Here is a 70,904-nt window from a genome sequence, read left to right on the forward strand (position 1 = left end):
ATAGAGTGACTTAAAAATACCTCAGTTCAGTCTTTAGCTGACAACCAGTCCTCTGGTCCTTGTCACGCTGAGTGTGGTAATGTAAGAATGTTTTCTTTCTTCAGGACGTGATGACTAAATAGTTCTGTCCACCTGCAGGACATGGTGGGTGTTAAAAAATGGACTCAGGGGACTTCCCTGGTGGTCCAGCAGTTAAGACTCTGCTCCCAATGAAGGGGCCCGGGTTCGATCCCTGGTCAGGGAACTAGATCCTGAATGCCAAAACTAAGAGCTCACGTGCCGCAGCTAAAGGTTCCACACACTGCAATGAAGATCTCGCACGCGGCAATGCAGCAACGAAGATCCCGTGTGCCGCAACTAAGACCCAGCGCAGTCAAAATAAATAAAGTCACATACTTATAAAAAAAAAATGGACTCAAGATTGGCGGGTCGGGATTTCCCTGGTGGTGAAGTGGTTAAGAATCCACCTGCCAATGCAGGGGACGTGGGTGTGATCTCTGGTCCGGGAAGATCCCACATGCTGCAGAGCAACTAAGCCCATGCGCCACAACTACTGAGCCTGTGAGCCACAACTACTGAGCTTGTGTGCTACAACTACTGAAGCCCTCGCGCCTACAGCCGGTGCTCCACAACAAGAGAAGCCACTGTAATGTGAAGCCTGCACACCGCAACAAAAAGTGGCCCCCACTCACCACAACTAGAGAAAGCCTGCATGCAGCAACGAAGACTCAACACAGCCAAAGGAAAAAAAAAAGATTGGCTGGGTCCCCTTTATTTAGAGATGAGGGAACTGGGGCTCAGAGAGCAGAAGAGACTCATCCAAGGACACACAGCATTAGATAGGTTTTGACTACAAGGTGTCGCTTGGGGACGTTTGGGTTTAAAACATAAAAACAAAACAAGCCATCAGACAGTTTGCATCGGTCTCGTCTCTCTTTTTCTTCCGAGCCGAGTTCTGGGAGAGGTCTGGATTCCCCTGCGGAAGGCCAGGTCTACAGGCTGGTAACTGCACAAACCTTGTCTGCAGAGCATCTTCTTCTTCTCTGCTCTTCTGCAGAGAAGAGCCACCCGATCCGAGAACACCGTCATCATGAAGCAGTGAGGGTGCCGGACTGTGAGCCCTGCTGTTCAGCTGATACCACCTCGTGCTGCTCTCCCCACCTTCATCATTGCCCTCCCTGCCTCCCAGGGTCCATGTGGGAACATGAAAATATGCATGCCTGCTCTCAGCGCTCTTACTGAACCTAGACGTCTGGTCACTGCAAAGCGAGGATGTAATGAAAAACCAGATCAGAAAGGAATAAATAAAATGGTCCCTCTTTGCAGATGACATGATTTCCCACATAGAAAATCCCGAGGAATCTACCAAAAAATTCCAAGAACTAATAAGTTCTAGGTCATAGAATGCAAGACAAACATACAAAATCAATGATATTTTTATATACTAGTAATGAACACATGGACATCAAAATTAAAGTGTAATACCTAAAAATTTATAGTCACTAAAAAAAAGGAAAAGAAAAGAAAGAAATGTTTAGGTGAGCATTTAACAAACATGTCCAGGCCTTGTATGCTGTAAACTACACAACACTGATTAAAAAAAAAAAAAAAATCGAAAAAGATCTAAATAAATGGAGGAACATATTTTCTTCAGTATGTCTCTGAACATACTGGATTGGAAGACTCAACATAGTAAAGATGTAATTTCTCCCCAGTTTGATACAGAATAATGTTTAACCAGCTATCTGGGCATCCTGTGGCCCAGTCAACTTGACAGATAAAATTAACCACCATGGTAGCTAAGTCAGAATGGCATTACTGCAGAAACAGAGGAACAATCAGTGGACTAGAATAGACAACCCATCAACAGGCCCACACCTAGATTGAAACTTGACAAATTTGGTGCTGCTAATCAACACCAAACAAAAAGGGCTGGACTGGTCAATAAAAGGGATGGGATAATGGATTATTAATATGGAAAAGATGAAATTTCTTCCTTAGCCCGTATCAAAAAAATAATCAGTAAGAAAAGGGCTGAAATGTGAAAAAATAAAACAAAAATTAAAAACTACAGGAGACTATCTCCATGGTCTCCAGTTGAGAAAGGATTTCTTCAACAAGGGCTAAGTGTATAGTTAAATACTAACGAACTTTGACTCAATTAAAATGAGCGTCTGCTCTGGCGTCTCTTCTTAAAAGGGCAGTAATCCCCTTACCAGAGCTCCACCCTCATGACCTAGTGACCTAATTACTTCTCCAAGGTCCCACCTCCAAATACTGTCAGGCTGGTTTCAACATATGAATTTTGAGGGGACACAAACATTGTCAGTAAGGCACTGGTCCCATTTGCTGAGGTCAGTGCTGCCACCACAGTGGGGTTCGGGGACGCCTGCTCGCTGCATGGCCTTCTCCCCGTCAGCTGTGCGGGCTGCTGGGCGAGCAGCGGCAGCGAGGTTTCGAGCACAGGCAGCAGTAGGGACATACATGGATCTGTCCTTTATGGCTGCACAGGTAACGCACAACCCAGTCCCTACCAGTGAGCCCTTCAAGATGGACAAAGCTCCCACCTGCTCTCCTGTGGGCCAGTCACCAGGTCTGGGGTGTCACACACACACATGCACACATGGGAATAGGCTCCTTCCGGCATCTCTGCCATTGTCCTCATTTTAGCTATTGCAGCCGCACGTTTGGGATACTTGTTGGAGGTAGGGAAAGATTAAAACAGGGCCGTAAGGTACCAGTTGTGCAAGTTGTGCACTGTGCAATTCTAGAAGGCACCATTCACAGTTTAGTCTCTGTTATGTTATTAGCCATGTTAGAGCTCTCACTTATTGAAGACACTGTGTACCAGATTCATGATCTCATTAAATTCTCTGGTTCTGTCTTCTTCATTTTACAGATGACAAAACCCAGGCTCAGAGAGCCACTACCTTGCCCAAGCCGCAAGAGCAGAGCTAGGATTTAAACCTTCTTCTGCCCAGTTCGAGAGCCCCGAGGACACCGGACTCTGGGCGCAGTGTCGGTACAAAAAGCCTGTTAACCCTGACCCTGGCAAGCCAGCCCCACGAAAGCACCGCTGGCCCCCTAGGGAACTGGGCTCAACAGCACGGGGCAGGACGCCAACAGCACTGGACTTGGGTTCTGGGCTGCTTCTTGCACCGACTAGATAAGCGACCTCGTGCTTCTGCTCCTCCCTCCAGCACGCGGAGGGAAGCGACTGTGAGCCGTCAGGGGTTCCACCGAGCCCCGCCCTCGGGGGTGGGGCAGGGAGTGGTCACGTGAAGGGGCGCCTTGCCCCCTCCCTACCCCCGAGCCCCGCCCCGCCCCGCCCCGCCCCCAGGCTCCAAGCCCTCCACCCAGTGAGCGCAGAGGGAGCTGAAGGCGCCGCGCGGGCTCGGGACCTGCCGCCCCCACCCGGTTGCCGAGGTCGGCGTCGCCGCCGTGGGGTTTCGGGGAGGCCTGCGCGCTGCGTGGCCTTCTCCCGGCCAGCTGTGCGGGCGGCTGGACCAGCAGCAGCAGCAGCAGGGAGAACTCGAGCGCCGGCGGCAGCAGCGACACCATGGATCTGTCTTTTATGGCCGCACAGGTAATGGGGCTCCTTCCACGCGCGCCCCGGGCCGCCAAGTTTGGGCAGGTTCGGGGCCACGGTCTCGCCCTCCCCGCCGGGGCTGAGCGCACCGGGAGGGTTCAGGCCGGGCGGTGGCGCCCGCCGGCGATCCGAGCGCGGGTCCTTTGTCCGGAGCTGGCATCCCCACTGGGTGCGCGCGTCTGGGGCCGCGAGCATGACTCCCGGGGGCGGGGCAGGCTGTGCGCCCAGTGTTCCCCGGATCGACCTGTGCGAGGGGCCTCGGCAGGGGTCCCCTCCCTGCCCATCCCCCACCTGCTGTCCTCCCTCCGTTGCCTCGCAGCTCTCCAAGGCGGGGCAGCCCAGATCCGTGCGTACCCGGGTGGGCAGGCAACCTCGCTCTTCCCCATTCTGTATCTTCTCGAGGCGCCGGGTAATCTGTCACTTGCTGCTGACCTCGGACGCCTCCCACCTCAATTTTCTCCCGTTTGGTGGAGACCACAGACTCTGTAGCCCGAGGAAGGCGGCGAGACCGGCTCTGTGACCAGCCAAGCGCCAGAGCACAGCATTCGTTTTCTCCTTTTTCTGCTTTGTGCTGAGTCTGTAGCCATCAGTGCCCGGCGCGACCATAACTCTTCTCTCGACACAAAACAGTTTCCCAGTGGCAGACAAAACAGATGACCTCTCATCGCTGGGATTTTTTTCTCCAGGGGAATCCCCGGAAGCTCTGAGCGTGGAGCGATCTTTATGTTTGGTGCCTTAACTCTGGAGCCAGAACAAAGGCAAACAAACGCCTGCTTTCCGGAGCTGGAGCTGTCTGTGGCCTTTTGGAGTTACAGTCTGGCTCCAGGGAAGGGCCACCGCATTTGGGCTAGGAGAGTAAATCCCCAAGTACCAAATTCAGACCTTGCACCTTCTATCGAGTTGGTTATGTTGGGAGCCCAGGGGTAGGAAGGCCCCCCAGGTTCCCTCTGTCCCTTGGGCATGTGGCAGGGGCTCCACTGGTTGCTGTTTACTTTTCCAGGGAATGGAGTTTCAGGGCACACTTTCCTTTTCCCCCAAACTTCACCATGGTGGAAATCTGTTTAAAAAGTAACAGCAAAATCTAGGCAGTAGGGACAGCGAGCTCCCAACGCAAGCACGAATGGGTGCAGAATCCCCAGGTTGGCTCAAGGGAACCCAGATTCCAGCTCTTGGCAGTCTCTTAACAGGTTTTCCATCATGCTAATTGCTCCCATGAGCCATGCTGGTCTTTTTTTTTGCCTAATTTTCTGTCTCCTGTTCCTAAACCCATGTTTATAAATATTGTCATATGGACATCATTTTAGATAGTGCTGACTGTTAACTGCGTGGACGGAGGAGGCTTCACCGGATTTATTTCTAGAGGGGAGAAGAGCTCACACGATATCTACCTCTGCCTCCCAGCTCTGGATCCCACCAAACAGCTGACATTTCCATGGTTACAAGATAAATTGATAACTGCTAATCCTGGGGCTGGCTGGAGCATCAGGAGTTGCTATGGTAACTTGACAAAATAAACATAGGGCTTTTCAGCATATCTATATAGGCAGAGCCTGCGCAGAGGTGGAGTTCTGGTTTTTTTTTTTTTTTTTTTTTTTACAATTCAAGTTTAATGTGGTCAGTTTATTACTGTGGACAGATGTTTGGGCATTGATTACACACTCAGTCCTGGGTTAGCTGCAGGGACAGAAACGTGAAGCATCACCAAACGGGGAGAGATGCTGACGTTTTGCTGAGCATCTGCTATGTGCCAGACGCGGGCTCTTACACACCTGATTACAGTAAATCCTTACACGTCTGTGACATTGGCACTGTTATCCCCATATTACAGATCAGGATACCAAACTTCAGCGAAATGAAACGATTTGCCCAGGACACACCATTAGCAAGGAGGAAAATGGGTTTCAAATCTGGGTCTGAGGATCTGCAAAGCTGCTGGGTTTCCACCTTATCGCTTCCCCCTGAGAAAGACACAAAATAAGGGACAGGAAGGACATATTTAAAGATGACTCATCTCTCCTCCTCCCCCCAGGAAGTGCTCTCCTCGTGGTGCGTTGTGATTGAATGGATTTCATTCTGGTGTTTCTCTGTCCCTCTTATCCCCACGAGGGTGGGAACTCTTACTTCGTCTGTAGCACTTAGCAGTGCTTGGCACGGTGAGTGCGCAGGATATGCTGTGGGTGTACAGTGACTGCTGCACGTGACCAAGTCAATATCCCCACACGTCAGCAGAGGGCAGTTTGATAGAGACATGTGAAGGCCTCCGTCCACTTGCTCAGCTAACGTTGAGTGCCTGCCTTGTGCCAAGCTCTGTGTCAGGCACTGGGACAGGGATGCTGGGGGACAAAGTTGAATGGGATGTAGATTTTCTTTCTGGATGCTTGGAGAGTAGTGGAGAAATGATGGACCAGGCCATTCCTTGAAAGGGCGACCAAAATGCCTGGTATAAAATAGGCCCTCCACAAGCATCTGTTCGATGATTGGATGAGGGTAAGACAAGATGTATGTGCAGGAAAAGCCATTAACTGGAAAAGATAGTGAGTTTGAGGTGTCACATGCCCCTGCGCCAAACACCTGTTCATCGGTACTCGAGGCTGGGAGTTCTGATGGATGGGAACTAGAGGCAGATTTCCCCTGGCGGGCCTGGGAATAAGGGCATTCTAAGCAGAGAGGTATGGAACTTCCCTGGCGGTCCAGTGGTTGGGACTTGGCGCTTTCACTGCCATGGCCCCGGGTTCAATTCCCGGTTGGAGAGCTAAGATCCCGAAAGCCACGCGGACTGGCCAAAAAAATAAAAAATAATCAGAGAGGCATGGAGGTAGGAAAGCCCAGAATATATTCACAGAATCCTTCAGGAAACTGGAGGGTAGGGAGCACAGTAGAACTGGGAGACAGAGGCCAGGGCCAGGTTGTAGAAGGTGCTGACTGCCCAGGATGAGAAGTTCACATTTAATCAGTAGACAGTGGGAGCCACTGTAGGTGACTGAGCAGGAAGAGCTTATCATTGAAGCAGTGCCCTGGGAAAACCCCAGCCGCCCGTAGAGGCCACAGCTGCAGGGATGGATGGAGTCGGAAGTGCACACCTGTTTGCTTCACTGATGGAGTAAAAGAAACCATATTCTTGTGGCTCCAAACTCCAAGCTGTGAAATATGACCTCCTCACGGCTTAGAGACCTGGAGGGCATTTGCCATCTTAGAGGGATTTCCCGCTCAAAAACTAAGCCTCAGAAAGACACTCTTGGGCTCCCCTGGTGGCGCAGTGGTTGAGAGTCCGCCTGCCGATGCAGGGGACGCGGGTTCGTGCCCCGGTCCGGGAAGACCCCACATGCCGCGGAGCGGCTGGGCCCGTGAGCCATGGCCGCTGAGCCTGCGCGTCCGGAGCCTGTGCTCCGCAACGGGAGAGGCCACAACAGTGAGAGGCCCGCGTACCGCAAAAAAAAAAAAAAAAAAAAAAAAGACACTCTTCTTGGATGTACAGAGTGGACATCAGTTATCCAACAAATCCTCTTATGCAGATGTGCCCTCCCTGGTGCGGGTACACCGGGCTGTGGGTTTGGGCTTAGAAGAGGCTGTGGTCGCTGAGGATGTAAAGACTCAGCTCGACCCTGAGCCCTGGAGGCACTCAGCCTCTCTTTCCCCCACCCTGGAAAGACCCCAGCCCCACTCTACACAGTCCCTGAGTCCCTGGGGATTCTGGAGGGTTGAATAGTAAACAGGGGCATGCATTTCCCTATGGCCAGAGATGGCCAGGAGGGCAAGGCTACCCAGACCCCCTAGGAGCTGGAGGGGAGGGGAGAATCGCAGATGTTGAAGACTGATCCTCAGATCCCTTTGTTGTCGGTGGGGTAGCCTGTCTCCAAAGACGGCCCCGTCTGTTCCTTCCCTACCTCCTGGAGGTACATGTTGGCCCCCCGTGAGGGAGTTTAAGATCTGATTCCCCTCCCCTTAATGTGAGCTGGCCTTAGTGATTTTTCTGACCGAGACAATGCAGTGTGAGTGACATTGTGAGATTGGTTTGTAAGAAGCCTGCGGCTTCCACCTGGGACCCTTGGAGCTCTTGCTCGGGCGGAAACCCAGCATCATGTGTGAAATTCAGAGACCCTGAGACCTCGGGAAGGGAATGAACATTTAAGAGACCTACTGTGTGCTGGGCCAGCGCATGGAATGAACTAGAGGGACAAGGAGCCCCGTTTCCATGTTTCTAGGTTGTACCTCCCTGTAGAACAAGCATGCCTATGACATAAGAGCTCGCTCTTATTTTTGTCTTGCATTGTCCTTACAGTGACTAGTTTAAACCCAGTAGTTCCCAAATGTTGCTGCCACTACAATCACCTGGGAGCTTTTAAGGGTCTTGCTGCCCAGGTCCTGCCCCAGACACTCCCATCTGAGTCTGGAGCTGGGAGCCAGCATCAGTGTTTTCTTTTCATCCCGTAATTGATTCCAGTGTGCGATCAAGGTTGAGGCCCGGACCCCAAACCCGCACTGTGGGACTGTTCCCCTCCCCCATCTTTAGATGGAGCAAGTCCTTGGTCCCTTTTAGGTCATAAAAAGTCATGTCGTCCCTGGAAGTCACTCCATTATCAATTCAGCAAATTGAAATATTCAGGCCCAAAATAATGTAACCTGGGAGCTTGCTCCAAAATTGAGGTTCTTGTCTGGGATTAGCAGATGCAAACTATAATATATAATATGGAATGGCTAAACAATGAGGTCCTACTACATAACGCAGGGAACTATATTCAATATATTGTGATAAACCATAATGGAAAAGAATGTGACAAAATATGTGTGTGTGTGCGTGTGTGTGCGTGTGTGTGTGTGCGTGTGTGTGTGTGTGTGTGTGTGTGTGTGTGTGTGTGTGTATAACTGAATCACTTTGCTGTACACCAGAAACTATGCAACATTGTAAATCAACTATACACATCGATAAAATAAATTTAAAAAAAAAGAAAGAAGATTGAGGTTCTCCCTTCCTCCAGACCACACCTGGCACAGGTGGGAAACCTAGAGTTGGAATGGGTGCCTATATTACTGTCATGGTACAGACAGGGAGAGAATGGAGAGCCCAGGTGGTTCGGCTCACAGGCTGGGAGCCATGAGTGGGGCTGACACAGGAGCATCCTTCCCATCATCGTACCACCTCCCAGAGCAGTCCAGGTGCTGGGGGACGGTGGGAGGCCCCGGGATCCTTCCATGGACCAGCTTCAGGGAATCGTTGAGCCCCCGAGGTACGCAAAGTAGCATGTTTATGTGCATTTTGAAACAAGTTTTTAAAGAAATCTCTCTTCATTTCCTACGGCTGCTGTAACAAATTACCAAAAACTGGGTGACTTAAAACAGCAGAAATGTAATCTCTCCCAGTTCTGGAGGCTCCAAGTCCAAAGTCGACAGGGCTGTGGTCTCTCTGAAGGCTCTGGGGAGGATAAGCCTGCGACTCTCTCAGCCTCATGGGTGTGGGCTGCAATCATTGGTGTTCCGTAGCTTGTCTGTTCTTCTCTTCCTATCAGGACACCAGTCATATCGGATTAGGGCCCACCCTACTGACCTCATCTTCTTTTGATGACATCTGCAGAGATCTTATTTTCAAATAAGGACACATTCACAGGTACTGGGGATTAGGACTTCAGTATATCTTTTGGGGAGACAACAGCTCAACCTTTATTAGGTCTGAAGATCCCTGAAGAATAAGGATCTTGGTTCTTGTGTTGGTGGCCACTGGTCTTTGAGAGGCAGTGGAGAGATCACTTCTCTAAGCCTCAGTTTCATCATCTGTGAAATGGGGACAAATGGCCTACCTCGTGGAACTGTTCATCTAGTCATTCAACAATCATTTCCTGTGTGCTAGGCCCTCCCTACGTGGAGTGCTGGGGGGCAGAGGGTCACAGGCCCTGCCGTGTGATATGTGACAGGGTGGAGGTAAACAAAGGCGCCCTGGTACGGCAGAAGAGGCACCTCACCCAGCTCTGGAGACCGGGGGAAGGCTTCCGGAGGAGGTTTGAATTGAGCTGAGTTTGAAGGATGCATAGCTGTTATGTAGATGAAGGAGGACACTCCAGGTGGGGGGAATGACATGAAATGGCTTGAAATGGAAGGGGCTTGAATAGTGTCTCTTACTGGGAATGAAGATTGCAAGTGACCATCTGGTTGGGCCGAGGGGCATGTGGGAGGGAGCAGAGATGAAGCCGGAGGGACCAGGGCCAGGCAGGTGGCCTCATGGAGTGGAGCAGGGTGGGGTGGGGGGCTGCGGTGACCCGGAGAGCAGGGCTGTGGCCTGGAGGGGGCACAGACAGCGGCACTGAGCTCCAGCGACTTGCCCATGCTGTACAAACTCACAGGCCCAGGGCTGCGGGTGCTTGTGGGTTTTTAAGAAAACTGAAATCTCCGATGCTTATAAGCAGTCTGGATTTTCAAATGTTGACAACTAATTAAAAATTTTTAACTAACTGACCAACCACGATGTGGGCTGTTTTAATAATTACTTATTGCTTACCATTTCAGTTACACCGTGGTAGCAATCATTTCTTTTGTGGGATGAGAATTTAGGAAGAAGTGGGCTAGGCAGTTTGTTTCTGCCCTGATGGCATCAGCTGGGGCCTCGGGGCTGGAGTCTCACAGCTTCACACACGTGTCTGACACCTCTGTGCAGCCTGACCCTTCTCTCCACTTGGTCTTTCATCCTGCAAGTGTTTCTTTAGGCAAGTGGGGCCTCCTTCCAGCATGGTGGTATCAGGGTCATCGAACTTCTTGTGTAGCACTGCCTCCCCTCTCGAATCAGCGTTCCTAGGTGGACACTGCGAAGCTTCTTATGAACCAGACTGGGAAGTCCCAGAATGTCACTAACTCCACATTTGTTTGGTCAAGGAAATCTGAAGGCCAGCCCAGATCTAAGGACAAGGGAACCAGATTCTACCTCTTGATGCAGGAAACAGCATGCATGTCCAAGGGGGAGGGAAGGGTGAATGGCAAACATCTTTGGAGACAGGCTGCGCCTGGTCCAAACAGAATAGGTATGTGGACTGGATTCATCCTGGAACTGCCATTGCGATAAGTATCTCTAGACTAGACAGATGTGTGTGGAGCTTGACAAAACCTTGTAAAAAATTTCCAGGCCCAGGAGAGAAGTAAATTATTACTAAGGAGCTACACCGTAACTACTAGACTGAACCATATGAAGTTGCTGATGCTTGACCATTTTGACCTACAAAATGACAATTTCATATAGTTCAGCCTAGTAGGTACTAACTAGAAAGACAGTAGGTTCCTTGAGTTATGGAGGGAAGAAGAGCTGTGGGACACGGGATGGAGTGAGGAGACGTGGGAAGGGGGATCACTACCTGCTGGGGGGAGATCTGAGGAGGCTTCGTGGTTTGAGGAGCAGGGCCCTCCCCTGACTTTCCCCCCTCAGCCCAGCTCTTAGAACCTTGGCCTTGCTGCTGGGAGGACACAGTCACACCTGGAACATTATGTCTCACTGAGTGGGTCTTTCTGGAAGATAAGATGCATGGTCTGATCATAGCTGAGATGCTGATAACATCCACTGCTAGGCCTCCTTCTCCCACCCTCCCTCCCCCTGGGCCTTGGCAGTCTCACGGTTAATTTGCATTTTAATCATTTTTCATGGAGGGGGGGAAAAACCACAAACGACTTCTGGTTAAGTTGAAGAGGCGATTCTGTTATCTCTTGAAATGGTCGTAGCTATTCTCAGGGGCCAGTGGGAGCATTCCCAAAGATTTGCAAGAAACCAGCAGCAGTTTTCCCTCCCCAGAGGAAACACAGCGTTTCCCAGAGAAATAGAATTCTAGGGACTCTGGCAATCTGCTACTTAGAGAATGTGTTCCCCAGCCAGCTGCTGCTCCTTTTTCTTTAAGCAAGAATTATTAAAATACAAATTGTCTATTATCTCATATGTTTTCAACCAAAGGGCTTGTCTTGAACTTTGAATTCCGATTTTAAAGATGTAAATATTTTATCATTCTAATTAGACCTGCCTCTGGAGAGCACATAGTGCTACATTTTTGCAGGGGTGTAATGAGACGTTAAAGAAGAAGTGAAAATCTGTGGTACATTTTGTAGACCAAATTTCTAGATAGTGTTTTAAGGGTCAAGACATTCCATCTGACTTGAAACAATTATATCTCACAGAGCTAAGAGAACCAGGTCGTCTGGAAGTGGATTACAAATCTCCAATTGAACACTTGAGTGTTTGTGGAGCACCTGCTGTGAACTCAGCCCACCTTTGGGGATCCAAACCCCAGCTTCTCTACTCTGAGATGATGGAAGCCCATCTCTGTTTATTCCCTCCCGCTTCTGTCCCCTCAAGATGTCCTTGTACCTTCCCATCATAGCTGCCTTTTATCAAACGTTTAGGAGGTAACAGGCAGGCCCTGGATTGAATAATACATAGAATCTCACTTCTAAATCCTATGACACCCCCATGGAATAGGCAATTTTAAGATCCAATTTTTTTTTTTTTTTTTTTTTTTTGCAGCACGTGGGCCTCTCACTGCTGTGGCCTCTCCCGTTGCGGAGCACAGGCTCCGCGCGCGCAGGCTCAGCGGCCATGGCTCACGGGCCCAACCGCTCCGCAACATGTGGGATCCTCCTGGACCGGGGCACGAACCCGTGTCCCCTGCATCGGCAGGCGGACTCTCAACCACTGCGCCACCAGGGAAGCCCAAGATCCATTTTATAGATGAAAAAACTGAGGCTTAGAGAGGCAAAGTCACTTGCCCCAGGGCACACAGGCACAGATCTCTGTGCCTCTTCAGCTTATTTTTTAAATCCAATTTTACAATCTCTGCCTTCTGACAGGAGTGTTTAAACCATTTACGTTTAATGTGTTTTTCTATAGTTGGGTTTAAATTTACTATCTCACTGTTTGTTTCCTATTGGTCCCACCTGTTCTTTGTTCCCCTTTTCTTCTTTTTCTGCCTTCTTTTGGATTCATTGAGAATTTTTTATTATCTCATGTTGTCTCCTCCCTTGGCTTATTGGCTATAATCGTTTTGTTATTTTAGTGGTTGCTTTAAGATTTAGAGTGTATATCTTTTGCTTAGCACAGCCTATCTACAAGTGATATTATGCCGCTTCACATTCAGTGTAAGAACCTTATAACAATACACTTCTATTTCTCCCCTCTAAACTTTTTTGCCATTATTGTTGCACATTTCACTTCTATGTGTGTTTTAAACCTCACATTGTATCGTTGTCATTTTTGTTAGAAGTTAACTAACTTTTAAAGAGATTTAAATAGTAAGGGAAGAACTTAAATATTTTCCCATATGGGCACTATTTCCAGTGCTCTTTATTCCTTTGTGTAGGTCCATATTTCTGTGTGTTATCATTTTCTTTCTGTCCAAAGGACTTTAACATTTCTAGTAGTTCAAAAGTGCTGGTGATGAATTCTTTCAGTTTTTGTATGTCTGAGGAAAAAGGTCTTTATTTTTTTTGGCTTTCATTTTTGAATGTTTATTTTTTACTTGGCATAGAATTCTAGATTGACTGTTTTTCAATACTTTAAAGATATTATTCAGCCATCTTCCTGCTTCCCTTGTTTCTCCTGAGAAATCTGCTGCCGTCCTTATCTTGTTCGTTCGAACATAATGTGTCTTTTTTCTCCTTTGGCTGTGTTTACAGTTTTTTCCTTATTGATTTTTGAGCACTTAGATTATAATGTACCTTAGTGTAGTTTTCTTCCTGCTTCTTGTCCTTAGGGTTTGGGAGCATCCTGTATCTGTGGGTTTATACTTTTCATCACATTTGGAAAATTCTCTGCCATTCTTTTTCCTCCCTCCAGTTTTATTGAGATATAGTTGACATATAATATTGTATAAGTGTAAGGTGTACAACACAGTAATTTCATACATGCATATACTGCAAAAAAATTACCACAATAAGTTTAGTTGACATCTGTCACCTCACATCGTTACAATTCTTTCTTTATTGGGGTGAGAACTTTTAAGATGTACTGTCTTAGCAACTGTCGTATATACAATACAGTACTTAGCTATAATCACCATGCTGTACATTATATCCCCAGGACTTATTTATCTTATAACTGGACGTTATAAGATTGACTACTGGGCTTCCCTGGTGGCGCAGTGGTTGAGAGTCCGCCTGCCGATGCAGGGGACGCGGGTTCGTGCCCCGGTCTGGGAAGATCCCACTTGCTGCAGAGCGGCTGGGCCCGTGAGCCATGGCCGCTGAGCCTGTGCGTCTGGAGCCTGTGTTCCGCAGCGGGAGAGGCCACAACAGTGAGAGGGCCACGTACAGCAAAAAAAAAAAAAAAAAAAAATTGACTACTTTCACCCAGTTCCCCACCTCCTGCCTCTGGAAAACACCAATCTGGTCTGTCCCTGTGAGTTTATTATTTTTAGATTCCACGTATAAGTGAGAGTATCTTTCTCTGACTTATTTCACCTAGCATTATGCCCTCAAGATCCATCCAGTATGTCTCAAATGACAAGATTTCCTTCTTTTTCATGACTGAATTTTATATATACACATATATACACACATATACATGTATGTCGATATTAATATACCACATTTTCCTTAAGTATTCATCTGTTAATAGACACTTAGTTTGTTTCAGTGTCCTGGTTATTGTACTATGTGTGTGGATGTCTCTTCAGGACAGTGATTTCATTTCCTTCAGATACATACCCAGAAGTGGAATTGCTGGATCATACAGTAGTTTTGTTTTTAATTATTTAATTTAATTTTTGAACCCCCATACGGTTTTCCATATTGGCTGCACCAATTTACATTCCCATCAACAATGCACAAGGGATCCTTTTTCTCCACATCTTCTCCAACACTTGTTATCTCTGTCTTTTTGATAGTAGCCATTCTAACAGGGATGAGGTGATATCTCCCTGTGGTTCTGATTTGTATTTTTCCCTGATGACTTGCGATGTTGAGCACCTTTTCATGTACCTGTTGGCCATTTGAATATCTTCTTTGGAAAAATGCCTATTCAGGTCCTCTGCCCATTTTTAATTAGATTATTTTTTATTGTTGAGTTCTATGAGTTTTCCATTATTTCTTTACAGATTCTCTCTCTGCTCCTTTGGAGATTCTAGCACGTATATCAGGCTGCCTGACATTGTCTCACAGCTTCCTGATGCTTGTTCATTTTTTTGAGGCTTTTTTTTTCTGTTTGTGTTTTATTTTGGATAGTTATTATTTACATATCTTCAAGCTCAGCAATATTTTTTGAATATCTAATCTCTGCTAATCCTATCCAGTATATTTTCGACCTCAGACATTGTAGTTTTCATATGAGAAGTTTAATTTGGGTCTTTCTTATACTTTCAGTCCTCTTCTTAACATGTTGAGTGTTTCCTCTAGCTTTTTTTTTTTTTTTTTTTCGGTACGCGGGCCTCTCACTGTTGTGGCCTCTCCCATTGTGGAGCACAGGCTCCGGATGCGCAGACCCAGCTGCCATGGCTCACGGGCCCAGCCGCTCCGCGGCATGTGGGATCCTCCTGGACTGGGGCATGAACCTGCGTCCCCTGCATCGGCAGGCGGACTCTCAACCACTGCGCCACCAGGGAAACCCCTCCTCTAGCTTTTTAATATATGGAATACAGTTATAACAACTGTTCAAAAGTCCTCATATACTAATTCTAAATGTGCAGCAGCTCTGGGCTGGTTTTGATTGATTGCTTTTTCTCCTCATTATGAATCATATTTTCCTGCTGCTTTGCATGCCTGATAATTTTTATTTTTATTTATTTTTATTTTTTTAACATCTTTATTGGGGTATAATTGCTTTACAATGGTGTGTTAGTTTCTGCTTTATAACAAAGTGAATCAGTTATACATATACATATGTTCCCATATCTCTTCCCTCTTGCATCTCCCTCCCTCCCACTCTCCCTATCCCACCCCTCCAGGCGGTCACAAAGCACTGAGCTGATCTCTCTGTGCTATGCGGCTGCTTCCCACTAGCTGTCTACCTTACATTTGGTAGTGTATATATGTCCATGTCTCTCTCTCGCTTTGTCACAGCTCACCCTTCCCCCTCCCCATATCCTCAAGTCTGTTCTCTAGTAGGTCTGTGTCTTTATTCCTATCTTACCCCCCTAGGTTCTTCATGACATTTTTTTTCTTAAATTCCATATATATATGTGTTAGCATACGGTATTTGTCTTTCTCTTTCTGACTTACTTCACTCTGTATGACAGACTCTAGGTCTATCCACCTCATTACAAATAGCTCAATTTCGTTTCTTTTTATGGCTGAGTAATATTCCATTGTATATATGTGCCACATCTTCTTTATCTATTCATCTGAAGATGGGCACTTAGGTTGTTTCCATCTTCAGGCTATTGTAAATAGAGCTGCAATGAACATTTTGGTACATGACTCTTTTTGAATTATGGTTTTCTCAGGTTATATGCCCAGTAGTGGGATTGCTGTGTCATATGGTAGTTCTATTTGTAGTTTTTTAAGGAACCTCCATACTGTTCTCCATAGTGGCTGTACCAATTCACATTCCCACCAGCAGTGCAAGAGTGTTCCCTTTTCTCCACACCCTCTCCAGCATTTATTGTTTCTAGATTTTTTGATGATGGCCATTCTGACTGGTGTGAGGTGATCCCTCATTGTAGTTTTGATTTGCATTTCTCTAATGATTAATGATTTTGAGCATTCTTTCGTGTGTGTGTTGGCAGTCTGTATATCTTCTTTGGAGAAGTGCCTATTTAGGTCTTCTGCCCATTTTTGGATTGGGTTTGTTTTTTTGTTATTGAGCTGCATGAGCTGTTTGTAAATTTTGGAAATTAATCCTTTGTCAGTTGCTTCATTTGCAAATATTTTCTCCCATTCTGAAGGTTGTCTTTTGGTCTTGCTTATGGTTTCCTTTGCTGTGCAAAAGCTTTGAAGTTTCATTAGGTCCCATTTGTTTATTTTTGTTTTTATTTCCATTTCTCTAGGAGGTGGGTCAAAAAGGATCTTGCTGTGATTTATATCATAGAGTGTTCTGCCTATGTTTTCCTCTAAGAGTTTGATAGTTTCTGACCTTACATTTAGGTCTTTAATCCATTTTGAGCTTATTTTTGTGTATGGTGTTAGGGAGTGATCTAATCTCCTACTTTTACATGTACCTGTCTAGTTTTCTCAGCACCAATTATTGAAGAGGCTGTCCTTTCTTCACTGTACATTCTTGCTTCCTTTATCAAAGATAAGCTGACCATATGTGCGTGGGTTTATCTCTGGGCTTTCTTTCCTGTTCCAGTGATCTATCTTTCTGTTTTTGTGCCAGTACCATACTGTCTTGATTACTGTAGCTTTGTAGTATAGTCTGAAGTCAGGGAGCCTGATTCCTCCAGCTCTGTTTCTCGTTCTCAAGATTGCTTTGGCTATTCGGGGTCTTTTGTGTTTCCATACAAATTGTGAAATTTTTTGTTCTAGTTCTGTGAAAAATGCCATTGGTAGTTTGATAGGGATCACATTGGATCTGTAGATTGCTTTGGGTAGTAGAGTCATTTTCACAATGTTGATTCTTCCAATCCAAGAACGTAGTATATCTCTCCATCTCTTTGTATCATCTTTAATTTCTTTCATCAGTGTCTTATAATTTTCTGCGTACAGGTCTTTTGTCTCCTTAGGTAGGTTTATTCCTAGATATTTTATTCTTTTTGTTGCAATGGTAAATGGGAGTGTTTTCTTGATTTCACTTTCAGATTTTTCATCATTAGTGTATAGGAATGCCAGAGATTTCTGTGCATTAATTTTGTATCCTGCTACTTTACCAAGTTCATTGATTAGCTCTAGTAGTTTTCTGGTAACATCTTTAGGATTCTCTATGTATAGTATCATGTCATCTGCAAACAGTGACAGCTTTACTTCCTCTTTTCCGATTTGGATTCCTTTTATTTCCTTTTCTTCTCTGATTACTGTGGGTAAAACTTCCAAAACTATGTTGAATAAGGGTTAGAGTGGGCAACCTTGTCTTGTTCCTGATCTTAGTGGAAATCCTTTCAGTTTTTCACCATTGAGGATGATGTTGGCTGTGGGTTTGTCATATATGGCCTTTATTATGTTGAGGAAAGTTACCTCTATGCCTACTTTCTGCAGGGTTTTTATCATAAACGGGTGTTGAATTTTGTCAAAAGCTTTCTCTGCATCTATTGAAATAATCATATGGTTTTTCTCCTTCAATTTGTTAATATGGTTTATCACATTGATTGATTTGCCTATATTGAAGAATCCTTGCATTCCTGGAATAAACCCCACTTGATCATGGTATATGATCCTTTTAATGTGCTGTTGGATTCTGTTTGCTAGTATTTTGTTGACGATTTTTGCATCTATGTTCATCAGTGATATTGGCCTGTGGGTTTCTTTCTTTGTGACAGCCTTGTCTGGTTTCGGTATCAGGGTGATGGTGGCCTCGTAGAATGAATTTGGGAGTGTTCCTCCCTCTGCTATATTTTGGAAGAGTTTGAGAAGGATAGGTGTTAGCTCTTCTCTAAATGTTTGATAGAATTTGCCTGTGAAGCCATCTGGTCCTGGTATTTTGTTTGTTGGAAGATTTTTAATCACAGTTTCAATTTCAGTGCTTGTGATTGGTATGTTCATATTCTCTATTTCTTCCTGATTCAGTCTTGGCAGGTTGTGCATTTCTAAGAATTTGTCCATTTCTTTCAGGTTGTCCATTTTATTGGCATAGAGTTTCTTGTAGTAATCTCTCATGATCTTTTGTATTTCTGCAGTGTCAGTTCTTACTTCTCCTTTTTCATTTCTAATTCTATTGATTTGGGTCTTCTCCCTTTTTTTTTTGATGAGTCTGGCTAATGGTTTATCAATTTTGTTTATCTTCTCAAAGAACCAGCTTTTAGTTTTATTGATCTTTGCTATCGTATCCTTCATTTCTTTTTCATTTATTTCTGATCTGATTTTTATGATTTCTTTCCTTCTGCTAACTTTGGGGTTTTTTTGTTCTTCTTTCTTTAATTGCTTTAGGTGCAAGGTTAGGTTGTTTATTCGAGATGTTTCCTGTTTCTTAAGGTGGGCTTGTATTGCTATAAACTTCCCTCTTAGAACTGCTTTTGCTGCATCCCATAGGTTTGGGTCGTCATGTCTCCATTGTCATTTGTTTCTAGGTATTTTTTAATTTCCTCTTTGATTTCTTCAGTGATCACTTCGTTATTAAGTAGTGTATTGTTTAGCCTTTTGTGTTTGTATTTTTTACAGATCTTTTCCTGTAATTGATATCTAGTTTCATAGCGTTGTGGTCCGAAAAGATACTTGATACAATTTCAATTTTCTTAAATTTACCAAGACTTGATTTGTGACCCAAGATATGATCTATCCTGGAGAATGTTCCATGAGCACTTTAGAAAAATGTGTATTCTGTTGTTTTTGGATGGTGTGTCCTATAAATATCAATTAAGTCCATCTTGTTTAATGTATCATTTAAAGCTTGTGTTTCCTTATTTATTTTCATTTTGGATGACCTGTCCATTGGTGAAAGTGGGGTGTTAAAGTTCCCTACTATGAGTGTGTTATTGTCAATTTCCCCTTTTATGGCTGTTAGTATTTGCCTTATGTATTGAGGTGCTCCTATGTTGGATGCATAAATATTTACAATTGTTAATCATTCTTCTTGGATCAATCCCTTGATCATTATGTAGCGTCCTTCTTTGTCTCTTCTAATAGTCTTTATTTTAAAGTCTATTTTGTCTGATATAAGAATTGCTACTCCAGCTTTCTTTTGGTCTCCATTTGCATGGAATATCTTTTTCCATCCCCTTACTTTCAGTCTGTATGTGTCTCTAGGTCTGAAGTGGGTCTTTTGTAGACAGCATATATATGGGTCTTGTTTTTGTATCCATTCAGCCAATCTGTGTCTTTTGGTGGGAGCATTTAGTCCATTTACATTTAAGGTAATTATCGATATTTATGTTCCTATTCCCATTTTCTAATTTGTTTTGGGTTCGTTATTGTAGGTCTTTTCCTTCTCTTGTGTTTTGTGCCTAGAGAATTCCTTTAGCATTTGTTGTAAAGCTGGTTTGGTGGTGCTGAACTCTCTCAGCTTTTGCTTGTCTGTAAAGGTTTTAATTTCTCCATCAAATCTGAATGAGACCCTTGCTGGGTAGAGTAATCTTGGTTGCAGGTTTTTCTCCTTCATCACTTTAAATATGTCCTGCCACTCCCTTCTGGCTTGCAGAGTTTCTGCTGAAAGATCAGCTGTTAACCTTATGGGGATTCCCTTGTGTGTTATTTGTTGTTTTTCCCTTGCTGCTTTTAATATGTTTTCTTTGTATTTAATTTTTGACAGTTTGATTAATATGTGTCTTGGCGTATTTCTCCTTGGATTTATCCTGTATGGGACTCTCTGTGCTTCCTGAACTTGATTAACTATTTCCTTTCCCATATTAGGGATCTTTTCAACTATAATCTCTTCAAATATTTTCTTAGTCCCTTTCTTTTTCTCTTCATCTGGAACCCCTATAATTCGAATGTTGGTACATTTAATGTTGTGCCAGAGGTCTCTGAGACTGTCCTCAGTTCTTTTCATTCTTTTTTCTTTATTCTGCTCTGCAGTAGTTATTTCCACTATTTTATCTTTCAGGTTACTTATCTGTTCTTCTGCCTCAGTTATTCTGCTATTGATCCCATCTAGAGTATTTTTCATTTCATTTATTGTGTTGTTCATCACTGTTTGCCCTTTAGTTCTTCTAGGTCCTTGTTAAACGTTTCTTGTATTTTCTCCATTCTATTTCTACGATTTTGGATCATCTTTACTATCATTATTCTGAATTCTTTTTCAGGTAGACTGCCTATTTCCTCTTCATTTGTTAGGTCTGGTGCATTTTTATCTTGCTCCTTCATCTGCAGTGTGTTTTTTTGTCTTCTCATTTTGTTTATCTTACTGTGTTTGGGGTCTTCTTTTTGCAGGCTGCAGGTTCGTAGTTCCTGTTGTTTTTGGTGTCTGTCCCCAGTGGCTAAGGTTGGTTCAGTGGGTTGTGTAGGCTTCCTGGTGGAGGGGACTAGTGCCTGTGTTCTGGTGGATGAGGCTGGATCTTGTCTCTCTGGTGGGCAGGTCCACGTCTGGTGGTGTGTTTTGTGGTGTCTGTGGACTTATTATGATTTTAGGCAGCCTCCCTGCTAATGGGTGCGTTTGTGTTCCTGTCTTGCTAGTTGTTTGGCATAGGGTGTCCAGCACTGTAGCTTGCTGGTCGTGAGTGAAGCTGGGTGCTGGCGTTGAGATGGAGATCTCTGGGAGATTTTCTCCGTTTGATATTATGTGGAGCTGGGAGGCCTCTTGTGGACCAGTGTCCTGAAGTTGGCTCTCCCACCTCAGAGGCACAGCACTGACTCCTGGCTGCAGCACCAAGAGCCTTTCCTCCACACGGCTCAGTATAAAAGGGAGAAAAAGTAGAAAGAAAGAATTAGTAGAAGTAGAAAGAAAGAAAGAAAGGAAGGAAGGAAGGAAGGAAGGAAGGAAGGAGGAAGGAAAGAAGGAAAGAAGGAAAGGAAAGAGGGAGGGAGGGAGGGAGGGATGGTGGGAGGAAGGAAGGAGGGAAGGAAGGAAAAAAGAAAGAAAGAAGGAAGATAAAGTAAAATAAAATAGAGTAAAATATAATAAAGTTATTAAATTAAAAAATAACTGTTAAGAAGAAAAATAAAACAAAAAACAAAAAACGGATGGATAGAACCTTAGGACAAATGGTGGAAGCAAAGCTATACAGACAAAGTCTCACACAGAAGCATACACATACACACTCACAAAAAGAGGAAAAGGGGAAAAAATCATAAATCTTGCTCTCAAAGTCCACTTCCTCAATTTGGGATGATTCGTTGTCTAAAGGAGGGAGGAAGGGAAGGGAGGAAGGAAGGAAGGAAGGAAGGAAAGAAGATAAAGTTAAATAAAATAAAGTTATTAAAATTAATTATTAAGAAAAAAAAAACGGATCGATAGAACCCTAGGACAAATGGTGGAAGCCAAGCTATACCGATAAAATCTCACACAGAAGCATACACATACACACTCACAAAAATAGGAAAAGGGGAAAAAATCATACATCTTGCTCTCAAAGTCCACCTCCTCAGTTTGGGATGATTCGTGTCTATTCATGTATTGCACGGATGCAGGGACATCAAGTTGATTGTGGAGCTTTAATGCCCTGCTCCTGAGGCTGCTGGGAGAGATTTCCCTTTCTCTTCTTTGTTTTCACAGCTCCCAGGGGCTCAGCTTTCATGCCTGATAATTTTTGATTGGATGCCAGACATTGTGAATTTTACCTTGTTGGATGTTAGATATTTCTGTGTTCTTATAAATGGTCTCAAGCTTTGTTCTGAGATGCAATTATGTTACTTGGAAACAGTTTGATCCTTTTGGGTCTTGCTTTTAAGATCTGTTAGGCAGGACCAGAGCCACCTTTAGTCTAAGAGTAATATTTTCCCACTGCCGAGGCAAGGCTGCTCTGAGGATTCTACCCAATGCCCTGTGAATTATAGATTTTTCAAAATGGCCGGTGGAAACAGGTACTATTTCTGGCCTGTATGGATGCCAAGTACTATTCCCTGTCATCCTTTAGGGTGATTCTTTGCTGCCTCAGGTGTTTTCCTCACGCACATGTGCTCACCAGTCCTCTGCTAAATATTTGAGCGGTCCTTCTGCAGATCTCTGTTTAGCTCTCTCCTCTGCATCCTCTCCCTCGTGGTCTCCAGCTGCCTTGGTCTCCCCAGACTCTCTGTCCCATCTCCTCAACCCCAGAGTCCACTGGGCTCTATCTGGGTTCCCCTTTCCTGCTCCACAGCCTGGAAACTCTTCCCAGGCAGTAAACAGAGTCAGTTACTTGTTTCCCATCTCTCAAAGGTCACTGTCCCTCACTGCCTGAGGTCCAACGTCTTGAGAACCATTTCCCTATGTTTTGTCCATTTTTTTATTGGTTCCGTTGGGAGGGTAGATCCAGTCCTTGTTACTCCATCGTGGCTGCAAGCAGAATTTTCTTAACCCTGTGTTTTTAAGAAGTATGCTTCCACCCCTACTCCTTTCCTCCCGTTGTGGGAAAAGGAATATAACGTTAAGTTTGAACCTGGCCCACTGCCTCTCCCTCCCCTCTGGAACCTTGATCTGGCATTTCTCTGCCTCTTCTGAATGTCATAAAATGTGGGTAATGTATGGAAGCTCACAGGTGAGTCTCTGATACCAGACTTAGAAAGCCAGACAGTGCAAGGACTGCCCAAATTCCTTTCTGCGCTGCCATTGTCACTTGCGTTCCTTCAGAGAGTCCTGTGACAGGATTGCTCCACGGGACATCGTGAGAGCCAAGGAGTGATCCGGGTGTCAGGTTTGGCAGCCAGAAGTTGGGCAGCCTGTTGAGCAGGGCTGGTTTCCTTGGGCCTCCATCCCAGGCACCTGGGCTCGGGGGAGCCTCATTCCCCAGGAGGATGAAAGTGAGGGGGCGGGGAGCAGGTTGCTCCAGCCTCAGGCCCACCCAGGATGGCAGCCAACAGCTGGGACCCTGTTTGTCCTCTCCAGACCCCATTACAGCCCCTCCCCCATCTCCTCAGCACGGAGCTCTGGGAGCTGATTAGAAATGTATTAAGACTTAGCTTGGGCTTCCCTGGTGGTGCAGTGGTTGAGAGTCCGCCTGCCGATGCGGGGGACGCGGGTTCGTGCCCCGGTCCGGGAAGATCCCACATGCCGCGGAGTGGCTGGGCCCGTGAGCCATGGCCGCTGAGCCTGCGCGTCCGGAGCCTGTGCTCCGCAACGGGAGGGGCCACAACAGTGAGAGGCCCGCGTACCGCAAAAAAAAAAAAAAAAAAAAAAAAAAGACTTGGCTTCCAGCAGCTTTGAGGGAGACCTGAGGGAGGTGACTAATGAGCTCCCCGGGCCCCCTGCACCCTCGCCTCTCTTGGTTGAGCCGTGGCTGTGCTGCCTGCATCTCCTGCCCCCTCGCTGACATCCTGCCAACCCTCCTTCACTCCCACTGGAGATCCCACCTAGGCCCCGCTGTGTATCCCAGTAACCAAATCAGTCAGGCAGGGAGGGCCATGGGGGCAGCATGCCATGGGACGGCCCCTGTGCTGTGTTGGGGGATGTCAAGGAACCAGAAAGAAGCTATCACCAGCCTTCGTCATCTTTGTCGCCCCCACCAACGTCATGTGAGCACAAATTACATACAGGATATCAACCTCAAGCACACAGGTGAGGCAGGAGACATCCTCGGGTGGAAGGAGAAGGGGGCGGATGGTGTGGATGAACTTGAGCACCTGCTGAGGGGCAGGCTCTGTGCTGCACGAGCCCCCTGCCAGGGCAGTGCTCTCGCACACCCATTTTAGAGAAGAGGATAGCAAGGCTCGGAGACCCTGAGGGTCTGGCCCGAAGTCGCCCAGGCAGGAAGGGCTAAGACAGGCTGGGTCTGAGCCCAGGGCCCGGACACCAATGCTGAATAACAGCTGACAGATTGCAGAGCGCTGAAGTGGGAGTGGAGGGGGACCTGAGCCCAAGCAGGTGTGATTCCGTGTCACGAACGTCCGCGGCCCAGCCCCCTGGTAGCCGGCATGGGCAGAGTGGATCGTGGCTGAAGCAGGTTGTTCCAGAGCTCAGATAGGCTGTCGCCAGCGGCAGAGGCAGAGCCCGCAGGAGGTTGACAGAACCGGGGAGGGGTCTGGGGGAGTGGAAGCTTGCTCCCTCTGGAAGTGATTGGCCCTCCCTCCTCCTCTGAGCCCCCGACGCTCTGCCCTGCTCTGTCTCAGAGCATCCCTGTGTCTGAGGTTCCCCGAAGGCAAAGGTTCATGTCTCATTTATGCCAGCGTTGCTGCTGCCCAGTCCAGGGCCAGACATGGTAAATAATTAATAAAGGAATCACAAGAGAGCAGGGAATCGATAAAAGCGTGGGAAAAGCTGGGTAGAAAACCACGGGCTACGTCAGCTGACCGGCCCTTCCTCCTTGGCCGGCATCGTACCTTCCCCGAAGGCACCAGTTACACCGAGTCCTGCCAGCGACCCCACATCCGGTCCCTCAAACTCCCAGGCCCCAGGGCCCTCCCTAGCCCTCTGCAGGGTATCTGCCACATGTGGGCCCAGGACTAGGCCTTTCCATTCAGCACAAGACAGCCTATCTTAGCCCTTCCTGCCTGGGTAACTTTGGGCCAGACCCTCAGGCTCTCTGAGCCTCACTTTTCTCCTCTGAAAAATGGGTGTGTAACAGCACTGCCCTCACAGTGGGGTCGTGCAGCACAGAGCCTGCCCCTCAGCAGGTGCTCACACCACCTCGCAAGGCAGCGGCTTCCACTAGAGGCAGGTAGCCTTGGGCTCAGACGTGGCCCTGCCACTGTGCATCCGGGGAAATCACTCCATCTCTCCAAGCCTCGGCATTCGTACCTGTGCAGTGGGATGATGGTCGTTGTGGTAACTTACGATAAGTCAGGATTTTGAGGCTTAAATATGGTAAAGTGGCACCTTGTAAGGGGTCAGTAAATGGGAATTACTCATTATGAGCTTCCTCTCTTGAGTCAAAAATCATCTTCCCTTTAACTCTGCCCGTTGGTCCTCGGAAGCGAGTCTAATCCTGCTTGCATGTGGTAGCCTGTTCTGTAATTGCCTGGGGCTGCAGAGAGCACCTGAGATGGGGAAGCCGGATGCCCAAGTCCCAGGCCTGGCTCTGCCCCTCATGACTTGGAGCAAGATACTTAACTTTTTAGAGCCTCAGTTTCTCTGTCTGTTAAATGGGAATAGTGACACCTAGCTCACAGCATGGGCAGGAGAATAAAATGAAATGATGGATGTAAATGTACACACTGTCCAGGACTGCACAAACGCCAGTAAGAGTTATTATGTTTGAACCATCATTCTGCATCTTCCCGCATCATCCCTTTTTTTTTGGATTAAACGTGGCCATTTCCTTCAACTATTTTTCCAAATGACTCTTCTCTCTGGAACCAGGTCAGGCTCTGGTCTGTCAGTCTTCTTATAAATGGGTTTTCTCAGAGCAAGACATGATGCTTCAGAAGAACCTGTCACCTCCCTGGATCTAGCCCTGATATACCCATTAATATGGCCACTGGGAGCTGAATCTTGCCCTGTGTAATGCCGTACCTTTGCCTCGTGCTAATGAGAGGTCCCTCTTTCCTGAGTGCAGCTGTTCAACCAGTTCTCCCTTCCAGGACTGGTGCAGCTGATTTTTGTGAACCTTAGCACAGATACGTCAAGAACGGTGAAGGGTGTGACATTTTACCTGCTTGCAAGCTAGCCTGCCGTGACGTAAAAGTTTCTGACCAAAGACCTTAGACTCATAGACAGAGGGCTTTATTGCTCATGGCACAGTCAGCAGCATGAACTTCACGTTCACATCAGTGCCTCTGACCCCGCAGGTCCCCCGGGGCCAGGAAGAGCAACCCAGGTGGATTCTGTGAGTGCAGTGGGTTTGTGTGTGAGGAACCCCACAGTTAGGAAACTCCCCTCTTTCAAAGGGAGCTGCTAGCAAACCTGCCCAACCTTTGTCTCAGAGGGAGATATTATCTCAGAGGGAGATAATCATCCTGGTTGGGAAATAAATGTGCCCAGAGGGGACGCTGTCTCATAGGAGACACAGTTTGCTGTACAAACATCATTGTTGTACAAACATTGAAAAGATAGTCCTGAACAAGAGCTGTTATGCCTTTACTCAGAAGGCGTGCAGAACACAAAGACCCATGAAGAATTGTCTCCCAACAACGTGTTTATACTTATCCTTCGAAACTGCAGAGATCTGGGCTTGCATCTCCCTTGGCCATTCCAGAGCTGTGCCACCTTGGGCAAACTCCTAGCCTCTCTGACCCTCAGTTTCTACAGTCTGCAAAAGGCATAATTCCTACTTGCCCAAAGTGCTATAAGGAGTTCTTTGTAGTAGTCTCCTTGAAGCATCCTCACTGTGCCTGGTACAGAGCAGACCACAGAGAGAAGGCAGCAGAACCGCAGTCACCGTGATCTGGAGGTCATCCTTCCGATACGTGATTCTCTCCCGTCTATCTGCATCCCTCCCAGACCTAGTCCTCGTGGCTCCTGTCAAATGGAGTAGAGTTGCCATCCTGGCCCCGAGCCCACCAGCCAGTGGCGAGGACCTGGGAAGCTGGTGTCGGGAAGCCCAGAGCAGAGAGAGCAGAGGCTGGTTCATCGGGGCTCCCGGATGAGTTAGTTTCTGAGCCTCAGCTTCCTCATCTGTAACACAGAGCCCACCTCCTAGGGTTTACGGAAGAATGAAAGGAGATGATAAACAGGGACTGTTTGGAGCGCATGTGACAGACGCTCAGCAAAGCCGTTATGATGCCTTTTATGCCTTTTCCTTTCGGTAGCCTAAGACTCCTGAATGCAGTGTGGGGTTAAAGACGGGAGTTTGCTGTCTGGTGAGGAAAGTGGCCATTCTAGCTGCTCCCTGGAGGGAGCTGATCAGGAAAAGCAAAACAAAGAAGGCTGTGGGGTGTGAGCTTGTTTTGCAAGCTTCTTGCAGATCGCTCCGCATGCTGGGGGCACTCAGTAGCAGTTTATGGGCGTTCGGACGGCAGGACCCTCTGTGTTCTGCCTCCTGCAGGAATACAGATCTTCTCTCTGGCCTTGGCAATGGCTTTTTACTTACTGTTTGACCTTGTGGGGGGGGTGACTAATATACCCTCTCCGGGCTCCATTTAGGAACTCAGTGTAGCTTGATGGTTAAATGTTTGAGATGCAGAGTCAGACAGAACTGGCTTTGAATCCTGAGTCGGAAACCAGCTGGAAGGCTCCAGCATGTCATACAGCTTCCTAAGCCTCAGTTTCCTCATCTCTAAAGTGGGATAATGACCTTCGCCGCCTCGCAGAGCTGTTGGGAGGATCAGACAAGGCCATGCGTGTGCAGAGCCTGCCCAGGAGATGGTGCCTACTGTGATGCTGCATTCTTTTCTGTTTCTTGGTCTACAAAATGGAGTGGGAGGGTGGGCGCACAGAATCTCTTACTGCTTGGAGCAATGGAAGACTCCTGGAATCAAGGTCAAAGAGTCCTGGTCCAAAGTCTCTTTAGCCTCTTCCTGGTTGTCTGTGACCTGAACAAGTGGCTTTACGTCTCTGCACCGCACCACCCATGGGTCCAGCTCATCCCGTCTCCTTCCACCATGTATGGTGAAAACACTAGTCACCATGCCTGGCCTGGGACCCTGGTCAGTGCTCAGGGCCCCTCTCAGCTCTGAGCTTGTCAATCTGCAAGGCTGCCAGCTTCAGAGAGCACCCTGTGTATTCAGGATGTACCGAGCAGGAAGGAAACACACACGGGACAATGCGTGTGTGGGGGGCAGAGGAGCACACAGGGCTGTTAAAGTGGGCTACAGGCAGGTGCCAGTGGCTGGAGCTGCCCGTTGCTCTGTCCCTACCCAGGGATTAGTCCTCGGGGTGTTCTTTGGGGCCACTGGAGTGGCTTAGGCTGATGGCCCCTGCAGCTCGTGGCACCCCAGCGGCAAGCAGGGCGGACCATCCCATGGGCAGACGGATAGGAGCAGCATCTTTTGCAAAAGGAAAATCTGCTCCGCCTTCTCCTGATGAATGACGTTGCTGGGCTCTCAGGGAGTGACGTCTGTTTTTTATACTTCTGGTCAGGAAGATTAAGCGGCACTCGTGGGTGCTCTGGGGGGAGGAGCATGAGGCTCCATTTCCCGGATCCATTGCAGAGAGGAGGCTCCTTCTGTCTCTCAGTTCACGTCACGTGGATTGGAGGAATGGCCCTTCCAGGATCTGGCAGTCCCTCGGGTCACTGTGACAGTGCCGACCACGGTAACTCCCACCGTTTGCCGGGTGCCAGGCTCTCTTCTGAGGGCTTTACCTGGATCAACACAGCCAAGCCTCACCACCACACTCTGAAGTAGAAATTCCAATTCTGCCCATTTTTCAGATGAAGCAACTGAGGCTCGAAGAGGTAGTAGCACGGTTGGGTTTTGAACCGGCCACCAGGCACCCACGGGCTCTTTCTCATGGCTTCCTCTCTGGACTCGGTGGCTCTGCAGTTGGGCTGCTTGGTTTTTCGACCTGAACTCAGCCTGAGCGGGGAATCGGAGAGTGGCAATAATTGGCCACCCTTACATCCCCACCGTGATTTGCAACACAGAGCTTTGAGTCCAGCGAGTCTGAGAGGGGAGCAGGGGTTACCACCTTCGTTTTCAAAGCAGAGACCAAGGTGCAGAGGGGAGAAATGGGCACCGTCTAGCCACACGGGATGCCACCTCCATGCCAGGCTGGATCCCGGCCATTCCGAAGGGGGCAGACAGGGATAGAAACGGAAGCAAGTGGGATGTGCAGGGAGCTGCTCCACGGGAGCTGAGGAAACGGCTGGTGAGTGGCTCAGGGAGGTTCCTGAGCCGCTTCTGAAGGGTGCTCTCTGCCTGCAGAGAAGAGCCCTGCGGTGAAGGGGCAGCGGGGGCTGGTGGGAGAGAGCTGCGCTGATGGACAGAACACAGGACACGTGCTGGATCCTTTGGCTTCAGGGCTCACTGGGGACGAGCCCCCTAGACCACAGCATGAGCCGACCATGCCACTCAGGGCTTCCTGCCAAGCCTTGTTTTCATTCCTTAAGCCACTTAATTTATTCAACAGTGGTCCCCTGGGCCTGGCTCTGTGCTGGGTATTGGAAGAAGAAATGACAAAGACAGTCCCTGCCGCCCAGGGGCCAGCCATCCGGAGGGATAGCAGAGGGACCAAGAGAACCGACAATACTCGGAGAGAAGGGTGGGGCTGGGCCACAGAGGGGGCACCTCAAGCAGCTTGCAGGGACAGGCTCTGTAGGAGACCTTCCTGGAGGAGGTGTCCCCTCAGGCCTGCCATTACAAGGCTTCCTCTCCCGCTGCTCTGCTTCTGCGCCCTTGAGCCCTCCTCATGTGTCGCGGCAGCTCTGGTGTGGCCAGGGCTCTGGAGGGAACAGGCTGGCAGGTCCCTGAGTTCTGTATTCTGGGTTCCAGCCAGTCCAGGTTCTGTCTGGCTTGGGGCACCCAAATTTTGACATTGGGGCCCTGAGAGCCCCTCAGGAAGGAAGGCAGGGCGGGGCAGAAGTGAAGTCTGGGTTGTCTCTCGTATCTTTTCCCACCCAGTGAGGCTCAGAACCCCTGCCTGTACCCCACTCCTCATTCCGCCCACCCCCTATAATATACAAGGCCCACTGTCAGAGGCCAGCCTCGAGCCCAGGGGGCCCCATGCCTGCCAGCTTCACTCTGGAACTGGCCTGGCTCCTCCCTGAGGCCCTGTGTCGATGCCTGGTCTCCGGGCGTCTGCCCTGGGGCTTTTGCCGCCTGGGAACGTTGGTTCTCCATTCAGGCAGGAGACGCTACAAGGGAAAGCGAGTCGGGCTCATACCGCCAGTCACACACTTGCATCCTGCCGCCCTTAGGAGGGCCTTGGCCTGAGGTGCTGGGGTCTGCGTCCGCACAGAGCCAGTGCAAGTCCTGCGTGCGACAGCGTTGGGGGTGCAGGAATGAACCGGGGGCAGGGTCTGCACCCTGGGTTGGAGCTGGCCTCTAGAAGAGGTGCCCTCCTAGGCCACCTGCTCTTTGCTACCTTCCTTTTACCAGCTTCAGCAACTGTCCCATCCTCACAATCCCCTAGAAAGCCTCCTAGTTCAGGGAAACAAGCCGCTCACCTGTGACCCCTGCCCCAGCTGTGATTGTGCCTTTGGAGGAAGACATACCTGCCTTCAAATTCCGTCATCCAGGCTGGTGCGTGACTTGAGCCAGCCACCTGACGCTCTACAACGGGTTCCTTGGCTGCAAAACTGAGCGAATGACCTTGGTCTGGAAGATTGGGCGAAGATGGGAAAGACCGGGCGTACAGTGCCTGGCGCGGGCCTGGCCCTGAGCTGTATCTAGATGCAAGGTAGGAGGCCCAGTGGGGGGAAAGGCTGAGTGCCATCACTGGTTCAAGGACACAAGCCCATGGCATTGGGGTTGCCTGTCGCCCATACTTGGGTGTGCTGACTGCCCTGTGCTCCCTCTGACCAGCCTGGTGCCCGCTGGTGAAGGCTCCTCACTCAGGCCAGCCCCTTCTCCCAGGACTTCATCTCAAATATGATGATCGGTTCCCATTTTTTGAGCTCCTTCTGCAGGTCAAAGGTGGTGCTGGGTGGTAGGGGAAGAATCGCATTGCATTTAAAAGCTCATCCGTCAGCCACATTGTTTTACTTGCAAAACGATTGTGTGCAAGGAAGCAAAAAGCCTTTAGCTGTGATCCTGGTTTTGAAGAAAATGAGCGCCAGCACTACTGAGCTGATTCACATCAGTTTAGAGAATTGGCCATCATCAGGCTGCTTCCAGCCAGGGTGATGGAGAAATCCTTCTGAAGCAAACAGTTCATAACCTTGGGTGGCCAAAGAGTTTTCTACAGCAGATATTCTAACAGATGATAACAAACACTCATAGACTCAAGGTTGTAAGTCAGCAGCCCTTAGAACTGTTAAAACAAAGTAGCCGTTATTATAACAGCAAAGCTGGCGGCTTCTCTTGGCAAATAGAAGGGAGCTTGACCTTTTGAGGACAAGATGCAGAATTGGTACAGCTTTAACTTAAATGTTATGGTAACTTATGTAAATGTTCAGTCATCTTTTATCTGTTTAAACGAAGATAAAAAGCCCAAGCGGGGCTCAGATTTCACGCAGACATACTGTGGGTTTTATTTTATTGTTTGTTTCTGGGTTTATTATTGTAATCAAAGGATAATGTAACAGGCAATACAGAGCACAGATCTTACGCGCCCAGCCCAGCGAATCTACATATTGTGCAGATAATTTACATAACAAGCCTGACTGCCCTCCTGGAAGAGCCCTGCTGACAAGGTCGGCCCTTGGCTGGGTCCCCTCTATCCCGACTGATAAGGACGGTTCTCTGTGCCTACACTGTTCATGCACACAGTACAGTTTATGTCGAGCACCTGCTTTCCTTCTGAAGTCGGGATTGGGTATGTGCTGGGCAGAGGGGACCTACTGACTAGCCCCCAGTACAAACCCTGGGTGCTGAGTAACCTGAGTTGGCTCCATCTTAGACGTTGCATCACAACCTGTTGCTGGGGAATTAAGTGCATCCTGTGCGACTCCACAGGGAGGGATCTTGCAAGCTTGTCCTCGGTGTCCTGTGGCCTCTTCACCCCACATGCCTTTTCCCTTTGTTGGATTGCCTTTGTGTCCTGTGCTGTGGGAACCATGAGTCCTCCCAGAGAATCTCCGAACCTCAAGCGGCTTGCAGCAGCAAGCTTTGTAGGAGACCTTCCTGGAGGAGGTGTCCCCTCAAGCCTGCCATTACAAGGTCATGGGGACCCCAACATACATGTGTAGACACCCCGATAACTACCACCCAGATCAAGAAGTGGGACGTTTCCTTATGTCCTCCCCCAGCCAGCGTCCTCGAGGACTTGATCCTTGTCACCCACGGCTCTGGCCATCCCCCCATCCCCGCCAGTAGTTCTTGGGGCGCATCTTTTGTCTCCTGGAAATAGCTGTGCCCTGTCCCATTATCCACTGGAAGAATGTTTCTTAATGACACCATTTCTGCCTACCTCTCCTCTGACCCCCAGCCCTTAACTCCCCCTTCTGACTTTTAAAAACCTTGTGAATGGGCTTCACTGGTGGCACAGTGGTTGAGAGTCCGCCTGCCGATGCAGGGGACACGGGTTCGTGCCCCGGTCCGGGAAGATCCCACATGCCGCGGAGCGGCTGGGCCTGTGAGCCATGGCCCCTGAGCCTGCGCGTCCGGAGCCTGTGCTCCGCAGCAGGAGAGGCCACAACAGTGAGAGGCCCGCGTACGGCAAGAAAACAAAAAACAAAAAACAAAAACCTTGTGAATATTGGTTTATTGAAAATGACGCACCTTATTAAAATGCCCTCAGGGGTTTTAAAAGTTTGCCTTCTTGCTTGAGGCTTCTTAAAAGGCTCTAATCCTTCACCTGCTCTGAGAACATTTTAAAACAGAGCAGGATTTATCAGAACAGTTTTTAATTGGAGTTAACTTTGTGGGTTTTCCCACACAGCCAGACACTCAAGCACATTGCAGAGGTTTACGTGCGACACTGGGAAATGCCAAGTGAGTCTGTTCTCTCAGGCAGAGAGCTTTGTGGGGTGAGGACCAGCAACCACCTGGCTCATCCAGACACACGATGGATCAGACAGAATGGACATAAAACGGAGCCGGAAGGACCAGCCTTCCCAGAATTCTGGGCGCCTCTGGAATGCAGCCACAGAGTTGCTAGCAGCATTCATCCTCCATGCAGAGTGGCCACAGATGGCTCAAGGAGCCCCAAGTCCACAGTCCCAGCTCAGCCACGATCCTTGGGTACCTGAGCAAGTTGAGTCCATTCATATGTCTGAAAATGGGCTCAGGACTACCTGCCATCCCACTTTATTCTGAACATTGATGCGCTAATGTATGCAAACAGCTTTGCAGATATAACAGTGGCAGTAAGGATGCAGCCTGCATTTATTGAGCACTTACTAAGTGCCCAGTACTACACTTTATATGTGTTAATCTTCACAACACCCTGGAGCAGGAAGTGCTTTTACCATCACTCCCATTCTGCGGGCGAGGAAACTGAGACTCAAAGGTTACATCACTTGCCCAAGTCCTACAACGAATGAGTGGCAGAGGGGGTTTGAAGGTCTGCAGTTGGACTTCCTAGCTCTCAACCCCTGTGCCAACCTCACCTGTCAACTGCAGCATAACTTGTAGGATACTGTCTGCCTGGGGGCGGCCTCTGTTGAGGGGGCACTAGCAGAGTGGGATGTTTCCTGACATGGGAACATTCATCCCCAAATTCCCTTGAGGCTGCTGCAGCTCTTGGCCAAGCCTCCTCTCCTCCCGGGACCATTGCAGGTGCCTCTCAACTCATGGGTTGTGTCTGGTTCCTTCCTGATCCCTTTTCCTTTCCTCACCCCTGCCGGAGGAGCTTTATCCTGCTAAGGTTCCTCAGTGACCCTCCCCTGCCCCCTGGCCCATGGGATAACATCCCGATTCTTGGGCTGACCCTCCATCCCCGTGAGCAGACCCAGGCGTCCTCTCTAGACCTGGGGCCCCACGTGCACCTTCCTGGTCCCCGCTTCATGCCGCCTGAATCCTCCATGCTTTCCCTGGAATGCTCTCTCCCCTCCTTCAAGGCCAGGTTCAGAACCCCCGCTCTGGGAAGCCAGGTGCCTTATCTTAGACCCCTCATTCCAGGCAGCTCTTCTTCTGTACCAGTATCTCGGCGCTGCCCCCTCCCATCACTGGGCTGGCATTGGTGCAGACGGACGTCAGGTGCAGGTCCTGTGGCCCAAACTGGGTCATTCTTCCCAGCCTCCCCCAACGTGGAACATGGGGCTGTCATGAAGGCAGGTGGGGCTGGGTGGCAGGCCCAGGTCTGAGCTGGACCCCCACACTCGGTGCGGGACCTCAGGCAAGTCCTCACCCCCCAGAGCCACAGTCTCTTGGCCGGTACGGATGGATAGTGGCCCTGTGTACACAGCGAGCGCTGAAAGAGAGAGCCAGTGGAGATGTGCTCTGCGGGGTGTAGAAGTTTCCAGCATCGTGTGTGTTTCTTGGGTCCGTGGATAAGCAGTAGGTTGAGCTTATCCCAGCAGATGGTTTGCGTTCCCCACACTCTCTTTCTCTTGCTCTTAGCTGGGGACTCACCCTCCTTTTACCTCATCCACTCACTTGCTTTCCTCCTTGGCCAGGCGCCTCTTCCCTCTGCTCACCACCAGCCAATCAACAAACACGTATCTGTCCAAAGAGGGATAAGCCCTACATCCCATCCGTCCCACCAAACATCAGAGGGTCCAAGATGCCATCTGGGAAGGGGGTGGGCAGAGGATTCCCTGACCCCCTACACACCCCTCCAGCCCATTTCCCCAGCTCACTGTTTGCTGCAGATTATTGAGTTGGAAGGAGAATGCTGAGCTCCTAATCCAGAGTTTGAAAAGGTTCTCTTCAGAGATGCACCACCTTAAAGTAGTAAAAATAAAGTGCAAAGAACCACCAACTACTACGGCTAATAATAATAGTAGTAGCACTAGTTACTAGAAATATGGTAGCTTATTAAATGGTGATCCACGCAGTGCCAGACCCTGTGCTTAACACCCTGTTGCAAGCATTGAGCTCAGGTCTTTATATCTGTGGGCTCATGCAGTCCTCACAGCACCCCAAGGAGGGAAGTGCTCTCATTGGTCCCATTTTACAGGTGAGAAAAGTAAGGCTCAGAGAGGGTGAGGGATTCGTCTGTGGTCACACAGCTGCATGGTAGCCAAATCAGATGTTGACATCAGATGGCCCAACTCCTTGTCCTGCGCTTTCTCTCTGTTGGAGTAGCTGGGGTTTGGTATAACTTGTTGCCGTTGGGCATGTGTATTTGTCGTCCCAGATTTCAGCCCGTAAATTTACTCAAAGAGCTGCCTGTTTTTTGGGTAAAAGTGTTTCACAAATAGCAAACAGGGCCACCAGGAGAGCCCAGAGTGGTTGCTGGCGCTGGGTGTGATGACCGTCCAAGCTCCAGTAGCGAATATGATGTTTGTGGGTGTCTGTTTCATTTACTGTTTTCTTTTAAGTAGAACTTGTTAGCCACAGTAGAGCCAGTAAGTAACAGATGACGCCTGCGGGTGAGCAACATTTAAGGAAAGAAACGCCTCAGCCTAATTCCCTGGCTTTCTCACTAGTTCTCAGTGAGGGAATTCCTCTAATACTGAGTCTCTCTCTCGGTCACCACATCCCACCTTAATGAGGAGTTAATCAGAATTCCTGACGACAAATCCTCTATCCAAGGGGCCTGGACCTTCGGCGCGTTCTGAAGTCAAGAGCCCTCGCAGGCAGCTTTCTTATCTGCTGGCTGCTTTTCTCCAGCAAGTAGCGTCACTTATTGAGTGCCTGCTGTGTACACATCATCTCTAACTGCCTCACGGTCTGGAAGTTGGGGTGTTGCCCCACAGATCAGGTGAAGCAGCTGAGCTTGGGGTGAAGTGGCCTGCCTGTGGCCACACCATCCGTGGGAGACAGAGCCTGAATTTGCACCCTGACCTGAACCCCAGCCCTTCTTTCCACTTCACTTATGTGATGAGCATCATGGTCTTTGATTGCTCCCAGTTCATCAGGACAGAGAGGACCAATGGATCTTTGTCTTACCCTTTCATTTATCTGCTCTTTCTTTCTCTTTCTTTCTTTTTTTTTTTTTTTGGTACGCGGGGCCCTCACTGTTGTTGCCTCTCCCGTTGCGGAGCACAGGCTCCGGACGCGCAGGCTCAGCGGCCATGGCTCACGGGCCCAGCCGCTCCACGGCATGTGGGATATTCCCGGACCGGGGCACGAACCCGCGTCCCCTGCATCGGCAGATGGACTCTCAACCACTGCGCCACCAGGGAAGCCCTCTTCTTTCTTGCCTGCATGTTGCAAAAGCTGACGTGGAGTTTACAGCCACCCACGTGTGTCTTTATATTAATTATTTGAAACAACAGGACTGTCTTTTTCGATTGGAAAGGAGGCGTTCTCTGCCTCTTCTTAGAGCAAATTCCTCCTGCCCCATCCCCACCGTGTTCCCTCCAGCTGCTGGTAACAATCAGATACTCTTAACACCAATCCTCTGAGTGGCATGTTGTCAGACCCCTTAGGGAACAGGCCCAGATTCCTTTTCAGCTTAAACTGGACCAGGGTTTTTCCACAGAGGATTGAAGTGCTTTCTTTGCTCTTGGCTGTAAAACACACCCTCTCTTGGGGTGCCCTGGGCCTCGTTTGTCCTCGAGTGTTTTTAAATACTCTTGGGAAGACTACAACCTTGTTTCTAAGATGATTTCTCTCCAACAGGCAGGTTTCCTATGGTGCATAATACAGATGTGATTTTGCCCAAACAAGCCAGTGAGCATTTATTGAGTGCCTGCTGTGTTTCAAAACACTCAACCTCAAAAATAGCACAAGTGCCCCTGCCCTGAACCTCAAAATAAGAGGGTGTCAGTACGCAGTAAAACCAGGACTCTTACCGCATAAAAAGAAAAATCTTTTCATCTGATGCGTGAAGAAACCCTGGGAGGTAGATGAGGCAGAGATGAGGAGGTGGGAGATGTTTGTTTGGTAAGCTGAGGCCAGAGAGGTTCTTAAGCAGCTGTTGGTTTGCAGCTACAGACAAGGTCTCAGCCCTCCTGGTCCCTGCAAGACACCCGACGGTGGCTGGTTACCCTCGGGGACAGAAGAAGGAGTAGCTCTCAGTGGCCATGCCAGCTGGAAAGGAATTAAGGCTCCTTGTAAGCAGTTACTTCTTAAAAAGTCCTCTTGACCCAAGGACAGGACTGTGGGGACTTTGGGGAAGAACAGAAGCCACGGCCCGGTCTTCATTTGCTTCCCGGGCGCGCTGAGATGCTGTTCGGGCTGTCTCTGGAGCCACCATGCTCTCTGGCGGGGATTACGCATGTGGCCCTGGCCTTCTGTCTCCTCTGTGCCCTGTTTTCTTCACAACACACTAGGCTCTCTTTTCAGCCTTGAGTTTCCTGGGCTCACTGGCTTACGTTGGAGGGCTGCAATCGTTGATGACTGTGACATCCTTTGTTTACTGATATGGCAAGAAATAGTCCCTTTCTCATCCTCATGGAAACCTGGAAGCTTCCTAGTCATACCCTGCCTTGTGCTGTGTCTTCCCCTTCTTCCTGCACACACAGGTTTCCCTGGGGAGGAGCAGTGTGGCGATTCACTGGGACCTTTGTAGGTTGGAGGAGACCGGTGTCTTAAAAACGTTCCGTGGAGATCCCAGTGTCTCCCTCCAGTGTTGTTATTTGTTTCGTGTCATGGTTACTACTGAAAATGATTTTGTCGTTTCGTCCTATAGAGGAGGGGAGATTTAAAAAATGACCCAGAAGGATCCACTTAGGGGGTAGAGATGCTGGGTGTGCCTTCACTCCATCCTGCCTTCTCTCTGGGGTGCACACACTCGCAGATGTAAAACGCACTGTTTTAATTTTATTTCATTGGTAAATTCTGTCCCCACCCTCTCCCTTCCTCTCTCTCTCTCCCTCCTTCTCTCTCTTTCCCTTTCTCCTTCTCTCTTCCTCCAAAATAAAGATCACATGGCTTTTCTCTTTGCACCTCTGGCTTCCACACCGCCCGGGCTCTGTACCCCCCCTCCCTTTTCCCCTCCCCCCCCCCCCCCCCCCCCCCCCCGGGCCCTGCCCCCCCCCCCCCGCCCCACCAATGGAGTAGATGCCTGTTTAGCCGATGAGTGAACAGCGGAACAAATTTCCCACCATCACCCTAAGGCCACGGGTCCCCACAGGGGACACTCATTTGGTTACAGTGATGCCATTGAATCACTCCAAAGATGCTACTGACTTCATTGGGGCAGAATAGGTACTAATTTATGACAACCTTTGCCAGCTATTCCCTAAGGAAGAACTTCAGAATTCCCCTTTGTTTTGTGTTTGCTCAACTGCAAATAGCCATGGAGGCGGCATCATCCCGTTTCTCCTTGAGGTTCTCAGCCTCAGTCCTCGAAAAGCAAGTGATGGCCCCTGAATTCTCACTGCGGTCTATGTCGATGCCCTGTGAAGGATAGGGTCCTGGGAGCCCGGGACCACCACACTGATGTCTGGCCTTTCTCTCTCCAAGGCAAGTGTTTCCTTTATTCCTGGTAATCGAAGATGATGTATTCTGATGAGACAGCATTTTCTCCTGCTGAGTTCCTATGGTAACGGTTTCAAAGATGGTGAATTTGATTTTTCCTCTTCATTCTGTAATGCTCTCAGGCTTTCCAAAAATATCCTTATTTTTCTGGGCCTTATGTGGGTCTAGAAATATTCTGCCACAGCAAGTAGGCCCACCTCATCCACCATGTAGATATTGTATCAAAGAGTGCAAGGTGCAGCAAGTAATTGAGAAAACATTTAAAATATATATATCTATATTTAGTTTCTACTTTGTGTGAGTTGATGTGCTAGGCATCAGGGATACAAAGAGAAATTAAACTCAGCTCTTATGCTTAAAAAGCTTGCAGCCCCTAAAAAAGATAAACAAAGTACACAGCTAGCCATGATGCAATATAATATAATGTAACAACATGACATTATATACTCTAATGGAACACTAGTACATAGCTAACTATAATATAATGTAACATGACATGATGTAATGTTAGTACATAGTGAACTGTAATATGAGGTAATGTAACAATATAATGTAATGTGATATAAATATAATGTGATGTAACCTAAGAAATATAATGTAATGTAACATAATAAATATTTCATCAGTTGTAGGAATAAATTAGTGGAGAAAGCCGTTCAGTCTAGAGTGACAACAAGCGTTGGAGCCGGCAGACATGAATGTTGATTTCTGATCAGTTACTTATAGCTGTGCAAGCTTAGGGAAATGACTGCCCCTCTCTGAGCCCCCTGTCATCCCCCTGGTGTTGGGCTGGTGTGAGGGTGAAATAGCACCCATCCAGCCCAGAGCAGCTCTTCCTTGGGACTTCCTGCTCATCCCTGCTGGCCCCTCGGTGCTCAGGAGAGCCTCAGGAGAGGAACACAGGTGGAGGACCCACAGGCAGTAGAGGGGCAGGTGAGCAGCCTGAGGCAGGAGGTGGCTTTGTGAAAATGCCTGGCGAGTAGAGCTCAGGGGGAGGTAAGAAGGGCAGTGTGGTCCATGCAGGTGATGGGATCTGACCCGTCACCACCCCCGATCAGGAAGCTTTTTGAGAGTCACCGTTGCACAAGACTGATATCACAGTGGGTCCATGCTACCGAGGGAGGTACCAAAATAAACGCAGGAGCTGTGCTAACAGCTCTGCGTGTGCACTCAGCACTGGTCCTGATGGCATTGTGCCTTGTCACATTTGGGGGTGCTGCAGGCGTGATCTCCACCTCTCTCTCTGAGGGAATGAAACACCTCTCCTCTTGGTCCAGCGCAGCATTGGCACACGAAGGCACGTGTGTGCCACATAGAGCAGCTCTGGAGACGCTTGTGGGGCGATGCCTCACCACACTGCTCTCCCCTTCTCAGCACGTGCCTCCGCTTCCTCTCCCCGCCTGTCCAACAACTGTGATGATGGTACCCGACCCGAGGGATGGTTCATGGCAAAATACCGCGCGCAGAGATGCCCAGGGCGTACCTGGCGTAGAGCAGGCTCTCAGTAAACATTAGCTTTTATTTTTCTTTCCTCCATTGTTTTTAATTAAAAACTCTTCAGTGTGTAAACACTGGCCAACAGGAGTGGCAGGTATTGACGTTAGGAAGCAAATATTGCCATTAACTTCAGCCTCCGTGGAAGAAACACACAGGAAGGTGGGCAGCCGGCTGTGTGCTGTCAAGTTTGATAAAAGGGCAGAACTGTTTTTCTCCTTGTGCTTTTTCAACAAAATAGCCAAGTTTGGGGGCCAGTTCTCTGCCAGGATATCATCCCCAGGTATCACGTGACTTCATGAGAAGGCCTTCAGGATTGGTGGTCTGGAGGCCTGGAAGCCATCCCCCGCCCCCCGTCTCTGTCTCACACACACACACACACACACACACACACACACACTTCTGATTCCTGCCTCTTGCTAGCTAAGGGACCAACCTCAGGCAAACTCCTTAACCCTTTCCGGAGGCAGTATCCGTTTTTGTTGAAGGCCTTAATAAAAGTGACCCCGCGCCAGACCCGTTAGCAGTTTGAAGATCCAGACTGAAGGGGAAGTGGCCACACACCCCACACCCGGCTCTAGCCTCCACCCTCAGGATGCCCCTGTGTCATCTTGGTCTCTCCATCGGCCCGCGGGTCCCTAGCAGGCAGCCGAATGGGTGTGGGTGAAAGACTGCCATCCTGCGATGCTCTTTGCCTGCGGTTTGCAGGGACAGGAGAGCTCATTCTGAGTGTCCTCTGATCTGTTGAGAGAGGGAAACAACATCCCATGAAATGTGAATTGTCTGAATAGAAGTTCCATCTCAAAAGTCATTTGAATCAAGTTCAAGATTCGTGTACAAACTTCACTCTTCCCACCTTCTTAAAGGACAACTTTTGGAGTAAGATAGACACGCAGGAAAGCGGACGGCTTTCTGCATCTCCTCCAAGTGAGCGCACGCCTGTGACCAGCACCCAGGTCAGAGCACAGCCAGCCCTGCCCCCCACCCCAGGAGCAGTTCTCACGCTGACACAGGATATTAGTTTTGCCAATTGTGTGACCTTAATAAAAACCACAATTCCCCAGCCTGGACACTATTGACATTTAGGGCTGGATGATTCTGTGTTGTCAGGGGCTGTCCTGTGCGCCGTAGGGCATGGAGCAGTATCCCTGCCCGCAACCCACTAGGTGCCAGTAGCACCCCCCTGTCTGCCAGCTGTGACAATCAAAAATGTCTGTAGACATCACCAAAAGTCCCCTAAGGGACAGAATCCCTCCCAGTTGAGAACCACTGATAGAAATGGAATCACACTGTGTGTTCTTATTTGTGTCTGGGTATTTTGTTTTGTTTTTGTCATCATTGCGTTTGTGAGATTCATCCATGCTGCTGTGTATAGCTGTGGTTCATAATCATTGCTGTGTAGAATTCCGTTGTGTAAATATTGCCACAATTTATTGCCACACTTCTACTGTTGATGGGCACTTGGATTATTTCCATCTTGGGGCTGTTCTAGATGGTGTCACTATGGACATTTGGGTACAGGTGTTGAGCACATGTACACCTTTCTGTTAGGTGTATAGTCTGTTTTGTGATGTCTTTTTGCCTCTCCTGCCAGCCCCCATGTGGCTTCCATGCCTCCATCACAAGGGAACTTCCTCATATGGTGAAATGCCCTGGCTAAACCCCTGCCCCCTTCAGCCTTCTCCTGGACCTGGTGGCATAAACTCCGGTGTTCTGATTGCCATCAGGGCTGGTGCATCACTCCAGTTAAGCCACTAACACTCACCACACTGCCCAGCAGGGACCCCCAGCCTCTGGCCAACTCATCACCACAACTGAGTGCTCTCTCCTGATGGGGTCTGGGGGAAGCCTGTTGACCAGCCCTGTAGCCCCAGGGGATGGGACCACTCAACCTTGGGATCCTGTACTCCAAGATGGGCCCTGGGGGGAGGGTGACGGGCAGCAGTTCCCACTCTGATGACTTTTCACATGATTGTCACTTTCCTTGATCAGAAAGTTCTCCTGACCCATGTTATGTGCTGACCAAGGTGGCAGGATTTGGATGTTAAACTTGCCAGCCCTCGAATCAAAGCCTATGTTTTCTTCCTTCCTTCCTTCCTTCCTTCCTTCCTTCCTTCCTTCCTTCCTTCCTTCCTCCCTCCCTCCCTCCCTTCTTTCCTGTGTGCCATATCATGTACATATTTTGTTAGATTTATAGTAGTGTTCTGTTTTTTGGTGCTCTTGTAAATGAAACTTTAAAAATGTTCTATTCCAATTGTTCATTGCTTGAATATAGAGATATAATTAATTTTTAATATTCACCTTGTATTCTGTGACCTTGTTAAACTCACTTATGAGTTATATGATCGTTTTGTAAATTCTTTGGGATTTTCTATGTAGACAATCATGTCATCTGCACTTAGAGACAATTTTATTTCTTCATTTCCCATCTATGTACCTTTTAGTTCTTTTTCTTTATTGCACTGCCTAGAATGTCCAGTATGACATCCTTGCCTATTCCTTAGATCTTAGAGGGAAAGCATTCAGTTTCTCACCATTAAGTGTGATATTAGCTCTAGATTATTTGTTTGTTTGTTTTTTTGGAGGTACTCTTTATCAGATTTAGGGAGATCCCTTCTGTTTCTATTTTGCTAAGAGTTTTTTTTTTTTTTTTTTTTTTTCGTTATGCGGGCCTCTCACTGTTGTGGCCTCTCCCGTTGCGGAGCACAGGCTCCGGACGTGCAGGCTCAGCGGCCATGGCTCACGGGCCCAGCCGCTCCACGGCATGTGGGATCTTCCCGGACCGGGGCACGAACCCGCGTCCCCTGCATCGGCAGGCGGACTCTCAACCACTGCGCCACCAGGGAAGCCTTTGCTAAGAGTTTTTACCACTAGTATATGTTTAGTTTTGTCAAACGCTTTTCCTGCATCTATTGATATGATTGTGTTTTGTTTCTTCTTACTTCTGTTAGTATAGTGAATTACATTAATTGATTTTCGAATGTTGACCCAGTCTTGCATTATCCTTTCTTATATGTTGCTGGATTCAATTTGCTAATATCTGTTGTCTACTTTTTGTCTGTGTTCAATTAGGAAATTGATCTTCCATCTTCTCTTCTTGTCATATCTTTGATTTTTGTAGCAGGATAATGCTAGCATCGTAAACATAATTTGGGAAGTGTTCCATAAAATAAACTGGAAAGTGTCTTCTCTTCTGTTTTCTGGAAGACATTGTATAGAACTGGTGTTATTCTTCCTTACACGTTTGATAGAATTTGTCAGTGAAACCATTTGGAGATTTCTTTTTTCGGAAATTTTGCCTCATTTTATGCAAGCAGTGGTCCTGATGTCAGTTCTGACTGTGACACCTTTGCAATGTTGTTCAGACTCAGGGGTGAGTCTGGGCTTGGGCAGGGGTCTTAGTTCTGTTCTCAAAGGCTTTATGACTATTCCTTGGTTCGTTTCTGTGCGTGCACAGCTTGGAGCGAGCCCAGAATGTGTGAGGTTTACACACGGAATTAGGGGACCCCTTCTCCGCTCTCTCCCCCCTGAAATTTACTCCCTGGGATCTCTTTGGCTCCAGGAATGGTGTTTCCTAACCCTCTAGCTAGAAAGTCAATGTTTCTGTCAACTTTCTCCTCCTGTGCTGTCACCCAGCTCTGCACAGCCAGGATGCCTGCTCTGCAAAGCAGGTGAGAAAAGAGAAAGAAAAGATAAGAGGATCTCTCCACACTGTTCAGACTATGGGGGCCCTTTTCTCTGTCCTGCTGGCCAGAAAGAAGGGTTTTCTCTTGTGTTTTAGGTCCCGTGTCACAGCCGCCACCATCACTGCCATCCAAGCACAGTCCAGAGACTGAGACCGGCCCTGGGGCAAGTCCAGGAGAGAGAAAAGAGAAAAAAAGAAAGAAATTGGAGATTCTACCAGAACCCCCGGCTCCCAGGAGCCCCCTCCTTTCAGTTCTCCATCTAGAAAGAGGGGTTTCTCCCAGGGCTTTTCTGTGGAAGCCAGAAGGGAAGGAGGGAGAGCCCCAGAAAGCATCCCCTGCTGTCTGCCTTCAGGGTCCCCCCACCCGCCCCGCCCCGCCCACCTGCTGTGCTCCTCGCAGAGTCAGGCCCAGAGTTCCTAGCTGCGCTGTGTCTCGGCACCAGAAACCTTTCATTGTAGTTTAATGTTTCTATAAGGGTTCCCTGGGTCCGGGGCGAGAATCCTCATTGTTCAGACAGGAAATGTACCCAGCAGTAGAAGTGGCCCGGCTGGGCCTGGAGCCAGGATGGCATGTCCTCCTGGGGCATCTCCAGGCATCTCGGCCCAGTCACGGCTGCGTGGTTACTCCCCTCCCCGGGTCTGGAGGTAAAGCGCCCTTGCGGCCAGCGTGGTGCACCCTTCAACCCAGACCTCCTGGGAATCGTTATGATTGGTAATATCCACAGGCAGGAAATGGAAACTTGGCCCCTTTCTCTCTCCTGCCCTGATGGGCCTTCAAGCCTCACCTTCAGAATGCATTGTAAGGGGATCCTGGTTTATCCTGCAGTGGGCCTTGAATTCCATTTCACATGTTCCCAGTGGAATGCACTGGAAATTAACCAGATCCAAAGGCACAAAATGGAGAAAATCAAAAGAGATTCACTGTGGCGAGGCCTTGAGAGGAGAGCAGGCCCGGCTTTCCGCCCTGAGCCCTTGGGGTCCACCCAGCTATGACAGCAAGGGTGACACTAACAGTTACGGCTCGTGAGCATTGGGTACTGACAGCTGGGACATTGCATATTTCAGACACGAGCACCCTGGGGTGGGCGTAGGGAGTCCCACTATTGGCCTCATTTTACAGATAAAGAAACTGAGGTCCAGAGAGAGTCAGCCACTTGCGTGTGTCACACAGCCAGGAAGGGACAGCGCTGGGGCTCTACCTCATGCCTGATTCTTCAGCCCACGAAATTGACCTCAACTTGCCTTGTTCTTATCTCTGTCAAAGTGCAGGTAATTCCATTTTATGACAGTGTGTTTGAGTCTGTATTCCTCTAAAGTGTGAGCCCTGCAAGGTCCGAGGTCACGGGTTACCCCTTGGCATCCCTCATGTCTGTCCCACACCTCCTGGAGCCGAGTGGGCCTTCAGTGTTTGTTGAATGAATAATGAATGGGTGAATGACACTCTGTATCTATCCAGCCTTTATATTTGGAACACAGAGACCCCCTCAGGAATTTAGAGATGAGACAAATTATCTTGATAATGTTTGTAGTGTGGCTGGAGGCGTCCCTGGAATTTTCCGATGAACGAGGTCACACAGGATCCTGGGCCACAGATGGCAGGCTTCTGCAGAGACAAAACCGAGGGGATGGTTCTTTGTAAAAATTCTGAAATTGCAGCTCTTTCTCTGATTGTATGGAGGTGCCAGATGTAGCAAATAAAAACACAAGACAGAGGCCCAATTAAATTTGAATGTCAGATAATTTTTTAATACAAATATAAATTTTTGCCGTAAGTATGTCCAATGCAATATTTGGGATATACTTATATAAAATTACTTTACTATTATTATACTAAAAATTATTTTGTTGTTTATCTGAAATTCAGATTTAACTGGGTGTCCTGTATTTCATCTGAGGATTTTGTTTTTTAATTTTTATTGGAGTAGAGTTGATTTACAATGTTGTGTTAGTTTCTGGTGTACAGCAAAGTGAATCAGTTATACATATACATATATCCACTCTTTTTTAGATTCTTTTCCCGTATAGGCCATTACAGAGTACATAGTAGAGTTCCCTGTGCTGTACAGTAGGTCCTTATTAGTTCTGAGGATTTTATCTAAGGGCTTATCTGACAATCCTCACCACTCAGGCTCCCACTTTAGGGCCATTAATAACTGGCTCCGGCCTTCTTAGTATCTGGCAAGACTTCTGAGCACTGGGCTTGACCTTGGCGGTCACTCATCTGAGCTGCTCCCTGGTAAGTAAGGCTCAGAGAGAGAGGCAGGGCTCCAGCAGGGCCAGAACCCAAGTCTCCTGGCCCCAAAGGGACAGGGGACAATACGAATGTTTTTACTGCGGAACAACTTTGAAATCCACAGCCCAGGAGCAGTGAATGTAGCTGTGGCTCGGCCAGGATCCTGCAGTGCCAGGGACCTGAGGACGGCCTTCTAGGGAAAAGAGTCTGGTGGAGCCCAGGGTACAGCCAAAAAGCTCCCCTTCACAGAGCCGCCACCAACAAGTGGCCATTCTCTCTCATTTCCCCTCCTCTGAAAGGTGCTCATTATTCAGGAAAGTGTCTGGCTGGGCCACCTCTGGTGACCGTGCTCTGAAGATTTCCTTTTGAAAGCATCTTCTGTTCCTTTCCCTGGAGGGGCCCAGCTTAGGGGAGATTTATGTAACCTCCGTCTCCTCAGTGGGAACAGACGGAGACCTGGAGGGCCCACCTCCACGGAGCTGCGCTTCTGTGGGGGGCAGGGTGGGCACCCTGGAGGATGGTGCCGCAGTGTCCATGACAGCCACGCCCTCCTGGAGGCCACACATGCCACGCGGTGACCCCAGCACTGAAGGATGGCGACCTGGAGCTCTGGGTACCATCTTTGCTTCCGAGGGTGGCTGGTCCTACCGTCTCGCGTGTGATGCTCTCCAGTGTTCAAAGGATTGCTCTTAATGTTATAAAGTGTAAAACACCAAAAAGTGACAGACATCCATGTGCCCACTAACCAGAGTAGAACACTTTTGAATATTTTATCATGTTTCTTCATCTTTTCTTATAATAAAATATTACAAACAAAATCAGTCTCTTTCCCCCATCTCCCCCTTTCTCAGAGGCAGCTGCTGCTGTAAATCTGGCTGATGTATTCACAGTCCATGTCTGTACGTTTACATACATGTGGATCCACGCATAATATATGATGTTACTGTTAGGCGTGTTTTTAATTTCAGGGATGGCAACTGAGTTTATTTTGTGACTCGCCTTTCTCCCCAGAAAGCGTTTTTTACGTAGTGTAAGGCTCTCCCAGCATCTCCCTTCTTCTCTGAAGCAGTCTGTATTATTTTCCCCATTTTTAAATGAAACACCTGAGCCTCAGGTGAAGAAGTGGGTCTCGGTCCCACAGAAAGGAAGTGTTGGCTCCGGGCCCAAATCTCAGCTCGCCCTCAGGATTCTTGGCCGATGGTCTAAGAATTCATTCATTCAGCAAGTGTGTTTTGAGTGTTGGCTCTCTTCTAGGCTCGAGGATACTGTGGGAAAGAGGGAAGGTCCCTGCCTTCCTGGCAGCTGTAGTCAGGAGGCTTGTAGAGGTAACATTGACCTTGAACACTGGCCATTGACCTTGACACTCTGTCCTGGTATCCCCTCTTCAACAAGCCAACCAGAGTTTTTCTGCTCTTGACAAGATCACCTCTTATGAGGAGACGAGTCCCCCCAGCCTGTGTCCTTCTGATCGTTAATGTCTAACTGAACCAGAGGAGACTTCTTCTCTTGTTCTGCCTCCTCGGGTCACACTCTTTTCTGCATGGTGGACCTCTGAGTGTTTGAAGTTAGGAATCATCACCCTCAAATCTCTGAGCCTTAACCTCATCCAAGCCAGTGACTACACCTGCCCACGGGGTTGAGAAGGCCCAGTTGCTCATCTCAGTAAGGGCGTGACACCCGGAGGTCATTTCCAAAAATGGCTTAAAATTAGACCTGGCCGGCTGGAGGGCCTTTCGGAAAGACCTTCCAGAGGCTTCTGCCATCACCTGCTTCTGAAGTGACTTCAGCCATCATTCCTTCGTTCTTACCATGAGTCAGTTTCTGATCAAATCTTCCCAACTTCCAAATGGCAGAATTGAGGCTGACCTTTTTTGGTTTTCTATTCGTGGGATTTTGCTGTGTAAAGTTATTTTCATGTGTAACCCGGCACTTTGAAGTAGAATCTGTTTTACAAAGGAAAAAACATCAAAACCAACACAGCTGAGGAGTTGGATTGAGCGACAGTGCTGGCTGAACTCAGCAGAACTTGGTGGGAGTGGAGGGCCGCCTGTATGCAGATGAGTATCTGACTGATTGCACAAAAGCACACAACTGGAAATGGCAGGTTCCGATTCCGTCACTTTAGCTTAAGCAATTGGATAAGAGATGCACGTCTCTCGGTTTTGAATTACTACACGAACAAGAGGAAAGAACATTAGGAATGACTGAGCGACTGGTGCCACGTTTTATTTATCATATATGATCTGATTCCCTCCTTGCGAGAATCCTGCTGGTTCCACTGTATCATCTTCATTACTTACAGGGAAGGAAACGGAAGCAGGTTGGTTAAATTCGCTTGGCTGTACTATCTGTAATGAAGCAGGATTCACTCCCCGAGTCTTTCTGACAGTAGAACCCACTCCATCCCTCACACTCTGAGGCAGTAGAATCAGATGCCACCGGCTGCGACCTCTGGCAGTGCTGAGCTGTCCGTCAATGAGGTGCAGGGCAGAGAGGGGCTCAGCGTGGAGAATGAGCTGTCTCATCGCCGGGGAGCTCTGAGGGCGGGGGTTTGAAGTGCAGCCGATGGGGGAGGCTGTCTGCTGGTTTCAAGTTCATTAATTCCACACGGTTGTACTTGTCACTCTTTCTGTGTTACAAATGGGGTTGAGGGAGCATGAGATGAGTGGGCCATGGCTTTGCCTTCAAGAGTTCCCTGTGTGGTGGGAGACCTACTTCCAGTTAACCGAGCCTGCGGTTGTCACCTTATGTGGCCAGAGACCTTGCAGACGTGATGAAGGTGTAGGATCTTGGGATGGGAGACGATCCAAGGGAGCCCACTATAATGAGCGCAGTCAGACGTCTGAGCTCCAGAGCGGTAAGATAACAAATGTGTGTCATTTGAAGCCACTGAGTTCGTGGCGATTTATTATAGCAGCTACAGGAAATTAACACAGGGCGTTACCTACCCACAGGGAAGCAGAGAACAGGAGGGGGGCGCAAGGGAAGGGCAGCTGCCCCTGCGCAGGTAGGCAGCAGGGCTGTGTCAGCCTGGGGGCTGCTCTCTCCTCCCCCCACCAAAGGCTCCATCCAGTGCCCCCTTTTTCTCCCCCCAGTGAATTGGATGAAAATGCTCATCGAGCCCACACATGTCCCGAAGAGAGGAGAGGGAAGATGCGCAGGCTTACGTCCAGAGATCTCAACAGGATGGAGAGCGGAGTCGAGGCGGGGGCATCTGTCCAAAAACCCAGTGCCCTTGGGGAAGGAGGAGAGGCTGAGGCGGGTCGCTGGGCAGAGGACAACGGGCATGGGATTAATTCCGGGCAGGGAGAGTGCAGCAGGGGCGCCAGGGGAGGGGGCTGTGGAACCCGCAGGGGAGGGAGAAGGGCAGCTTCCTGTCTGGCCTGATCCCCACTCTCTGGCATATAGTCTCCATGAGCTCACCTGAGTGATGCTTTCGCCATGGGTGGGTCAGATGAAGATTCTGCCGATTTCCCCGAGAGAAGCGTGGTACCATCTCAGGGCAGCAGGAGGAAAGGGTACCCGCCAGGTAGGGGTGGGGTCAGTGGGGGGCTGCCGGAGAGGCAGAATCAGCCAACAATGTTGTTGGTCCAAGTTGAGGGTGGGTGTCATTCATCCGTCACTCAACAGGGATTTCTCAGGCACGACTGTGCTCCCGACCTGGGCAAGGCTCTAGGAGTTCCACGATGAGAATCAACTCATCTGCTCCCCCCTCAGAGCTTCCCGGCCACTGGGGGACGCAGATGGGAACTGCATCTTGGGGTGGGTGCCCCCAAGGGAAGGATGTGGTCTTGGGGGTACTTGGGAGGGAAGGCTATAGTGGACAGGACCATTGGCTGGGATTCGAAGATGAGTAGGTTTAATGGGAAAGCTCGGGCCCCTCCCTGCAGGCCAGAGCATCGCTGCCTCTGCTGCCCCCTTAGGACGGATGTGCCTGATTCAGCTGTAACCCATCTCATCTGCATCACCAGCTGGGGGACAAAAGGAGGTCACAGTTCTCCTATTTAAACTTTCAATTGTATTTTTAATAGAATATATGTTAATTGTCATTCTCATCTGTGTTTGTCATCATATCTCTTTAAGATATACTAAATATGTTAATATACTGTTTACTATAATACACATATAAGAAGGACGCATATATAAATGCAGCCCTGGATGAAGTCTCTCAAAGTGAGCTCATCCCTGTAACCAGCGGCCCCATCGAGGATCTGCATGTGGCCTACCCTCAGCACCCCCTGTTGGCCTCTTCCTGTTATTACAGCCCCAGATTGACAACTGCCAGGTCCCCACCGAACTATAGGACCAAGCTGTGTTACTGAGGAAATGCCAAGCTCCTCTCAGCACGAGTCTGTCAAAGGCTGCTCTTCTCAGCCCAAGCAGGTGCTCGGAAGCACCCATTGACACAGTCATGGGCATCCTTTAAAAAGAGGCCATTGAGATTCAGAGCAGGCCACATGTGGAGCTGCCTGGAAGTAGCCTCTCTGTGTGAATTCTCTGATGGTTCGTGTTCCTTTCAGATATTCTTTCTTTTTCACTCCTTCCTTCCCTCCCTCCCCTCTTTCTCCCTCCTTCTCCTTCCTTGCTCTCATCCCTACCTGGAGCGTGGCCCTCACCTGTCTGGCTCACCACTGTCTGCACAGTCTAGGACTGAGGCCCCTAATTAATCATCCCTAATACAGGTCAGATGGGCGGCTGCGTGAGGCGGACCCCGCTCTGCTCCCACCATCCCAGGGCAGTGCACATGTGCCCGGCTGGAGCGTGGCCCCTGGGGGTAGTGACTGGTACATCTCCGGGGCCCAGTACTGAGTCTGACCTGGGAGTCGGAGAGGCTGTGGGCAGAACGGGAAGCACCCTGGCTCCACAGTCGGACACACCCGACTCAGCCCTGACCCCAGCACAGACGAGTACAGTGGCCTTGACCTTTGCTTACCCATCTGAAATGGGGGTACCGTGATATGGTCCAGCAGGATAGTTGAATGATTAAATAAGACTATTTTAAAATCTCTAGCACATTCCATGACCGTAGCTGGGCCTCCATGCTGGTAGTAGCAGTAGTAGCTCAATACACGTGCATCGAAGGAAGGCTTAACTGTTCAGTGCTCATTCGTTCATGTACCATTAAAAAAACACGTTTATTGTGGGCCTCACACTTGACAGAGCCAACCCTGGGGCTTAAGTCGTGTCAGCCTCTGGACGGGTCTGGAAGGGCCCGGATGGCCTGGACATTGGTCTTCTGGACTGTATCCAGGTCCAGGCCCTCCCTTTGAGCAGCCCAACTCACCCCTACCCGCGCATCTGAGTCTCAGGAATAAGGGGCTTTACAAACGCAAAGAGGAAGCCCTGATCCCTGGAGTGCAATCCAGCCGCTTCTTGTACAGCAAACAAGGCCTTGGGAATTAGTCAGTCTTCTGGAGAGTTTGTCCTTGTGAATTAGAAGCTCTGAAGCATCATACCCGCTGACTGGGAAGCTCTGTATCTGGGACTGCCTAATAAATAAAAATGCACATGCAGGGCTTCCCTGGTGGCGCAGTGGTTAAGAATCCGCCTGCCAATGCGGGAGACATGGGTTCGACCCCTGGTCCAGGAAGATCCCACATCCCATGGAGCAACTAAGCCCGTGCGCCACAATGGCTGAGCCCATGTGCCACAACTACTGAAGCCCGCGCGCCTAGAGCCCATGCTCCACAACAAGAGAAGCCACCACAATGTGAAGCCCGCACACCGCAAAGAAGAGTAGCCCCCGCTCGCCACAACCAGAGAAAGCCCGCGTGCAGCAACGAAGACCCAACACAGCCAAAAATAAAATAATAAAAACTATAAAGGTAAGCAACTGATATTAAAAAAAAATGCACGTGCAAGCATGTATGCGTACCCAAATGTATGTACAAGGATGCTTACCAGTACATTGTTTATAATAGGAAAGCATCAACATTCCTAAATCTCCAGTTCTAGAGGAACGGTTAAATTATGGCTTGTGTTTATGATAGAATATTATACAACTGTGAAACTGTATCTTGATAAGCTTTTTTTTGCGGTATGCGGGCCTCTCACTACTGCAGCCTCTCCCACTGCGGAGCACAGGCTCCAGACGCGCAGGCCCAGCGGCCACGGCTCACGGGCGATCCTCCCGGACCGGGGCACGAACCCGTGCCCCCTGCATTGGCAGGCGGACCCCCAACCACTGCGCCACCAGGGAAGCCCTTGATAGGCTTTTAAATACAGGAATATAAAGCCACATGTTTAAAACTTCTCTCTCTCTCTCTCTCTCTCTCTCTCTCACACACACACAGAAAAAGATTAGAAAGGAAGATGTGAACAGTGATTATCCCAAAGTCGTGAGATTATGATTCTCTTTCTTTTCCTCCTCTTTTGTATTTTCTTAATGTTCTGTGCTGAGCCGATATTACTTTTACAATTAGAAGAATAAAGACATTTGACGATGTGTGCTGTCATGGAGGGCCTGGCATTTAGAGAGGGAGGGTCTGTAAGTCCCAGTGAGTTGCCAACTAGCCTTGAGATAGTCTGCTGAGCTGCTCGGGGCCTTAACCTCTTCATCTGCAAAGTGGGTGTGAGTGTCTGCCTCAAAAGGTTGCTGTGAATGCTAATTTTCTAGATAAAAATATGCACTGTCATTTATTTAAAAGACCCAAAGCAAAGCCCAGTTTGGTGCTGTATCTTCGAGGGGCCTGCTTGACCAGGCAGCTGCCCCTCTGCGGGCAGCCTCCCAGCTCCCGAGTGCTCTGGTTAATTCTCTCTCTCCTTCTTCTCAGCTGCCCATGATGGGAGGCGCCTTCATGGACTCGCCCAACGAGGACTTCAGCACCGAGTACTCCCTCTTTAACTCCTCCACCAACGTGCACGCGGCCTCCAACGGCCAAGGTCAGGCCGAGGAGCCGCCAAGGTCGTCCAACGATGCCGTCTTGCTGTGGATCGCCATCATAGCGACGCTGGGGAACATTGTCGTGGTGGGGGTGGTGTATGCCTTCACCTTCTGAGCCGCGGGAGCTCCGGGACGGCCCCCCCTGTGCCGGGCTCACAGCGGGGCACTGTCGCTGTTGGCCTTTGGCTGCGCCCACGTTCTAGAACCAGGAGTGCTGACCAGGTGCGCGGTCTCTCCAAGGGGAGTCACCATGCGTCTGGGATTTCCCCAAGCGGCCCTGATTTCAGATACTCCAGGCTGTGGTCCAGCTGATCCAGAAAATATGGGAGCCTGGGCTTCCAGCCCCCGGAGGCACGCCGGGGCAGAGCCTTCGAGGAGTAGATTGGGGAATTCTTGAAACTGCATTCCACGAACACGAGACCAGACGGAGCAGCCAGTCAGTTTAAAATACAGACATGGTTGGATGATCCTTTGCTGGCACTGAATAATCACTTCTGTGTCTCGTTTTTCTGCCAGCTTACCTGAGGGCAAGGGCAGCCCTCAGAACTTGAGTGTTGCCACCCCAATCTGGTTTCCCAGTCAGCCCCTCGGAATATTGGTGGTGGTCACTTGAAGGGTCATAGAACGTTCCTCATTTGACTTGGAAATGGCATCTTTGTTACCAGACACCTGGCCCCTTATGAAACCCAAGGTTGGGGGATTCCTGGTGACGTGGACAGTGATGGTGGTTTTTATCTGCTGGATGGACTTTCTCTTCTTTGTGAAAAGAGGAGAAGGTGCCTTTAAAAATTAGATCTGCCAGGCAATTAACTCTTTAGATCACCCACTGAAGATGCTCTTTCCTCTCTGAGAAATCACGGAATTTTAGGGAGGAGGTGTGTGTACCTCATCGATTGGCGGGTGGGAGGGAGAGGGACGTGATTTGCCTGTGGTCCCAGGGCATATAAAGGCAGGGGTCAGAGTAGGAGGGACATTTCCTGCCCATCAGTTCTGGGCTGTCTCTGCCCCATCTAAGCACTGTCTTGAGCAGATTCCTGCCTTCTCAGCTGCCCTGGGCAGAATGTCCAGAGGGTCTGGAAGCGGTGTGCAGGGCGGGCAGGGAGTTAGACACCCACACTGTACCCTTGGTTTGGCTCCCATGCACCCTTGCAGGTGTAAATATGCTCTGCCTGAGTCAGTTCCCTTACAAGCTTAAATGGCAGCGGCTGGGGGGCTGGCACACCTGGGAGCCCCTCATCAGGGCCAGAGCGCTGCTGGCCTTTGGGTGCACCCACGTGCTGGGGGGATCAGTATAGGAAAGGGCTCACTTTTCTTCATGGCGCAGTGCCCCCCTTCCTGAAACAGCTCTCCCTGTGCCCCCGAGTGGGACGAGCTGAGACACGGGCTTGCTTGCCTACAAGCCAGCAGTGGCTTTCTTCTTCCTCCCTGCTCTGTACAGAAGGAAACAGAGGCAGAAACTCCTCCTCTGTGGTTGAGAGACTTAGAAGACCGGTACAGAAGCCCTCATGCATACTCGGAGGCAATTGCAAAAAGGCTGAATTTGTCACTGTGGTCTCAGGAGAAATGAGTGTTTTTGATAGGCAAAGGGACATCTTAATTGTCCAGAGGAAGCCACTCGTCTGTGGGAGATTGGCACCGAGCTGCCATGATAACAGGATTACCGGCCCACGCTGCAGACAGCGCCGGCCACCAGCCCTTATTGGCCGCATCTGTCACTGCCGCCTGGTGTCCATCCACAAGTGCTTCAGTTCAAGTGGAGGTCGTGAGCACAGAGAGCTGGCGTGACCTTTGTGGAGCGGGAGAAGGGCTGTGGTACCTTTGGCCTGGACTCCTTCTGGAATCGCTGAGCGCGCCCTGCTGTCTGGAGGCAGGACCAGCCTGGAGGCGGGGCTGGATGGCGGCCGTTGTGAGCACATCATTCCAGCTGCTTCTCCAGCAAACTCCTGTCCATCAAGGCCTGGCATCTGCCCCGTGAGCAAGGTCTTTCTTAGACACGCGGCTTTATGAGGGAACCCAAGGGGGGGACTCCAGAGCCAGGGTGGGGAGACAAGGTGTCTTCATGGGGGCCGTCCAGCCCCAATACCCCGATTCTTTGTCTTCTGACCCCACATCCCCAGGGAGCCTGCAGCCTTTAAGAGGCAGGTGGCAGCTCCCCGTTCTCAGATGGCCTGTGGGGATGGCTATGGGAGAGAAGGTTCTATGTTTGATAACAGGGGGAGGAGTGGGGAAGAGAGGAAATGTTGGCTTTTAGCTCTAAGGAGACCACCAGCCTCCCAGGGCAGCCCTGGTGGGCCCTGTGTTCGCTGGGCATTTCTGGGCACAGAGGTCTCCCCTCTGAAGGTTTTGTTTTCCCTGACATGAAAACTGACATGCTGGCAGTTAAATTCAACTTCCAGGTCTTTCTTTTCAGTGTCAGGGCCATAGATGGTCAAGAGCTTTAAAGAGCTTCTTGTCTAAACCATGCATCGTACGGATCACAGTGACTTGCCCAGGGTCACCCCATTTCCATCTCCTGTGAATTTTTTTTCCACCTTCACTCAGATAGCAGCAGGGATCGATGCACATGTTAGATTTCTAGCCAGAGTGCACTGCCCCTTCCCTCATGCTGCAGTTGGGGTTCTGTCTTTGATGTTAAGTAAAGGCCAAGAGATCTGCCATCATTGCTTGAGTCTTGTGTCCAAGCCTTGTGCCAGATTCACAGGCACAGATTTAATCCCTACGCTTCCCTTAGAGCATCATTGCTCCAACACACAGTTAAAGGACCAGAAGCCCCGAGGAGCGGAATCACTTGCCCGCGGCCACACGGCAGGAAAGTGAGGCTTAAAGCCGGACTCTTTCTGGAACAACGCAGCGCTGCCTTCCGTGGCTGGGCGGCGCCTCCAGGGCACATTTAAACCAGGCCCTGGGTCTCCAGAGGCCGTTTCCCGAGCTCCCACGTCATGACGTGGCCTCTGCAGGTTGAAGTCTCTGACCATCCTTGGAATGGGGCACGTTCATCCCCCCTTCTCTGCCCAGGCTCTGGGGGGCGTGGTCCCTGTTGCCTGCACCCCCCCCTTTAAGTTGAACTCAAGTCTCTCTGCATGGCCAGAGAAGTTCCCAGAGACCAGCTTTCTCGGGACCCATGAAGAAGGCCCTGACCCAGACCCGGAGCCCCACAGAGGGACCCACACGAGGAGTGAGGCTCACACAGGCAGAATTGAGAAGGAGAGTCATGGGATGGTCTGTGCTGCAGGCTGGGCCCCAGCCCAGACTCAGGTCTTCCGCGGAGCCCCAGGGCTCTCCCGAGCAGCTGGGGATGGCCGCTCCTCTCTCGGACCCCAGCCTGGGGCTCCCGTTCTGGCTTCTCCCATGTGAGGCTGGCCCCTGAGCCCACCCTGGCTTGATGGGTCCGTGCTGAGGAAGGAGGGGTTGCCTCTTCAGTAGCTGTTCCTCAGAGAAGGGGTCCTACCACTGCTGGAATATGCGCCTCTGCGTGCTTCTGCATTTCCCCTCTGCCAGCCGTGGGTGTCGCACACCTGTGTGTGTTTGCGCTTCACCGCACAGACCAGCACTTGCTTTATGAGGTCATGAGTTGCAGTCCTTGGAGCTTTGGAGGAGAGGCCAGGCCAGGGGACGCTTTAGCCGGGCATGTCCTAAGGGGATTCCGCCTCCTATAGGCCTTGGGAGAGTCAACCGCTCTGCCGGCCCCTGCTCTGTCTTTCCTGCCCTTTCCATGGGATTAAGAGGCAAATGAGACTCCCTTGACCCCGTCTACCCCCCGGAGAAAGATGCTCATACTTCCTTTCAGGGGTCCCCCGGAATCTGAGGGAGAAAAGCAGGGAGGACAGGCTAGTACCACGGGCCTCGAGAGACAACAGGCCAGTTTCCAGCTTGTTCTGAACGGAAGGACTCGCTGCCCGCCAACCCACTAGCATCTGTCGGAATCCCTCCCTGGAGACTGGAGACACTTGGCTGCCATCGACACTGCTGCCCGATTCCTTCCAGACAAATGGTCCTCTCCTTCTGCAGGAACTTGACCTTCCCTCATTATTAGTAGTGATATTGTTAACAATGATTAGTGCTGTCGTTACACACCTTCCTTGTGCTGTGTGCTGATGTATCTCATTTACTTCTCAAATCACCCCTCGGGGACAGGAGTGAGGGTACAGAGAGGTGCACAGTAATTACTGTCCCATTTTTCTGTTGAGAAAGCCGAGGCCAGGCTGTGTGTGTGAGAATCCATCGCTGAGGAGCTGTGATTCAGACCCAGGTCTGCTGGCTCTGCAGGCTGGGCGGTCACCTTGCGTCTCGGTCTCCCTTCATCTGCACCCTCCACGATGAGCCCTCTGGGATGGACCAGCCCAGGATGAGCCTCTGAGGCTCGGCTGTTCTGGTCCTGGAGAGGGATTTTGAGTGGACGTCCTAGAAAGGGGCGGGCAGCACTGCCCGGGTATTTATCAGTTGTAGAACCTCACAGCAACAAGAGGCTTTAGAGAGCATCTAATCAGGACCGTAACTTTCGGGAGGTCAGCCGGGGTCACATCATAGATTAGTGGAGAGCTGACAGATCCCCGGATGGATGCCTGGCCCAGGGCGCTGTGCATTCACTGGGGAACACAGCAGGGCCCCGGATGCCAGTCCCAGCCTTGGGACAGGCATCATGTTCTCTGGCAGTTGTCATCTGGCCCCCTTCAGAGCAAGTCCTGGGTGGGCTGGGCTGCCGTGCTGGAGACGCCCAAGGAGCTGTGCTTCTGGCCCAAGGGAGCAGCTGGAACCTGAATGTCCCGTGTTTGCCGGGCCCACCTCTCCTGCCTCACCTGCTCCACAGGGCCCTGACCTCAATCATGTGTTGAGAGCGTCGTGATAGGGCTGGAGGGGAGGCCGGGTGGCTGGGCACTGAGAGCCCACAGGGGTGGAGTCTGTAATCTCCAAGTGGAAAGAGAAGCCACTCCAGGAAACCCAGGTAATCAGAATTCAGTGGTGGCCAGGTGTCCCCAGCGAGTCACTTCTGAGATCAGACGTTGAGCATTTTCTTTCCTTCTTTTTTTTTTTGGATGGGAGGCTGGGGGTAGACAGGGGACAAAACAGTGCAAACCATGGTGATTAAAGGTGGGCAAGTTCCCTCCAGAGTGAGAAAACAGCAACTATCAGGAGTGCCATGGAATTGTCAAAAGTACCTGAGAAGGACTATGTAAATTTTGGAAAAGTCTGCATGGCTTGTTCTGAGTCTTGGTAAAAAGTCATACTTTTTTTTTTTGTCAAGATAGAGAATAAAAGCAGAGCAAGCCCTTGGAGGGGTTGGTTGGGCTGCACAGTTCCCGGGATGTGGGGGGCACCTGCCTTTTGACCATCGTGCACACTTGTACCTGCCCAGACCTGTCCAACCAGCTGTTTGATGAGGTCCGTCGTCTGCTCCCGGCTGCTTTTGCAAGCTGACTTCCTGCATTCCCAGGAGGAGGTTTGAGACCCGTGCTGCCTTGGGAATAAATCCTGACAGATGTACGAGTCACCTTTGCAGGAATTTGTGTGCCACAGCTACTGGGGGAACCAGAGCCTTCCCTCCCCACCGAGCCCTCTCCACGTGGTTGAGCAGCACCAGTGGCCCCAGCATCAGTCTCAGCAGCTGTCTCTCCCCCAGTGTCTCAATGAACCAGAGAATCACTGCATTTAGAGTTCTAAGCATTGTCCCAGCAATCCAGACGGTTGTGACCTAGGCTCTGTAAGCTGGCAGGAAGGGAGCTTCCAAACTTTTACACTTTCCTCCAGGAAACTGAGTCTCCAAGAGTTTCGGGAGAGTTGCCAGGTCCTGTTTGGGTGAGCAGTGAGCCCAGGGCATCTATCAATGACGTTTCTGAACCACTAGGACTGTGGTTCTCAACTGGGGGCGACTTTGTCCCCCAGGGCACCTTTGGCAATGTCTGAAGACAGTTTTGGTTTTCATGAACTGGAGGGATGTGTTCTGCTGGCATCTAGTAGATAGAAGCCAGGGATGCTGCTGAAGAGCCCCCAGGACAAAGAATCATCCATCCCCCAAATGCCACCCATCCCCCAAATGCCACCCATCCCCCAAATGCCACCCATCCCCCAAATGCCATCCATCCCCCAAATGCCGAGGTTGGGAAACCCAGGTTTAGGCTGTGCCGTCTCTGACTCCAAAACTATGGGTATCTTCCAAATCTCCACCTTTCCCCGTTTGTGAGTCACTTAATAAATCAAAAGTCTCCTGAGCTACAGAAGTGAACACGGTTGCTGCCTCAAGTTCAAATAATTCCAGCCAAGGGCAGTGATCTGGAATCTAGCAAGTTGTTTGGAAATCCAAGTCCTCTCCCTTTCCATCGTCTTGGGCTTTCATGGGGAGTCGCCCTGGATGGAGAACTGTACAAAGTGGATGTGACAGTGGGGATGAACTTGTCCCACGTCCTCCCACCCAGTAACTGTGGATCTCTGGGACCTTGAGGGACCTGGCTCCTCAACAATATATCTGAGAGGTGCTTCTTGGGGAAAATCTTAGATAGGGTGGAGGTAGGGGAGCTGGTTCACAGCCTTTGGGCAAATCTACATCTCCTGTTCTGACCTTTTCCCGCCCTATTTCTCCCAGTTGAAAGCATACTAGCACTCTTTCTACTATTTAAACTTTCTACTATTTAAAGTTTTAAACCTTATTCTTGTAACTAGCTGCAGTCCAGATGCCAATTCTTCATGCCCAGAGAATTGGAAATGTTTCTGTGTCTTACTAACGTTTGCATATTCAACTTGTAAGTGTAAGCAGTTTTCTTAATAAAAAGGTATTTTAACTATTCATGTAGTCCTTTGCTACTGAAGACCCCAGTTTTCGCGATGAGGTCACTAACTTTTACTACAGTGAAAAGGCTATTTCTTTTTTTTTTAACATCTTTATTGGAGTATAATTGCTTTACAATGGTGTGTTAGATTCTGCTTTATAACAAAGTGAATCAGTTATACATATACATATGTCCCCATATCTCTTCCCTCTTACGTCTCCCTCCCTCCCACCCTCCCTATCCCACCCCTCCAGGCGGTTACAAAGCACCGAGCTGATCTCCCTGTGCTATGCGGCTGCTTCCCACTAGCTACCTACCTTACGTTTGGTAGTGTATATATGTCCACGCCTCTCTCTCGCTTTGTCACAGCTTACCCTTCCCCCTCCCCATATCCTCAAGTCCATTCTCTAGTAGGTCTGTGTCTTTATTCCCGTCTTACCCCTAGGTTCTTCATGACATTTTTTTTTCTTAGATTCCATATATATGTGTTAGCATACGGTATTTGTCTTTCTCTTTCTGACTTACTTCACTCTGTATGACACACTCTAGGTCCATCCACCTCACTACAAATAACTCAATTTCGTTTCTTTTTATGGCTGAGTAATATTCCATTGTATATATGTGCCGCATCTTCTTTATCCATTCATCTGTTGATGGACACTTAGGTTGCTTCCATGTCCTGGCTATTGTAAATAGAGCTGCAGTGAACATATTGGCACATGACTCTTTTTGAATTATGGTTTGCTCAGGGTATATATGCCCAGGAGTGGGATTGTGGGGTCATATGGTAGTTCTATTTGTAATTTTTTAAGTAACCTCCATACTGTTCTCCATAGTGGCCGTATCAATTTACATCCCCACCAACAGTGCAAGAGTGTTCCCTTTTCTCCACACCCTCTCCAGCATTTATTGTTTGTAGATTTCTTGATGATGGCCATTCTGACTGGTGTGAGATGATACCTCATTGTGGTTTTGATTTGCATTTCTCTAATGATTAGTGATGTTGAGCATCCTTTCGTGTGTTTGTTGGCAGTCTGTATATCTTCTCTGGAGAAATGTCCATTTAGGGCTTCTGCCCATTTTTGGTTTGGGTTGTTTGATATTTTGTTATCGAGCTGCATGAGGCTACTTCTTAACGTAGGGTTTCAACATGCTCTTTTGATTCAAAATCTCTAACCTTAATGGATGTAAAAATGTGGCCGTGTGGAATCATGTCCCTTTGACTCGTGGCACTGTTGCTGTTGTCGTCATGTTCTATTATGATCATTAAAAAAAGAAAAGAAAACGTTAACTCCTTTGTGTCTGACTCCAAGCTGTGCTTTGTCTAAAGGTTGCTGTGGACTCACCTCGGTGAGGCTTGGTGCCAGCGTTCCCTCCATTCTTGTGCTCCTTCCAATAGGGACAGAATAAAGGGACAAAGTAGGTGATTAAATAGTTCATCCCACTAAAGGATCATAAGTAAAGGAAAAAGTATGGGAGATCCCTGTAAGTTAATGATCACTCAAGAAAGCAGGTTTGCTAAACCACAAAACCAAGCAGCTTTCTTAGCAACAAAACCATGCAACAGAAGTATGAGACTTGCCCCCAAAACAATAAAGCAATGGTGGCAGGAGACCCACATCCTGCCCAGGGAGGTCAGTAAGTTAATGATTCCTAGGACACGCTTCTCTGCGCAGACTAAAAACAAAAATATAAGGAAAAGGTGACATTATACTGAAACCGTATGATTTACCGTATTTTAGTATGTGTTACTGCCTTTTTGCTCATTTCCATTGTGCCACGACAGTCCCAGTTTGACCATATAGGGGCCCAGAAAACTCCCCCCCCCCACCAACGTGGAGGAGGAACTGATCATGGAAGCATGACATCTACTCAAAAACGAGGAAGAAGGGCTTCCCTGGTGGCGCAGCGGTTGAGAGTCCGCCTGCCGATGCAGGGGATACGGGTTCGTGCCCCGGTCCGGGAAGATCCCACATGCCGCAGATCGGCTGGGCCCGTGAGCCATGGCCGCTGAGCCTGCGCGTCTGGAGCCTGTGCTCCGCGGCAGGAGAGGCAGCAACAGTGAGAGGCCCGCGTACGACAAAAAAAATGAGGACGAAGGTTGTCTTCTCCTCCCCACTTTTCCTTCAATTATAAAACTGTAGCCCACGAAGTTCTCAAGGCGGCACTCCCTTGCCTGCCCGCGTGTGAACCTCACAAGCGTCCTGTTCTCATAACTCACTTCTTACCTACCACTTTGCCTCTAGCTGACTTCTTTCTGTGCTGAGACAAAGAACCGGGGCTCCTGGGAGCACCTCCTCCCCCAGACGCATTTCTGCAGTGTCACTTCTGCCCCCCTGTCCCAGGCAGAACAATCCCCTCCCCGCTGTGCCCCTCACACACCGCCCCATCATCACACTGCCTGCAGCAAATCACAGAAGCTACACTCACTTACCCATCAGTTTTCCCCACCCTCTGAGTCATCTCTGAGCAAAATTTATCTTACTCAACGTTTTATCCCACGCCCCTAGCGCAGTACCAGGCTCGTGGCAAACACAAAACAGACATTCAGGGAATGAATTGAATGAATAGTATCTGAAGGACCAGCCCAGTGAATTTCAACATTACATGGTATGGTGAGTGTGCAGTTATAGCTTTATTCAGTCACTCACTGGTAACAGCAAACATGGCACTGACTAGGGGTTCAGGGCACTTCTGAGCTCTTTACATGTGCATTAACTCACTTGATGTCCACAGCAGTTGTCTAAAGTAGGTACTATTGTTACCTTGTCGACTAAAAAAAAAAAAGCACAACCTAAAAGTTGAGAATTATGTTTTATTTGGCAGAAAAAACTGAGGACTCAAGCCTGGAAGACAGCCTTTCAGATAGCTCTGAGGGACTGCTCCAAAGAGATAAGGGAGAAGCCAGGATATAGAGGAGTTTTTGTAACAAAAAACAGGTAGTCGGACATCAAAAGATTACTGTTAATTAGAGAAAACCAAACATCTCAAGTTAATGAATTTAGAGCTTTTCTATGGACAGCAAGATGCGAGAGTCTGGTCTCACTGAGTCACTCCTTTGATCCGCACCTTAACTATCTAGGGTCAGTATCTTGGGTTTTTTCCATCATGATTCCCCTTGGTGTGCACAGTTGGGAGGAGCTGCAGTGGCTGCTGCTCGAGGGCTGCAATACCCTTTGTTTTCTGATGTGGTAGGCAGTATTTTTCATCCATACTCTCCTTCCTGTTTTTACAAATGAGGAAACCGAGGCAGGGAGCAGTTTCTTGCCCAAGGCTGTGTGGCTGGTGAGTGCAAAACCAGGACTGGAACCCAGAACTGGCTCACGGCCCCTATTCTAAAGGCTATAAAATGCCTCTCAGTGTTTGCTGAGCATCGATTGTGTTCGAGGCCCCGTGCCAGGGGGCAGGGATGCTGCCCTGGAACACATTTTTGAGGGGGAGAGAGGCACAAATAATGTCACTGTCAGGTATCACATACTGAAATGCTAGGGGACCGAGTGTTGGGTTCTGCACTAGGGTCCCTTATGAAGGTCCATTTCAGGCCCTAAAGGAGGCCCGCCATGATGGCCAGGACCGCAGCGAAGCAAGGAATGGATCGGATCAGTGGCTTATAGAATAGTTAACAGCTAATGGGAGATTGGACCCAGAGCTCCGGGTCCCAGCTGAGAACCTGGTCATCCTAAAAGGTAGGAGGGGTCTACCCATGGGGCAGGTGCAGGAGGGGCAGGCCAATCAGAAGATTCATGAGTTGAGTACCAGGCTTTTATGACCAGGAAGCCTTGGGCTGTGAAGGTTTTCCCCTCCCCCAACTATAGGCTTGGACTGGTCCCAGCTCTTCTAGTCCCTTGTCAGGCAGGAAGATTCTGGTGCTCAGGGCTCCTAGAGCAGGGTCATTCTGGGCTGGGCAGATAACCTACATCTGCCACTCTCAGGTCCAGCTACCTAATTTGCAGGTCCCACTGTAGAATGAAAATGCAGGGCTCTTGTTCAGAATTATAAAGAATTTCAAGATGGCGACCACAGGGCATTAAGGCAAGTGTGCGGCCCTCTGAGCACGGGGCCCTGTGTGACTGCCCAGGTTACCTGCCCACTAAGCCAGCCCTGGCCACCACGGCTCTGAGCCGTGCAGCCAGGGGAAGAAAGGGGCAGATTAACTCACTCCACACCACACCATGCAGTTCGCTCCCCTGGGCTGCTCTTCAGGGAAGTCCATGTTGGCTGTGGGAGAGGTGGAAAGGGCTAGAAAATATTCCCATGCTTACATGCAAACTCCTTTCCCAATGTGACTTTGCAGCTCCGTCATCCAGAGGGGGAGACTCTCTCCCCAGAATCTGACTCTATGGACTGGCTTTGTAACATGCGTCCACACAGAGGGATTACTAGGACTGACGATGGGCCAGTCCCGGGTGTTGGGAGGGCTTGCAGCTTCCTCTGTTGATGACCTTGGAACCCTGTGGAGCCGAGGCTAGCCGTCCCGAGGAGGGGGGCCCAGGGCCTGGCTGCCCCTGTGTCACAAGCCCACAGTCTGCCAACTGCCCCACAGGTGAGTGAGCCAAGGCGAAGAAGGTTTCCCACAATGTAAGTGCTTCACAGGGCTCGTGAGGCACCAAGTAAAGCTAAATAAATCATGGAAGGCTGCCTGGAGGAGGCAAAATTCAACCTTGCATAAAATCTGGAGAAGCAGGTGCACAGCAGAGGGGTGCGTGGGCGCTGGGTGGTGGGAAGCCAGGCTGGAGCCCGGAGGTCAGGGCAGCGATGGGGATAAGGCTGCTAAGCCGATCAAGCCAGCCTGAAGGGGCCCGAAGGACAGGGTGAGGGTCATGGTAGGTAGTGGGTTGCCATCAGCAGCATGCAAGCAGGGCTGGTCCTCAGAGGGAGGAGCACAGTGTCTGGAACAAGGAGGCAGCAAGGAAGCTAGGAAGTGACTCCTGACTTTGCCTCTCAAACCTGCCCCTCTGGTCATCTTCCCGGCAGCTGCCCCTGCCCCCAGCTTGGACCTATAGCCTTGGGTCTTCCTCCCCATGATGCAGCATGAGAAGATGGCAGAGGCCATCACACAGCCCAACAGACTCTGTTCTCAAGACTGATGGGCATCATTTTGAAAGAACAAAGAAAGCAGGTGGCAAGATTTTTCAAGCGAAGGAGACAGCTGCAGTCCAAGCTGCTATATTTCCATTTTAAGAGGCTGCAGCCAGGCCAGCCCTTACCAAAAAATGCCCCCGCTGTCCCCCTCCCTGCTAGCCCTTATACTAAATTGTTGGCTTTACAAATACATACGTTCACATTCTACTTGCCTGCTACGGATCATCTTTGATATTTTAATGGTCTGAAATGGGTCCAGCCTGTTTACAGAGCTCCAGAGCCCACCCTCCGGGGGCACCTTTCCCTTTGGCCCAGCCAGGCCCCTGTTGGTTCAGGGTCCTGCAGGGCACTGGCCTGACCAGGGCAGCAGAAATGGTCCCATGATTAATATTTATACAAGCCAGGCTGCTGGGGCCGTTTCTGCAAACTAAACAAATAACATTAACTACCACGGCAACCAGCCCTGGTGGAGGTGCTGCCTTCAGGGTTTGCAAAACACTTTCCAATCCAGCTTCGACCCTCTGGACAGGTCCCTCCCAACCAACGCCTACCTGGCCCCTGCCACACCACCTGTCTGGGCTGGACCAAGGCAGGGCCCCTATTCTTTGTCTTGGGAGGATGCGGATACAGAGGATCAGCTGAAGACAACGGTGTGTAAGTGTGGACAGTGGGAAGCCTGGGGCGGCCAGAGGAGGGTCTCCTAACGAGGCTGGCCTCTTAACGAGGCTGGCAGCCCAGGCCAGAGGCCGAGCCTCCAGTTTTTAGAAAGGAAAAATGAAGTTCATGTACTTGTTTATTCAATAATTAATGATTGAGCACCCACTCTGTTCGTCTCATGGTGATGGGAGATAAGAAGCAAATAAAGAAATAGTTAAATAATATAGCTGTGACATCATAAGAAATATTTATATCACAGTGTCTGTTGCTAACGATACTGCACTGTATACTTAAAATTTGCTAACAGGGTAGATCTTACATTAACTGTTCTAACAGTAACAACAAGAACAACAACAACAAGAATAAAGGGGGATGGAGGAAACTTTGGGAGGTATGGGTTTGTCTGCGTCCTTGATGGTGGTCATGGTTTCCCTAAATGATGGGGATGGTGACACTTATCTCCAAACTCATCGAGTTTTGTACCTTAAAGGTGTACAGCTTTTTACATATCAATCATGCCTCAATAAAGTATTTTTTTTTAAAAAGGCAATATATATTTGGTCTCTGCCCCTGGTCTCTGACACGGGATTCCTAAGACACTTGTCCTTTCCTGAGTGATGAGAACATCTCACAGAGAGCTCCTAAATCCCTTGGGACTTCCTGGGTGACAGGAGCATCTTTTGTTCTAATGAGGTGGCTGTTAGTGGGCTCCTGGGTGGGGGCTGGTCACCAGAAAGACCAAGTCACGATCAGAAGATTGGAACTTTCAGCCGCATCCCTCATCCTCTGGGGAGGCGTGCGGGCTGAAGACTGGGCTCATTATCCGTCCTGCCTACGCGATGAAGCCTCCATAAACATCCCCAAACTGTGGTGTCGCGAGAACTTCCTGGGTGATAGACACATCCACGTGCCAGGAGGGGAGCTCACCCCAGACTCCACCGGGACAGAAACTCCTGTACTCGGGACCCTTCCAGGCCTCACTCTATGTTCCCCTTCATCCGGCTGTTCATCTGTATCCCTTATAATACGATAAACCGGTAAACGTGTTTCCCTGAATTCTGTGAGCTCTTCTAGCAAAGTATCAAACCCGAGGAAGGGCTGGTGGGAACCGCCAATTGATAGCCTGTCAGACAGAAGTGTAGGGACCCTGGGGACCCGGTACTTGTGACCGGCGTCTGCAGTGGGGGCAGTCTTTGGGGCTGAGCCGTTAAACCTGGCGTCTGACGCTAACTCCAGGTAATCAGTGTCAGAATGGAATTAAATGACAAGACTGGACACCCAGTAGGTGTCCAAGAGTCAGTTTGTGTGGGGAAAATGGTCCCTCCTCTTTGGTGTCAGAAGTATCGTAAGTAGAAGAACAGTTTCCTTTTAACACCGAACGGTGCTAAGTGTTACGGGAACAAAAATAAAGCTCATGATGGGCTAGGATGCAGAGGCACGCTGTTTGGAGAGGGCTGTCAGGAAAATGGCAAAGACAACGCGGGCGGGAGTTGAAGCGGTGAGAACAGAGCTTATTCAGTAACAACAGACAGCTTCTAAAGTGAGGATGAGGGAGGGAAGAGAGGCGAGGGGCGAAGTGCGGGGAGCTCAGGGAAGTGAGAAATCACAAAGGATGGGTCAGTGTAAATGTGCTGAGGCCAGCTTTGTCTGCTAGCTGGCAATTCTATAAATACAGTCCTTCCCCCACCACCCAGGAGACTGGAAGACAGCGGCTCCCTCCTTCCCGAGGATCCCAGTTCAAAGCAATGGCTTTCAGGTCCTTGAGAAAGACCCTCCTGAGTTGTAGGAGATCTCTAGATGTCTCAAAGGGACACAGGGAGGATTCACAATTGTTAACCGCTTTTTAGTCAATAATCTAAGAAAAGGCGGTCAGGGGACTATGTCGGGTTAGCTAGAAAAATGGTAAATTCTTCTGAGAGCCGGGAGATTTTCCAGACAGGAGCTCACTCGAAGGGGGCTGTGTCATGCCGGGGACAGTGCCGGGGACACAGCCTCAGGCTGCTAGAAGCCCGCAGGTGTCTTACGGTCGGGGTTTGGACGGAGCTGGCAGATGCAAAGAGAGCCCTTTGCAGTTCTCAAAACTTCTGCTCCCAGGGTAGAAGTGGCAGTGCTGGCCAAGCCCAGGATGACAGCTCAAAGAGATGATCCAGTCACCCCGAGGAGCTGGGTGGAGAGGAGAGTTTTGTATCCAGTTCTTACAAAGCGTTGTCTTGTCCCAAAAGTGCCTTTGGAAATAGCATCATTCATTCATTCATTCATTCATTCAACCAACAAGCATTCACTGAGCTTCCACTCTGAGCTGGACAGACAAGAATACAGCCTGGTTCCTGCTCCTGAGGGGGCCACTGTCGAGGCTCGAAGTTCCACTCAGAGACGATCACATGACATGATCCAGCTCTCCCCTGAGATGAAGCCCCTGAAGGCATCTTATTCCCAGCAGGAATGTACATGTGGGTGAGACACCAGCAGGGGACTCTGTCCTTGGGGCATGCCCGGGGGGGTGCCCTTTATCTTGTTGGTCCCTTTTTCTAAGTGGAAAGGGCACCCCTGCAGGTGCCCCCTGGGATCCAGCGCCTCTAGCAGTCAGGGTTCACTTCCGGCTCCGAGGCTGATGTGTGTTGGTCTTGGACTGCCCAGCACACATTGTCCCCCTTTTTGCTACAGAACCCATCTTCTATTGGCGAGCTACCCCCTCAGTTATGTACTCGGTCCATCCCAGGCTCAGTGGTCACAGTGATATGTGCAGGGTAGGCACGTGGCCCTAGCCCAGCCGCCTCTGATATCCCATCCCCCTGGCACCAGTGATGGGGCCAGGGATGATTGATTACATGACCAAGTGGGTGCAGGCAGGATGGTCCCCTGACTTGTACAGGAAAACCTCGAAGAGACGCTTTCTGTTTGATGTGAGCCTGCAGTGGCCGAATGCCGTCTTGTCCCTGTGAGAGAGGAACCGTCTAAGAATGGAGCCACAGAGGAAGCAGAGCCCAGGGGTGGAGAGAAAAAGGTTGCTTCTTCATGGGTCTGCCTGGACTCCTGGATCAAGCCACACCTGAAGGCCTACCCATGGGATCCTCAGCTGTCTGAGCTAATAAATTCTCTGTACATCTGAACCAGTTTGAGTCGGGTTTCTTCCCCGTGTCACAGAGAACCTTGATTGACACGCCCTCCATGCACTCTGACATTAACCCCTATGAGAACTGGCCCGGTGGGAGCTCCAGGGGCCCTGTCTCATGCATCATCAACCAACCCGGGCTCTTTACCTGGCTGCCACCTCAGTCTGTTCCTGCTCCCACTCCAGCGCCCCCTGCCCCCAGCATCTTGTCCTCTGAGTCTGACCACAGGTTCAGCTTTTCTGGCTTGATACATAGCCCCTGCTCTCGGCCTTTTTTTTTGGCCTCTGACGGCCCCAGGTACGGCCCAGCCCCAGTACAGACCTGTGTAATTATTGTTGCTTTCGGGAGCCTAACATAACCAACACATGCACGGCACTTTATATTTTACAAAGTTCTTTCACTTATGTTTTCTAACTTCATCGGGTCGCAGCCCCTACAGAGCTCTGCCACAGTCCCTCCGAGGACCTGCACATCTCGGCTTGCCCCCCCACAGCTGCAGCGCGCTTTTGCCTCCAGCGTTGACGCCCGCGAACTGCCCTGCGGCTGTGGGAGCAGCAGCTTTGCCCACGTGGCAGGAACAGCCAGAAATGCCTGGGTTTGCTCCTCACTTCCCACCACTGGGGTGGCCCTTAACCAGTGATCGACAGGTGCCCCTCCTTTGCCCTCGAAGGGACGCAATGTACACTCCAGAGCTCCCTGCGGGATCAGGCTGAGGCTGCCTTCTGCAGGACGTTTCCTAACTGCTCCCCCAGCTTTGCTCCTGCCCCTGCCTCCTCTGCTCCCCCGATATCTCCCAATACCACCAGAAGCACTTCCTTAATAAATCACTTGCACATGATCCTTGTCTCAGGACTGTTTCTGAGGAACACATTTAAAGCAATCATCCTAACTGCCCTGAGAGCTAGACACCTTCATCTCCATTTTACAGATGGAAAAGCTAAAGCTCAGAGAGGTTAGGTGACTTGTCCAATGTCACACAGCCAGTGAGCGACAGGGTAGGCTTCAAATCCAGTTCTCCTGGACCCCACAACCCAAGCTGCCCCCTCCTCCACTGGTTAGCTACCCAAGGTTGCCACCAGCAATCAGGCTACCTAAGCCCGGCTTCAGCGCGCTCTCTCCTCTCACACCGTGGCACGTGCTGCTTTGGATCTGCAGGCACTGGCTGACCCCCAGCGTCATGTTCAGGACCTTAGCGAGCTCTCTGCAGCCTGGAGTCATCGTTCAACATGGCCATGCAGCCACAGACCCAAGTTTGGTCCCTCTCTCACCTTAACCTTGTTCATCCTCTTTCGTGCTTTGTGAGTCAATAGTGTGGATCCTAGGATGGAAGCCATCACCTGTCCATCCCTAGTAGCCCTGAAGGTGATCAATATGGAGACGTTCCTACAAGATCCAAACACAGCTGTGACTGCTTTCCAGTCAGAAAGATGCTTGCTACAAACGTCAGTACTGAAACCTAATCTTTAGCTACCATCTTGTAGGCATGAATGAAAGTTCACTGAGCACATATTTTGTTGTGTTGTACACTGCAACTAAAAAGCCAAGGAGTCGGGCTTCCCTGGCGGCGCAGTGGTTGAGAGTCCGCCTGCCGATGCAGGGGACACGGGTTCGTGCCCCGGTCCGGGAAGATCCCACATGCCGCGGAGCGGCTGGGCCCGTGAGCCAGGGCCGCTGAGCCTGCGCGTCCGGAGCCTGTGCTCCGCAACGGGAGAGGCCACAGCAGTGAGAGGCCCGCGTAACGCAAAAAAAAAAAAAAAAAAAAAGCCAAGGAGTCAACGTATATTAGGTGTATGAGCTATTTCCCAAAACCACAAACTAAAAATAATAAATTGTCAATGTAGTTTAGAAATTGTTAATTTTATTACACTCTTTTGTTGTGTATAGGAAGGGAAGTCAAGGGATTATAAATTTGAGTAAAATTTAAAACCATATATTTTATGACAGAGGGCCTTTGACGTAAGATGGCCAAAGCACGGATAATATCTATTTGCTGTAAAGAGAATTATTATGAGTTTTGATTTCTGATATTAAATATTACTTAATAAAGACTTGTTTCCATTAACTTGGGGGGGGGGGCGCTGGGAAGATGTTTGGCACAAAGCCACTTACATAGATTTCTTTATGTTCACTCAAGACTTCCCCCTCCTTAGGGTTATTTTATTACGACTGGAGTGGAGGAAGGAGAGCTGGAGCATTACTCGGCAAATATTAGAATGAAAGTGCAGCTTGACTAATGATAGTTCAGCTGTGGGCACATGAATGAATATGTGATGACCCCTGTTAATTCCACTGGGGCATCAGGCACTGCTGAAGGGCCCTGGGGACATTTGGCAAGAGCCATGACTACATCTCCCCCCTTCCCCACTTGTGCGACTCTCCTACAGGAAAGGAGTATGTGTGTGTGTCTGTACGTATGTTTATACTCACTTTTCAACCCCCGAGAAACCCATTCAAAATCCCGCCTTGCCCGGAAAACTCCAGTGCATTTAATTGATTATCCAAATTTGCCCCCAGAGGGCACCAAGACTTGCGGGGCCTAGGAAAAGACAGACAGAAACAAAACAAAACAAAACAAAACAAAAAAAACACAGTAGGCCAGGACCAGCAGGGGGCAGTGTGGCTCTAGGGATGCGAACTGGTGGAAACGGCCGATTGGGCAGGTGGGTTCCAGGCCCACGTCTGCCACTTAGTGGGTAAGACCTGTGTGAGAAATGTGCCTACAGGAAGCACCAGAAGCAGCTCTGAGATGGTATCTTTCAGCAGATTATGTTCCCACAGGGAGTAGCCCTAAAACACGGAGGAAACCGATCAAAACCTTGTGTGCCAAGACCCTGACCTCCGAAACAA

At 49.5% G+C, this 70,904-nt stretch overlaps 1 protein-coding gene across 2 annotated transcripts; it reads left to right on the forward strand.

Annotated features, from left to right (window-relative positions):
* The first annotated feature begins 3,346 nt into the window (after positions 1 to 3,346).
* CUNH14orf132 (chromosome unknown C14orf132 homolog) lies at positions 3,347 to 56,517 on the forward strand. Of its 2 annotated transcripts, XM_027120478.1 has the most exons (3): positions 3,347 to 3,586; positions 40,510 to 40,599; positions 52,335 to 56,517. In XM_027120478.1, exons 1-3 carry the CDS (start codon positions 3,560 to 3,562, stop codon positions 52,557 to 52,559), a joined length of 342 nt encoding a protein of 113 aa, XP_026976279.1. In that variant the 5' UTR covers positions 3,347 to 3,559; the 3' UTR covers positions 52,560 to 56,517. The 2 variants fall into 2 exon arrangements, with proteins under 2 accessions (XP_026976279.1, XP_026976281.1); XM_027120480.1 differs by lacking the exon at positions 40,510 to 40,599 and having other exon boundaries at positions 3,355 to 3,586.
* Positions 56,518 to 70,904: the final 14,387 nt, after the last annotated feature.

Source organism: Aethalodelphis obliquidens, unplaced genomic scaffold, assembly GCF_003676395.1.
Source record: "Aethalodelphis obliquidens isolate GAN/ISIS:26980383/991018 unplaced genomic scaffold, ASM367639v1 scaffold21, whole genome shotgun sequence".
Classification (NCBI taxonomy): Eukaryota; Metazoa; Chordata; class Mammalia; order Artiodactyla; family Delphinidae; genus Aethalodelphis; species Aethalodelphis obliquidens.

What these genes read in the sequence shown, in the direction of transcription:
- CUNH14orf132 (XM_027120478.1), top strand. Translation starts at nt 3,560, where the DNA reads ATGGATCTGTCTTTTATGGCCGCACAG. An exon ending in TGTCTTTTATGGCCGCACAG is followed by an intron (nt 3,587 to 40,509) that starts GTAATGGGGCTC and finishes ACCTTCTTAAAG; the next exon opens with GACAACTTTTGGAGTAAGAT. An exon ending in CGCCTGTGACCAGCACCCAG is followed by an intron (nt 40,600 to 52,334) that starts GTCAGAGCACAG and finishes CCTTCTTCTCAG; the next exon opens with CTGCCCATGATGGGAGGCGC.